The sequence below is a fragment of the Sipha flava genome, unplaced genomic scaffold (genome assembly GCF_003268045.1).
Source record: "Sipha flava isolate LNK unplaced genomic scaffold, YSA_version1 133_pilon_pilon, whole genome shotgun sequence".
Taxonomy (NCBI): Eukaryota; Metazoa; Arthropoda; class Insecta; order Hemiptera; family Aphididae; genus Sipha; species Sipha flava.
Window position 1 is genome coordinate 952,734 of NW_020271759.1, and position 72,089 is coordinate 1,024,822.

Consider the following 72,089-nt stretch of genomic DNA (forward strand, 5'->3'; position numbering starts at 1 on the left):
TTTTGTGGTTCGCTTTCACTCTCGCTGGTATTTTCGATGTTTTCTGATAAAATTGTATTATCTATCTATGTTTTACATACGTGTACATTATTGTCCATTTCCACATAATGTGAAAAACTTCTGTCGTCTAAATTAAGATGATCAGCAACAAAATTCCATTTATCATCACAAATAGTAGTTGAGTTATCTAATGCAATTATATCACGGTCTTTAAAACCGGCTTATACGAAGCAATTTACTATATTTAGCTATATTATAGTCTGTGGTGTTACACTTCTTCAAGCCTTATCAGACATTCTTATAGCTTCAAGTACGTTTATAGAAAATGGTTCATTGTTATCGATATTATCAACTAACCGTCTGATTATTTCTCTTCTATAATACATTTTGAAATTCTGTATAATGCCTTGGTCCATGGGCTATAGATATGGTATAGATATTGTATTAGGTGGTAAAAAATGTACTCTAATGGAATTTAATTCAATATCCTAATTATGAGTTGTACAATTATCTATGAATAGTAGAATTTTTCGATTTTCTAGTTTCATTTTTCTATCAAAATTTAAAAGCTACTCACTAAATAATAATGAAGTCATCCTAGCCTTTTTATTTGACCTATATTCAACTGGTAAAGATTTAATTTCTTTAAAACACATAGGCTTCTTTGCTTTACCAATGACAAATAATTTTAGTTTTTCAGTTCCAGGCATATTTTCTCCTACCATAGTTATAATGCGCTCTTTACTGTATTTCCCACCCGAACATTCTTCACCTTTTAACATTAATGTTTTATCCGGTAAGCATTTGAAAAATAAGTCCGTTTCATCGACATTAAAAATATCATTAGAAGAATAACCTGCTAAGACGTCAGGAAGATTTTTAATCCAATTTGAACAACAATGTGTGTCTACTGAAGCTTTTTCTCCACAAACACTTCGAAAAACTACATCATGTCTTTTTTTTTCAATTTGTAAGCCATCCACTACTAGCTTTAAAATTAGTGTGTCCTAGTTGTGCATATTCGTTTGCTTTTTCAAGTAAAATTGTTCCATTTATTGGTATATTTTTATCTCGACACTGAGTAAACCATTTTAGTAAACATTTATCAATGTCCAAATAAGGAGTCATCCTCATTTTTTCATATTTCCACGTCTGAACTTCATTATTTTCGGTAATGTGTTTGGTGGATATTGAATTCATTGGCGATTTTACATTTTTTACGGTCACCTTTTTCAACTAACTGTATTAAACGAACTTTGTCCGAAATTGAAAGAACATTTAATTTAAGCTTCTTTTTCATTTCACTACAAACGAACAAATGAATAATCGAACTACGAAAGACTACAAACATGACTACCAACGCGCTAAAACACAATCGCTAAACTGCACAATGTATGCAATGTACTGCACTAATGTACTGCACAATTCTTCTTTTAACCATAATAAAAATATATGTGAACTGGAGATAACGAAAAACGATTCATTTTATATCGAGTTATCGAGAGCAAAACACTATTAAGTGTAATAGTAGTTTCAACGGGAATTCAAAGTAGTTCGAGATAACGAAAAATTCGAGATAGCGACATTCGACACATTAAGAATCTACTGTATAAGCCACAGCTATCCTACTTGCTTAGCGTGACTCAAACTTTCCAAAAAGGTTGGACCCCCCGGTGAGATAAATAACAAGACGAAGAAAAACAGCAATCCTTATCCAACCTTTTTACATAAAAGAAACACAACACGATTATGCTCAGCTAATTAGCTCGATAGCACTCGGTTTTACCTTTTTACCTACAAAAAATGCAACACGATTGCGCCCAGCAAAGTAGTTGGATAGCGCTCTGTGAAATATAAGGTCTTGCCTTTCTAACAATTTTCAAATATACTATTTAAAAATACAGCCAGAGTGTATAACACAAAGTTTAAATTAGGTTAGATTATCATTTTAACAATTTTCCTTCCCAACAGGCTTTATGCCCTATAGCAGCAGTTCTCAAACTTTTTTCTTCGCGGAGCCCAAATATTCCTAAAAAAAATTACGGAGCCCCAAAAATCAGAAATGTCTATATGAGACAACAAAAATTCATAAAAAAATGATGTCAATTGTAAATGATTTGCTTTTTATTTTTATTTTCTGTAAAATACGAATATATACAAATTATTCAATTAATATTAATTTAATAAGAAAAAAGAACATAATATTTTAGCAATTTATTTATTTATTAATGTGATCCATGATGTTGGCTTTTTTTATTGACCAGTATTTTTATATTTGGCTTGATAGGCGAGAGTTGAATGCGCATATCTGCTTCAGCATCCAATTTATTACGATATTTGGTTTTCATTGATGCATATGATGAAAATCAGGTTTCACATAGATATGTTGTTGCGAAAGGAAGAAGTGCTGAGATAGCTTTTTTAGCCAGAGATTGATATTCGTTAGTAATACTGCTACTGCACCAAAAATCTGTTAATGATATTTTATCAAATAAAGTTTTTATGGATGAATCCGGTGGTTATTTCAATAAATTCTTCATACTCCGTTATAGATAAATCTTCGGGCTTATCGTTGATTAAAAACGGATTTTTAACCTAATTATATCGTTGGATAAATTCTATATCTTTACTTTCTGGAAAATATTTTTCTAATGACGATAATATTTCATTTAAATGTTGTTCAATTTCGCCATATATTTTATCAAAATCTTCAATATTACCATCAATCGATTCTAAATATTCCTTTAACAAAGGAAAACTATCAATTTTATGTTGAGAAAAACACACAGCCCAAAATTTAATTTTTTTTTTTAAAGCTCGAATTTTGTCATTTGCCGTGAAAACAGTGGTCATTTTACCTTGTATTGATAAGTTCATTTCATTTAATTTTGTGAAAATATCAGCCAAGTAACTAAGTCGAAATAACCACATTTTATCAGTAAGTCTGAGCTGTAAATTAAATGGGTGATCGGTGAAAAAAACGTACAATTCATTGCGCAATTCGAGTAAGCGTACAAGTGTTTTCCTCCGAGAAAGCCATCTTACTTCGGTATGGTAAAGTAGTGATTTGTGCATACTTCCCATATCTTCACACAAAATTGTGAACAGTCTTGTGCTCAATGGTCGAGATTTTACGAAATTTATAATCTTCACTGCCTCATTAAGTACATTTTTAAGAGGTATTGGCATCTTTTTAATAGCAAGTGCTTGACGATGAAAAATGCAATGACTATTACTACAGTTGTTTGTTACTTCTTTAATTCGCGAAACCACGCCAGCAGTTTTTCCAACCATTGCCTTCGCTCCATCTGTACAAATATCAATACAATTATCCCAAGTCAATCCTTCTAATTCGAAAAAATTGTTCAACATATTGAAGATTTCATAACCAGTTGTATAAGTGGACAAAGGTTGACATAATAAGAGGTCTTCTTCAAGAGAAGTTTGATATTTATACCTAAAGAATACAAGCAATACAGCTAATCCAGAAACGTCAGTGGATTCATCCATTTGTAAAGAAAAATTATTACATTTAAGACGAGATTTTATGTGAGTTGATATATCGTTAATTCTACGCCTAACGGTATCGTTGGAAAGTGGAATAGTATTTATTTTTTTGACTGCCTTTTCATATAACATACAACTAACAGTATCAGTCACGCAAGGTTTGATGAGACTTTCGGCAATTGTATGAGATTAACCAGCCTGAGCTATACGATAACTGACCATATAAGATGCCTCTGTTGCTTTTTCATTTGCTGTTTTTGTTACTTCAGCTATAAAGTTCTTATTCTTTAAAAGTTGATCACGCAATCGAATAAAATAATCTATAGGTTTATCTTTCACGTTTGTATGGTTAGTTTCCAGATGACGGCGCAATTTGGCTGGCACCAATGAACTATTCGGAAAAACTTTACTACATACAACGCACTGTGTATAACTATTTTCATGTATGAAACCAAAAGAGATATAATTTTCGTCATATTTTCTTCTTTTACTTACTGTAGTGTCAGATGTCGCTGTATCAGATTGTTAGGTGGACTATTTACTCTTTTTAAACTCGCACTATTAGTCGGTGTGATACATATATTTTCATTTGCATCTGATGAGGATGATCCCACTGTATTTCTTGATTTGTTAAGCCAACGATCCATTTGAATTTTTATTCACAAAAAAAAATTGTTAACAATAAAAACAATTGATGGTAAAATAGGAAACACGTAATACGAAATAAACACCGAAATAACAATATTTGCGTCAGCGCCGATGAATAACGAGTAATGACTGAAGAATCAAGAAATTATTAGAACTTCGTAGAATGTAGATTGTACTATTGTAGATAAGTAAACTAAATAATTATCGTACAACATGTCAAATGAACGAAAAACCCGACTTTTATCTAATCTCATTTTGACAATGACACAAAATATGACATGTGGATTTATAAATATTTTAAAGTTTTAAACGTTTAAAATAATACATATTGGTACGGTCCAAATAATATTGATTATAAAAATAAAAATTTAACTAAGAAATATAATAATAATTTTATAATTTAAATTTAATTAATTCAGATATTCTCAAGGAGCCACGGAGCCCCTAGACTATTCTCGCGGAGCCCTAGGGCTCCGCGGAGCACAGTTTGAGAACCACTGCCCTATAGGACTGACAACATGTATTTATTTATTCACATACTATAATACTATATGATAACCTGTTATTCATGAAGTTATTAAAATATTATTTGACATCCAAAGTGAAACTTATTTAAAAATTAAAAGTATTAAAGAAAATCGTATAAACCTCGAAAACAACAAGAAAACAAATTTAAATTTATTATGCAAACTTGGAACAAAATTAAATTTCTGTGCTAGAATATATGAATATAATGGACCCTAATTTTGTGCCACAAAATTGTAATTAGTAGCTTCGTGATTTATTGAATTATTTTATGTATATTTGGACAAATATTATTTTATCGAATAAAAAAAAATGCATTAATAGTTTTAAAAAGTATATGTTATTGTTTACTAATGTATCTAATGTATCTATGAGGAACAATTTTTAACCAAGCCAACAATTTAATTTTGTTGTCAGTCCTAAGCCTGTAAAATTGGGAAGGAATATTGTTAAAATGATAATCTAACATAACTTAAATTTTGAGTTTCACATTTCGACTGTATATTAAAATAGTATATTTGAAAATTCTTAGAAAGGCAAGACCTTATATTTCACAGAGCGCTATCGAACAATTTTGCTGGGCGCAATCGTGTTGCATTTTTTGTAGGTAAAAAGGTAAAACCGAGTGCTATCGAGCTAATTAGCTGAGCACAATCGTGTTGTGTTTTTTTCATGTAAAAAGTTAGGCGGGCGCAATCGTGTTATAGCCATTTTTCAAAAGAGAATCTATCAATTATATTTTTTATGTTATTTTCACAGTCAATATTCATATCCTTATGAGTATACATCATAGCTAACCCTGTCAATCTTTCGTCTCCCATCCTTGCTCTCAACCATGTTTTAAATGGTCTTAAAGAGGAAAAACCTTTTTTTTTGCTGTTGCGAAAGAAATTGGAAATCTAACTAAAATTTTAAAAAATTACATATGTATTGGACGGTAATTTTATCTAAATAATTTAATGTCTCATAAGTAAAATTTATATTTTTAAATTCAGAATTTTTAATAAAGAACTATTGTTTTTTTTTCACGGAAATTACCAAGACGATGTATGCGACGATTAATAATTTGCATCAGTAACAAATATAACGTTTCAATAATTTTTATTACATTTTATGTATACTGTATAATATTATCGATTGATACAAGATACAATACAATAAGCAAGATACAGCACAATTATTGGTGTGGGGCTTGTATGTACAAGAAATTATAACCGATTCTGTACGATGTAAATTGTTCATATTAATCTATTGATAGACTAAAAGTTTAGGATTTAAAAAAAATATATTTATATAATTTAATAGTTTATTTTTGCACCATATAAAACACTTTTTTGTGGCCACCCCCTTCGTTGCCCCATGAATACGTGTCTGTAACACGATTGGACAAGGAGGTATCGTAAAAAAATTATCCTCATCGACGTTTAAAAACCCTTGCTGAGAAGTGTATATTATAAAGAGAGAAAAAAAAACAAGGAAAAAAATGAACCATATGAAGAAAGCACGATATTATAATTGAATCGGTTGTATAAAAACAACATACCTAAGTAATACAATTGAAATGTTATACAAACCACAATTAATAATCTAATAATGTGAGACATTTATAATTAAATTTTGTATCATCACTAAAAATATATTTATAGGATCTATGATGTGCTTCATTATCTATGCTTTTGGCTATATTTCATTGAAATAATACATAAAATGCATTTGAATGCATATTAAAAACAGTGTTTTTATTAAGTTGTTATTGAAACGTCCACGACTCAATACGTTGTAATTATTACAAATGTATAATGTATTATTTTCGAGACATCTGGGAACGGGCATCGTGTATGTCATTAGGAGCAGAGAGACACGCAAGATGAGAATATTTAAAAAAAAACTTGTTCTTTGGCAGTATTCAATCTAATGATTGATTTACAGCAACTACTGTGTTTACCTATCACTAGCGTTCCTCTTTAACTATTGATATGAAGTACATCCTTGATCGTCTATTATCTGACTAATGTATTGCAATGTTGTTCTTCCTTTACGACTTTTCCGTCGATTATTCCTTCCAAGATTAGTCCTAACAACCCAGCGTGTCTTAAAATATGATCTATTATTTTGTTTCGCTTTTTCAATATACTATTCCATATTGAATTCCTCACGAATATCCTGTCTAAAGTGTTTTCATTAGTAATTTTATCAGTCCAACTTATCTTTTCCATTCTCCTGAAGCGCTACATTTCAAATACTTATGTTCTTCTCTTGCAACAGTCCATGTTTCGCATCTATGTAACATCATAATGCTCCAGACGTATGTTTTTAGTTAATTATTTTTTATGCTATGACCGATAAATTTTTAATTAAAAATACTACTTTTCTTATTAAATCTCCAATCTGAGCTTCAGTGCTACCTAAATATATGAAGTTTTTTACTTGTTCTATGGTTTCATTATACTTTAATTTTATTCTTGTTCTTACTTTATTGTCTCTACTACAAGCTAGGATTTTCGTCTTGTTTGCATTAATTTTCATAAGTAGATCCTTTACCTGTTTATTGTTAAAAAAAAAAAAAAAAAAAAAAAAACGAGATCCATCGGCAGCTGCACTTTCCGACGTGTAGTGTGCGCGCGTAATCTCAAACGTTATAATGACAATAATCGTCGTGTGCATACCAACGCGGCGGACGGTGATGGACGGAGACGGAGAGAATGTTGCGGGCGAGATAAATAAAATGTAAAAACATGATCACCTCGAGGATGCGGAGCGAGAGAGAGAGAAAGAGAATAAAACCGCAAGTGCTTAATAACGTTTCGTTAGCGTGCGTGTACACACGGGTGTATTGCAAACGATTTGTTGGCGACTGTCGGATGTATTTTGGCGTTCGAAAATAACACGCGGTGTTTTTGACCTTGAGGCTGATCGTCGACGGAACGTCTTCGCGGGAAACACGCGGTTATTACCTGCGTCGATGAAACGTTACGGTCGCTCTAAAAACGAGTAGTTAATATAATCGCGTGGTTACTATCGTGCGCGCTGCACGTCGTTTCATAATTTTGCGCATCACGTCCACCGCAACCGCGGTGTATACATTGGTTGCAATAACACCGAAGAATAAGTTCCGTCCGGTCCCCCGCCGCGACGGCAAAGAAAAGTGTACCCGAACTGTACCTATGGTTACATATGCGAAAAAACACCGTTACTACGATCGTAGCCCAGTCACCAATTCGATTGCAGTGATGTTATACTTGCCGCGAACAATCGTGAGGGACGCGCACAGCAACAGCAGATCTAGGGTAGAGGGGGTCAGTAGGTCACCTGAGTCCCACAGTTAATATTTGTTGACAAAATTGGTCTCTTAAAGACTTTTTATACATATTGAAATTAATACTGAACTGGGGAAAATGCCTGAGACTGGCGCTAGATGGTAACAAAACCTTCATCCAGGGGGAACCCGACGGGTCAACGGGTTCGGCTCAGGTCGGTGCTGGTGGTCCATAGACGACACGGGATTCCCGCGCAAGCGGTAGTCCTGCTCGACTAAGGCTCGTTAATAGTGCTAAGGGCTAACACGGTCCTTTAGTTAGTAGTTCTACATCGATCGTGTAGAACTAAATAACAGGTTCTTAATAGGAAAAATGCCTCAGTTGCCCCTCACCCAAATTACCCCACACGTTTAATTGTATAGTACAATAATCGTTCATAAAATAAACGTTAGTATTTTTAACGATGATTATGAATAAACTTAAAAACACATGTTATATGATCATATCGTTTTTTTTTTCAAGATGTATACATTTATAATGCAGTTTCAGCCTTAATAAGTAGCCACTTGTAATATAGTGTGACTCACAGTTCATAACTGTTTATTCATCCCTCATGCACAGCACAAATAATGATCCCCAGTCGACAGCGATCGGTGCAAGGTACCACGTCGAAACCAAACTCTCAATATCCCGGTGGTAGAGCGCATTACGTTTACCGGTGTTTAACCGGGATGGTCACCGAAAGCCACATGCACAAGGATTAATGATCGGATCGATTAAAAATACATAGGAATGTTTCCCTCGGAAATGCATTGCTCTCGAAAAACGTTTAAGACACGTTGTATGTTGCGATCATTGAGCATCGCGTCTACGACCGCGGTGTACATTATTATTATTATTATTATTATTATGATATCGAATAAGTTCCGTCTGATTCCTATCGCAATCGCCGTCACGACGGCAAAAAAAAAACAATCCACCTCCGATTACTGTGCAGTTGTCGGCGAAATAGACGTTTACATTTACGATCGTAGCGCAATCGCCGTCGATTTGATTGCAGTGATGCTATAAACAACTGTACATGTTACGAAATCATGACGTGATAATGATCCAGACTTTACCGGTGCTGCGGGCATCAGATCAATGATCGAAAAAATTCGCCGAAAACATAACTCCGGAAACGCATTAATCTCGAAAAATGCATAGAATGTGCCCAAATAGGTATATTGCAATTTTTTAGTTAAAATTATACGAGCGTTGAAACGACGTATGTACTGACATTTCCCCTCAATTACACGGTTTATTTAAAATAATAATTAAGTATGTTGAGCTAGTCCATAGTCGTTTCCACACAAGGATATTAAAATTTACATTAAAAAAAAATAAAAGCTACTTTAGGCATCGAATATAGACACTACGTATAACACGAATGTATATGGTCATATAGCAAGACGATCGCAGAGGAAGAACAAGACGAACGAAACGTAGCCGATAGGTACGTTTAAGTATACATTGTAATATGCGCATCATTCGTTTATTAGCGTACCTCCTCGGAATGACAGAAACGCAATGACCGCTTGAACTTCATAGACAATTTTTTATATAGTACCAAAAACGGCTAGGCATACAGCCAGTCGACGCCCATCATTTCGTTATACTTATGTAATATAATGTTGGCATGACTCCGCACATCGTATTGTGTATTCTTACCAACTCATTGAAATAACAAAAATAATTAATACACAAATAAAATGGTTTATTTATCTATTTTTTAAATATTACATACTAAACAAAGTCTATCTAAATAATTAAAATATTCTTTATTTAAAAATGGTTACACACTAATGGTTTATAATTTTTCGTAATAATATTTTGAATATAATATATATTATATATTTTTAAATTTTTCATTAACATAATATATACGTAAAAGAGAAAAACTTAAAAAGACGTCAGCCTTATTATTTTTATAATAACATTTTTTTTTTTTTTTTACAAATAAACAGTGCGTATTTGTGGTTTCACTCTAAACGCCAATCTGGTAGTTATATAACAAAAAGTGGGAGGGGGAATCAATTATAATAATTATATAACATTATTACTGGAAGATATACGTATATACAAGTCTCGGTAAACGACGAAAACAAGTTATCTCATTATAGACGAAAATATTATTAAAAAAACATTATTTAAGAAGAAAATTACATTAATTTTATAATAATAACAATAATAATAATATAATGATAATGATAATAATAATAATAATAATAATAATAATAATAATAGATTGACATAATATCACAACATTATACAACTCTAGAACATTCAGAATTGCTCGATAAAAAGATGTTATATTTATGTTTCCTAGTCTTTTTATTAAATACTGAAAAACCTTCGATTATAGTAAGTATAACTCATAACCTTTAAAATACAATTTTTCATATTAATATATATATATATATATATAAATACAATTAATTGCAATAACTTGTACTTTGATATTCCAATAATAATTATTATTTATTTATCAAATAATGTACGCTAAACAAAAAACCGTTATCATTTTAATAATCGTGGTTTACAGACTAGAAGATAGTGCGGTGCTTGCTCATGCTTTCTTTCATTCTTATTTTTAATAATTAATTTTTAGCGTATTTTTATACATAATTATTTACACAATTTAAAAATCGGAATGTTTATTACAAACAATGCAGTATTATAAAATAAGATTTTTTTTTTTTTTTTAATTAATAAAAATTAACTACACACAAAATAAAGGTAAAGGTAATATAGAATTAAAATTTCGGCGATTGCCGTTCTACACGATTTTTTTATGTAGTAGTTTTCTAAATAATACAAGCACAATAAAATATTCATCCTGTGGAAAATAATGTATTATTTTTATAGTACATGTATGAGTGTGTGTAATATATACATAGATATTAAAAGAAAATAATAAGAATAATAAGTGTCTCTAACACGGGCCACATTTAACTGCTTAAGTATAATTATTATTTATTTATGACTTGAATAATGTATCAGACTTGCGGAACGATTTATTATATTTACAAGATATGTGACCCGTTTTTTGCTGATCAAACTATTGTAATTGAAGATCGTCCGAATCACATATTATAAGGTAATATAAATATTTTTCTTTAAATAAGCATTGGATTTTATATATTATAATATATTAATTGACCGTTCCGTTCTGTATAGTAATGAGTCTGTTCACTCGTCTGGTTCATATATATGCAAACGCAATAGTCAACGATGGCTGCCAAGATAAAAAAAAAATGTAGCCAATTAAGTACGCAATGAGTAAATTTAATTTTGTTCACCCTCATAAAGCATAATTTTATTTCTTTAAAAAAAAAAGGGGAAAAATTTAAAAATCTTAGCGTAATCACAAAATAATAAATAAATCAATACAGACGTTTTAATATTAATATCATTCAAAGTCGTGTAAACAATAAATAAACGTGAATTTGTTCACTAAGTCGGCGTTAGCACAGTGTATCGTAGATTACGTGGAAAATACACGGGGCATAGTGCGAGAGACATTTTTTTTTTGTTTTTTTTTTTTTTTTTGTTTTTAGAGATCGTAAACAAATGTATTATATTATTATGAACATTTGGATGTTAAAAATCGTTAACCGTATCATTTTTCTAAAAAAAAAAATAGATTAATAAAATTAATATAAATAAATTAAAAAACACTTATGAAGGGCAATGGAGTTGTGTTGGCAACTGGCTATGATGACCAATGGACATGGTCAATTGTGGTTGCGGATGATAATAGTAGTACATTCCATGTCCAGCCATCAGTTGCCAAGACAGTTCGGAGATCAAAGCCAATGTCTGGTGCCTCTCGTGTATCATCAAGCATACGGTGCTCTCCTCGACCACCTGTTTCAAAACGTTCAGGTACTGTAGCTTCATGTACTCCTCTTGCGGGGCGCAGAAATGGTTCTTCAAATAGTTTTCCAGCTTGGCGCGCTGTTGGTTGATGTCCGAGAAGTCGATGAAGAACCTAGAGCACATGTACCGCTCCAGTTTCTTGGTGCCGTCGCCGTCGTAGTCGGGCGCGTAGTTGCGCAACAGCAGATTGCAGTACTTGAGCAGACCGCCGCCCCGGATCTCCTCCGGGTTCCTGGTGACGATCAACTTGTTCTCCAGGTGGTACATGGCGTCACGGAAGTCGCCGTACACGGACTCGCCGACCACGGTCGGGTAGAAGTTCTCGCTGATCGGCACGCCGCTGGAACACTGGTAGAAGAGCAGCAGCGAGTCGAGCACGATCTGAAACGAGTCGACGGAGAACTCGAACGGCCGCTTCATCTTGTCGACGAACTTGAGCTCGACGTTCCGTTGGCCCGGCAACGTGCCCAGCGAGATCAACGACCACCGGTCACCGTCCTTGTTCACTTTGACCATTTTGCTGACGTACGCCTCCTTGATGCTGCACGGTGTCATCCGTTTGCGGCTCACGCCCTCCGGCAGCAGGTCCACGAGCGCCTTGAGCACGGCCGACTTGACGCGGTCAAAGTCCCGGTTGCCGGACAGACTGATGTTGAATATCAGATCCAGGTCGTTATACGGCTGCGTGTCTGTTGTCAGCACGTGCGACGCGGCGCCGCCGTTCAGTCTGATGCTGTTCACTTGGAACGATGTGTTGTCATCAACGTCCACCGTGCACCGTTCCGTCGAGAACGCCACGTCGTCGTCTTCTGGGGCGGCCTGCGCGCGCAACCTATCGCGCACCATGGCCACCAGGTCGCGGAGGCGCACTTCCAGCGTGGGGAAGTTGCCGCGGCCATGGATGCTCACTGTCTCGTCCATCACGTCGTTCAGTCGGGCCACCTGTTCGTAGCTTAGCACGGCCAGGCGGCTGAGATCGGTTTGGTTACGGCCCGCGGCGCCTTGGCGCTTCCGGTCGTCGCACGTGGACAGCATGGCCGCGGGTCGCATGTGGTTCAAATCTTTAGTCGACACGTCCAGTTGTCCGTTCTGCAACACACACAAAACACAAGTTACGCTCACGGTTATATATCAAAGGCGAGTGCAAACACAACCGTTATCGGTTACAGTTACAACAGTGTTCGTAATATGCACGCATATAGGTTCAAGGGCATACAAGTCGTCATCTCCTAAGGTTCCCGGTAGAGTCGCCGTCGATAATAAACTTTTTCCTAATCATCATGTCGTACCTATTAATACGAATGTCAATAATCATAGCGTCCCCGACCGTAAACGGATCTCGTATACGCGGGCATGCACTAACATATGTTAACTTCGGCTATGTCATCTATATTGTACGCGAACCAGCTTACGTAAAAAGACGAGTTCAACACGACGTCATCTCGCGACAATTTTATATACCCAGGTTAGGTTGCATTTGCGTGTAAATCTAAATTATTGCTAGCACACATTCAATCGGCGCACAAGTCCGTCGCGGATTTTACCAGCTGTACACGCCCGTAGTACTCGGTGTGCATCACATTGACTTACACAATAAACCATACACGTGTAATGATCAAACACGTTGATTAATAGATATATACCATAACGTTGATGTAAAGCTAGTATTGGTTGAGTATAAAATATATATATATAATAACGTATTTTTTTTATGTACATTCGTATGAGTAAACAAATAAATAACTAAAAATTGCACACTTTGACGTAAAATAATATATATATTAATAGAATACCCAGGTATAGGAAATAATCTTGCAGCTTGAACAGGCAGTGTTCATTTTACTAAAGTCAATCATTTGAGAATACACCGTTTAAATTATTCCCAACAACTAGTACAATTAAAATAAGCCGAGGAATACAATTTTATGAAGTATAAAATGAAAATATTCGCATATAAATTGTGTATAATGTACAAATAACGAAAATATTATCCATTATTGGTGAACATTGCTGTATTCAAGGTAAACAATATGATTTTTAAACCATTTAATTCTATCATAATCATAACAGACACGAATATTTTATGCAACACACTACCACAAAACTGTAACAACCACACTAGTAAATTTCATAAATATTTAACGGAAGAGTTAAATCAAAATCTGGACCATTGATCCACCGATCTATAGTATTCGAGTCAAGGACAATGATATAGAAATTTTTTTTGTCAGTGTGCACTGATCTGTGTATATTTAGTTATAATTTTTAACAATTATAAGGTTTACATAGTTTGTAGAGTAGGAAAATATATTTGGATGTTTGTGAATTTTGATTATTAGTCACATTATTATATTTTATAAGTTTTTTTTTTTTTTTATAAATTTAACATTCACATTGTTAAACGATTTTAGGATTAAATAAAAAATGTTTAACAAAACTAAAATTTTGTGTTGATGAAAAGACGATAAATTTCAAAATGTAACGAAGTGATAAAAATAAATTTGTAGTACGGCCAACTAACCCATAGCCTTCACTCAATGGTCAAATACTATCGTAACCGAATTTCCGGTAAGCGATAAAATATGGATTTATAAAATATCGGTCATTCAATACTTTAAAAATGTAAAATCGAAATTGTTCCAACGACCATTAATTGATTTGTAAATTGTACATCGCGTATAAAATATGAATACTAATTATTTCAAAGTTTTCAAATGTAAAATTAATTTACACAAAGAATATTGCAAAATTCATAACGGGCGGTAGAGAAGTTTAGAGCAGCTGCTTGCAATCCGTGGGCGCGGCGGCGGTAGTAGCAACGTTCTGGAACATTCTATGGCGCGACCGGGGGAGAGCTCGCCGGGATAACAAATTATATATGGGACTACACAATACACCACATTTACATTCGACGGTGCTTCACAATTTAAATTAAGTATACACACATTTTAATTTTGTTTTCATTTGAAACAAGTTATTTATAAAAATTGTTAAGCATACTTGAAAATTTTGGTCTTTTTCCATAATAAAAACGACTTTGAGGTTCGGGTAGGTTGTATAAGTCGAATTCTGGCAGACGTGATCGCACACTTTAACACTCACTTAAAAAATATAGTCAATTTTTTAAAATAAAATAGACATTAATTTTTATGTACGCCAAAGAAACAATTGCAATCACCACCACGCTCACTGAAACACACGGCAGAACACGTAAATACGAGTCGTCGGTGGCGGTGGCGGCTAATGATGAGCAAACCGCAAGACGCACACGTAACAAGAAGGCACCGCAAACGGAACGGAACTACCGCGATACAGTCAAACATCGCCGGCGCTAACCCGCCGATTCCCCCACTCCGATCGACTGCCGCGGCTCGGTATTTACCGTGCGACCGATAATTATTGTACAAAACTCCCCTCCGTGCCGTTATACGATGACACGAACACACAATACAGGTTACCATACGGTCTAAAAATATCGTTCAAAGGGCAAGGCAAACCGTAACGCAGCAATGCCAGAAAAATATCAGCATTACAACTTTGTATCTAATTACTATGGTATAATCTATATAGACGATAAACCTTTAATATCTGCTATACACATCGTTTTAACGGGTATTCAAATTTTCGTTACTCTCGTCTTGAGTTCTTGTCGTTCATTTGGCATCACTCCATTAGTAACATGATATACTACTAAAATATTTTTCATAATGCATGGATTGAATAATACACAAAAAATATTAATGCTCGGGTCTGGATATTTATATGGAAAAACTTGTATGCATAATTCACTCATACATTTAAACACAGCATTGTAATTCCATGTTTAAGGAATCAATCATAGGCAATTTATTTAACGCTATATCAGAAGCGACAAATTATTTCATTACATCAAACGTGAACGTGAAACGTGTTCGATGTTAAAATACGTTTAAACAAAAAATAAATTTGGAAGTACTCACGTACTCACTAAAAACACTTCACACGATTTAAAGCAATAATTTTATCATAAATAATACTAAGATTTTAATTATTGCAATGATACTTTAGTATAAGACTAAAAACCCTGGAGTGTTTAAATTGATAAGTCATAACATTTATAACTATTAAACATACACCTAATACTCTGAGTATAAGGTTTATGCTTATAAATGATAACGGGAAAAGATCTGAACTGTGGGTGAATTTAAATTAAGTAAAGATTTAATATATTATATGATAAAATCTACAATTGAAACTAAAATAAAAGATATAATTTAATATATTAGTTTGGGTAGAATTTTTAATTATATTTAGAACGCAATTTCTCGACGTACTAAAATTTAAGTTTATAATAATGGTAATTTAAAACTAATGTCATAACTTCATAATATTAGATAAAAATTAATTTAAATAATTTATTATATAATAACTGTATAAGTTTAAACTTTCAATTATTAATCTGCATCACAAATAAATAGAAGACTAAGAGACTTAAGAATATTAACGTTCGAATTTTGTTAATTTCTTCATTTTAACTTATAGTAACAAGCAGTCTTATATATGGAACACAATTTGCAATCATATTAAATTTAATTCCATATCAAGTCAAGAAATGTTTCAAAAATAACTTCATTAGAAGTTTTGAAAAAAATCATAAGAATATTTTCGAATCATAATGGTACGAATTAACTGCTGGTCACTGAAAATGTTTATTTTTATTCCATACAATTTTGTGAACAGTAATATTAATTAAGTAACCTGTAGAGCTGTAGAACTTTTTTTAATTCAACATTTTGTTTTTAAAGTTTTTCAATTTGTATCAAATCATCTAGTAAATTTCAACGTAGAAAAATTTAAAAGCATCAAAAATAGTAATGAATAAAAAGAAATAGTTTTATATAATGATTTGTACACCATACGAGTGCATAATTATATTTAAATTATTGTTCAATTGCTGTAATTGTCACGTTTGGATTAAAAATAACAATTTCAATAGTTTGTTTTATTATAACCAAATTGAGGTATAGAAAATTTCAATTTTTTTTTCTTTTTTAAGATATAACAAATTATGGAAACACGCTGACGTAAACAGAATAAAATCAAAATTCGTTTTATTCAATGAAAAGAAAATAAGGAATGAGAGAGGGATAAGTATGATAGTGGTTAAAGTTTTTCTTTTTTATTATAATCCCAAATGGATTGACGCCAACGATAGTGGAAGTAGCGTGGGCGTTAGGCGGTATGACGTCATCTGAACGCAGAGAAACGACGTCATAGGCAACCCGACCATTCAGGCCGGTAGCTATATTCCAAAATTCCTTAAAAGTGCATTTGGAGAAATTGTTGATTTCCACCAATGTAAATATTATATTTTCTTATAATTTATTTTTTACAGAACTTGGATTTTTATAAAATATTTCATTTACAATCTATATATTTTTAAACTTAATAAAATATAATAAAACTAGATAAATTATTTATATATTGCATAATTTTGGTCATTGCTCAAACAGTTTTATCTATTGATGTTTGATTTAATTTAATTTCTAAAATAGTTATATTTTAGATTAACAGAACATTTACAAACTGCTGGCTGTCAACACAACCTTTTTAATAATTTTTAAATTGTTTTGTATAATTTAAAATTTATAAATAACTCGAACCTTTTATATTATAATCATAATCGCTATGTATATATTCATGTATATGTTAAAGAATAATTCTAATATAATAATATAATTAATATATTAAATCAAAATTAATACTATTTACTTTTTTTTACACATTTTTAAATTAAACTATGTGCTATGTTGAGATAAATGATTAATTATTTTTTTTACTTTAATATAAGTAATTTTTTCAAAAGTTAAATACGTTAATAATCGTAGTTCTAATAAGATCTAATAAGGTGAAATGAATATAATTTTATTAACAGTCCAACATTTAAAGATAGTTTTGAATTTTTAATTTTAATGGTCAACAAAATATGAAAGGTGAACCAATAATAATCTGTTTTCCAAGACATTATTGTATAATAATTTATTGATCTTTAACTCTAAGTTCAAATGTCAAAAATAATTCCTTTATCCTACTACTGAATTATACATAAAGATTGAAGAATTCAGCTAAAAATAACCCCTCACCGATTTTGGACTCATAAAATATACACGACAATAACAGAGATTATTAGATTAAACATTTCGTTTTAATGGATTTAAGAATAAGATATGATTAAAATTAAATGTATCAAATATGAAATAAGGTGATCATAAATAAAATAGTTAATTTTTATTCGTTTATTTTTAGTATGGAGCATCGCTCAATGTTTATAGTACAAAAAGTAAATTATTTACTGTACTAAAATTCCTTAAGACAGCGAAGTAGAATAATTTATTGATATATAATTACGTTCTTGTATTTATTACATGTGTAGTTAGTTTAAATAGGTTTAAAGTACTTGAAATTGTACTGCTACATTGAATAAATGGCATACAAATAAACTGAATTTTCAATTATTATAGGAAAAAGGTTTCATTTTATTTAATATAAATTATAATTAAAAATAAATATATAATCAATACTTTTATAATACTTCTTATAATGGATTATGTATATAAAAAAATATGAAAGTAGGTAAAACCTAAATTTTCAATGCTACCCTCTTGGAAATTGTATAAATCGATTTGGATCTATGAATTCTAAAGCACATTGGAATCCCCGTCTCCAGGTAGTCGGTTTTTGAAGCATTTTTGAACTATTATAAATTTACAATTATAATTTAATAACCTGTCTATGGTTGTATTTTATTGGGAAGTTATAAGGTGGCAACTTTATTTATATTTTATTTTACATAATACACATTGTTAACAATATTTTAGTGATTCTGTATTAAATATATATATATATATTTATACCTTAAAATAAGAAATAAATAAAATAGTTCGTTGACTTCAAATTTTGAAACAAATATTCCTTAATTTGATTTAGTTCTTTCCTGACCAAAAATTATTAAATATTTGAAAAACCAATAAGTTTTAGTTATATAATTTAAAATAGTAATTTAAAACAAAAATAACAAATCAATATTGTTTTAAATAAGATACAATTATGTTTGTAGTTTCTTTAATAAAAACGGTTATAATACTTCGATCTATCGTATTAAACGAAATGGAAGTAGTTATAATGCGAAAGCATTAGTAACATTTCAGTTGTAACGCCTCAAAAATAGATTAAGACATACGAAGCGGAACATGGTTTAAAATAGATATTAAAATGTATCTATATATAAATTGATAAAAACTTATACCCCGCAATTGAATCACAAAAATTTGACGGAATAAATAAACAATATGTTCAATGAAATGTAAGTATATTACCAATATGTAAATTATTATAGAAAAATCAGGAGTTCTAATTAATCATGTATAATCATTAAAAAAAAATAAATTTAACAAAAAATAAGGTGGAATAATATTAATGCACAACAAATAAAATATGAAGAAAAGAAGAAATTGCTTCAAGGCGTTATTTTCTGTATAATTTGATATTAAAAATGTATATCTTACTGATCTGTGCTCAAATGTTTTAATAATAAGCAATATTAAGAAATTCTACTAATATACACATACCTACATGATTTGTTTTAATGTGATATATTTAAAAAAAATTACCAATAGCCTTAAAAATATCTTATTTTGTTCAAAAAATAGGAAAAATTATAATTAATTTTTTAATCATGAAATAGATTCCAATACTTAGGTATAGATATAAATACTAGTTTATTATCGTTGTATAATAAAATTGTATAACATGTAACTAATATATAAGTATAATAAAATAATATTAAAATAAATTATAACAATTCTCTTATTTATTTATATTTTAAATCTAATAAGCTTAAAAATATTAGAATTGTTAAGATTCATTTAGACTCAATCAAACAATTGTCAACAAATGACTCATGCTAGGTCATTTAAAGAAAACTGTAAGATATCGTCGCAACGGTAACATTAAAGGTGGTTCTCCTCCGTCGATTAATTGTGGGGGAGTGTGTCCACCAAGGTCTCCAGGAGAACGTGCGTTATTACACAATCATACATTAGAGTTAATATGCGAACGGTTTATTAATCTGAACCTCCGATCTCTTTCTATATAAATAAAAATAGCACATGAAATATTATATTCTTAATTCACTAACTATATGAAATTTTACACATTTTATGTATTAATTATTATTTATATTATAATATTAGATTTGAAGAATCGATGAAAAAAAATAATGCAATATAACAATAAAAAGAACCAATGTCAGGGTAGTGGGTTAGTCGGAAAGAGAGAATGGCCACGGCCTCGAAATACCTGTACAGTACCCGTGTATAATCGGTGATTAAACGCATGCTTACTATGCGGTTCGAAATTGATGTAATTGGTGGTAAAGGTTTTTATTATTGTGACTGTCTCCTATGAATATTGAATATTCTATAAGGATATCCAAAATTATAATACGGAATATATTTCATTTAATAATGTGATCGTAAAGAAAATATACTATAAACCGTACTATAGCAATAAATGGTTCAGAGATATGAAACAATTCACAAAAAAATGTAACTAAATAGAAAATGCAATAGTTTTTTTTATCAAAGAATATCAAGTAAGGAATAGTTGTTTAAAATATGAGTAGGCGTCATTGAAAATAAAACTCATTACATCTTTCACTATAGTTCTCCTCGTTGCATTTGCTTTGGTTAGTTAAGGTAATGAATGTGTAAACTATTAAGAAATAGGTATCAACCGGAAGGAGTTGACTCGTTTTATTTCCGATAGAGTATAATATACTAACATCGAGTTCTAACTGCTATGCAACCATATTACAGATCTACATTTCAATTCGTAATACACATTTTTTTGCAAAAATTAAATTGACAGTCTTAATTTTAATATATTCTATTTTTTTTTTTTTTTTTTACAGAAATATGTAAGTGAATTGTATATAATAAACTAGTTATCATGTATGTCAGATATTATATATGTCACCTCATAAATCATCAACAATTTATTTTTTGAAACTTTATTAAATAATACATTTTTAAAACTATTTAATAATATAAATTAAAAAGGCAATATAAAATGTATAAGTCCAATAAAATAAGTGATATTCTTAATATAGGATCATAGAAATACATTTTAAATTTCAAATTTAGTTACATTTCTATTAATTTAATTCTATAGAGAATGGACTTGTAATTTATGTATATTTAATTACAATCGAGGTCCCGTGATATAGACGAATTTCCGAAGGAATGACCTTACTGCGTCATTGGATACAAAACTAATCTTCCAAAAACAACGTACAAAGCGATTTTTACCTAATGTGGAACGGTCTCGAACAAACTACAGTCTAGTAAATATACAAGGTAAAATATAAAATATGTTCATATTTTTTTTTAAACTTAAATTAATTGGAAAGAATTGTAAAATGATTTAGTAAAAATTTGAGAAAATTAAACATGTATTAACAATTTATACATACTATAATTTTTAATGGTGCTATGAAAAATAAATATACCAATTTTTTTTAAATAATAATTACCAAATGTATCTTTATTCTTAATTTAAAATATCAACATTAATAAAATAAACATGTAATATATATATATTTAATCAATGATATCAATATCTAATATCTAAGAACTTTAAAATTAATTAAATATTCATATAAATTGATACATTGAAAATACGTAAAAATTCCGTTTAATACACTAATAGGTTAATATTTTAAACGGGACTATAACTTACACTATATACTTATAGGTTTTAGGAGGGGGAAACAAATTCATACATATTTTATACTTATTCTAATATTAATTTTTTTCTATGGGATGATTGGGGGAGTGCACTCTCCAAAAAGGCACTCATGCATACACCTAACCTCTCCAATTAGAATACGATTAGCGATGCAATTTAAAGTAAAACATTTTTTATAATAGAAAACGATAATATTTTTATTTTTTTTATTTTTAACATCATTAACTGTATGTTACTACTAAAAATAAAACAAATACTAATAACTTTTCTTACAATTCACATAAATATAAATAAATTAAATTATTTGAATGTTGATTTGACAGTTTATTTTCATTTTTCATTGCATACTACTAAAATATTTAATGAATATTAAAAATGAATTAGCCAAATAATAGAATAATTACAATTCATAAAAACGAAAAGCATTGGTTGATGAAATAAAACAATTATGAAATGAATTTAGTGTACGATAAAATGTATGCATAATACATAATAATTATAACTATCCCTCAAAAAATTACCAATTTTACCAAAACACTATTGATCAATATTCGACATGCCTTAATACACGCTATGCAGAACCATATTATAAAATTTCACAATGTTTTTATACGATTAAAGTATGAAATAAAATATTTTACTTCCAAAAGTAAAAAAAATACAAATAAATATTTAATATAATTATTAGTACATATGATATAAATGAATAGCCCTAGTTCTTTTTACGATTAAAAAACATTTTATACGAAATTTTATCACATCTTGAAAAAAATAAACTTTTCAAAAACAATGAATAGAAAATCGTGAAATTTAGAGGAACTATAAAATTTTGGTAATTATAAATTAAGTATTACTAATTAGATATAATATTTATCAATTTATTTTAATGTCTTAAGTTTAATACTAGCAAATGCATGATAATAGCAATGCATGAAATGAAACACATTTGTTCTTGGAGGGAGTATAGCTATAATCACTGAACTAAATATATTTGTTGTAATATAACTAATTTATCATGATATACATGGGTTAAAACTAGTGATGGGAACAATCGAGTGAAAATAATCGAATCATATGAGTAACTATTATATTAATAATTACTAATAAGATATATTAGCATATTTTATATTATATATATATATAGTAAATAGTTAGGTTAGAATTTAATGAAAATATTACTAATAAACTCAAATTTTAATAAGTAATAATAACTTATAATCAAATATTATTTTACTCTACTAATCTGTCAATCATAAATATTTGATCTCATACTTAAATTCATAGAACAAAAGTAATTATCTAATAATCCATCATCACGAATCATATAAATCAATAATCATTGTTATAATACTTATTTAATAGTTTTTTTAATTTATTTATTTGATATTTTTATTCCACATTTCTTACATTAAATTTTTTTAATTAAATTAAATGTTCTTACATTAAATTGTTTCATTAAATGAATTTCAAATATCAAAAATTAAATTTAAATTTTTGATATTTGAAATTTGTAAACAATATTATTTTGTTACGTGTAATTTACATAAGTAACTCTTAGTTATAATATTTATTTATAATTTATTAATTTGTACATGTACCAATACTCCACGGTCTTGTTTACAAGACCGTACCATGTGTTACATCTTCATTTGTATAATTCATGATAAATATAATATATATATCACTTATGGAAAAAAATTAAAATATTTCGGTTTAATAATAATATTATTATTATTATTATTATGACAATATAACACAATTATTCCTGTTTAACTTTAAATAATATTTAAAGATATTAACAAGTAAATAATAAAGATGTATAAAATATTAATTGTAACTATTTGAAAAAGGTCTATTTGAAGCCCGAGCCTACTAGACCTATTCACTGGGAATTCCACTGTAATAATATAACATAATTTTTAACTACCTAATATATTTTTATCAATTATAAAAATTAAAAACCTAACTTATATCTGAAATAGGAAATATTTTAAATTTTTTATATAAAGTTTTATACGCGTATATTACTATTACTCTACATTTCCAGAGAACCAAATTATATTTAAAAAGCTCTATAAAAAAAAAAAAAACCTAAATATATTTTATTTAATAATAATTAAGTACTAAGTAATGCATTATAAGTTGCTTGTTTTAACCTTTAGGCATTGGTTAAAGTGGGAGGATGGAGTCTCCCTTCTTATATAAGGTAAGATTATGCGTCCTTTTTAATTTAAGTCGTCAAAAGTCCGGGTAGACGCTTAATGGCATTGGTCACTAAAATACAATATTGAATATACAATACTTATTATATATTACAATATTAATTGAAATTTATTTTCTTGATTAACTTGAAAAAGTAGAAAAAATTTCGAAGAAATATCATGTAGATATAACGATAAGCAAAAATGGTAGATAATGTACACCATGGGTTAATTTAATTGACACTGTGTCTAACTATAGATGATCTCCAAGCGGTTATTGCCCATAGCTCTAAAATTAAAGTGATAGTGAGATCGACTATTATTTAGAATAAATATAAGCAGAATAGAATAACTATAAAAAGTATAAATATTAAATTGTGATAGAAGATAGACACTATCTTATATATAGTACACACCTTATGTGCAATGTACGTATTTGTTACTGTCAACGTTGACCAACAACTAGCAAGATTAATAATTGTTTTTTTTTTTTAGTTTTGTTAAGTTTAAGTTAAGTTTTTTAAACATTAACTACTATGTATTTCAATTTATTTTTACTGAGCAGGCATATGTATAGAATTATTTTTCTTTAAGGGAAATTTGTTTTTACACCCTATGAAAATAAAGTTTTTATGAACACAAGGAAGAGAAAGTAACAGAAGAGGTTTAGACCTCATGGGTTTCCTAAAAAAGGTTAGTAAGATTTAGAATTAGGTAGGGGAACGCTCCTCAATTTTTGATGAATATAGTCCCCCCACTCAATTTTTCCCATTTTAACCACTGCCTTTAGGGTACCATTAGCGGCGTGTTAAAAGTAAAATTGCTGTTTCCTGAGGCAAGAATTAAATACCCATAAATAATATTCATGGCAATGTATTTATACTCAAATTTTTGATATAAATCGACTGCAAACAATTTGACCTATTTCTATTTAACTTCTTTCGTTTTTCACAATGAGCTGGCGAATATTTAAGCTATTACCAATCTAAACACAACGATGTGATATAAATGTAACAGGATTAACAAGGGTTTTATGAAGTACAAACAATTATATATATTTATTATGATAGTTGATAATACTAATACGTTCTTATCTTATCTGATACGTATCAGTCGTTATCAATCCTATTTTGCAACGGTAAATTGATTTATTTATTACATTTGAATTGTTTGAACATATGTACATTATTTTTAAAATGTTACATATTTAACAAATTTATAGCAGTAGTAATAGCAATAAAGTAAATTTATAATACCGAGCATAGGAATATCTTATCATTTCGAATTATCATGTACTTTAAGAAAATAATTTCGATTGTAGTTATGCAATTATAAATATTATTGCTCCTAAGTTCTATTATGGGCAATCATAAAATATACGTAAAAACCCAAACACAAATCGGAAATACAACATAAACTATATATAAAATCGGTGAGCAATATTGAACGTGAATTATTGATGAAAATTACTCATCATCGCCTAATCCCATGCAAAATATGACTCGATCTGCGCACTCAGCCCTTACACGGTTTGACTAACCAAACTTGGTTATACACTTGCGTAGCAGCTAATGAAAATATTAATGTCATTTGCTTTCTTTATTATCTGCGATTACTTATTTCTTAACATTTATTTTACCCAGATGTACGACAGTACAGAATATTATTGATATTTTAATAACTGACCTGCATTAACGGCAACGAAGTAACGTGTTCAACGTTTTTCATTTTTGATTGAAAATCCCTGTAGACATGTCTCCTCTTATAAAACGAACAGACGTTCCTATTGCAACTGTGATAATAGTTGTCGTTCCACATAATTTCGACTAGACGACCGGTAGCAACGGGAACGTAAGTCAATTGGTAAAAAATAGTGATAAGCCGTTCGTAATCGACGTTAATGAGTAAGAGTGACGAAAGCACAATTATAAATATTTATGAGTATTATTAAAAATATTCATAAGCGTAAAGGCGAATAAATATGTGTTTGATAATTGAATAATTAGAAAAACGAAATTATTTTATCGACGAGACACGAGACAGTGAGGACACGGCCACACGAGTAGATGACGACAGGAATTATAAACGTAACAAATGTCAACCTTTATCTACATTACTTTTTTTCTATTTTTTTTTTTTGAAAAAAACGTCCGGATTAGTCGCTCTCCGCCACTTCACACAGTGTTGTACAGCAACAATAAATACGAATTTCCATTGGCGCAGCTTAAGGTCGACTGTCGTCAGGTGAAAAGTGCGCAATGTTGCCGGTCTTACATCATAGTGGATAATATAGTGTTTGGCATACCGTCGTTTTTCGTAGTCTTAATGTATAATACTTTTAATTTACCACTATACGCATAGTTTAATCGTCTTCTGCAATATTTTAATTTCATAAATTATAGCTTTGTAAACAAATACTTCACTCAATATCATGTTAAGGGTCTTTCATTTTAACAAACGGAATTTTTCCATCCATGCTTTTGTTGCCTTACGTAATACCATCTATAACACGGAAATATTAGATATATTTATATCACGATTTTTCGTTATCACATTGAAAAAACAAAACAAATAAATGATCGATCCGAAATTTGAGTTGAGCCAATGGTATTAAAACTACTACATTATGATGACCCTTGAACTATAAGCCAAAATGTAAGAACCTTAAATGATATTTATTTGACGGCATGTTGGGCCGTAAGCAAAGCATTCGAGTGGATATAATGGCTCCTGACTATGTTCAGGAGGAGTCTCTAAATGAGAACGCTGAAATTGATTGGGTTAATAAGGTAAATTCGTCAACAAAAGTATTTTATAATTATATAAAAAACGTTTCTGGATTTTTTTCGTTTGTTCTTTAGCTATGGGTTCGAAGATTGATGCGCTTTTGCGCCTTGCTGAGTTTACTGTGTGTCAGTTTGAACACTCCAAAAACCTTCAAAGTCTTTCCATTTTTACAGTATGCAACGTTTGTTTGCGATTTTGCTGTTACTGGTTTATATACTGCTGAAATGATTGCCAAAATGCACATACGTGGAATATTGAAAGTAGTTATTACTCTTCCATAACAAGAAGTACAGTAAAATTTCAGTAATCCGGCTATTTTAGCCTACATGTACCAATATGTATTTATATGTAAAATTACAATCGTTAACGATAAAACGTTAAATAAAACTAAATAATTACAGATTAAATAAGTATAAACCTTAATTATAATTATAATATATATATTATAAACCTTTGATTTTTTTAAACCTGTTTCATCAAAATATTAATTAAATATAACCATGTACTTATTATTTATATTTTATAATAATAATTCATTTTTTTTTATATCAGTAAAAATGTAAAATTTAATAAGTAAAAATGTGTTTTTATGTGAAAACCCCGTTAATTCACTTTTTTCATTAATCCGTAATTACCATGGTCTGATTTGTGTCAGATTACTGAGATTGTACTGAATTAAGAACTAAATATATTTTAATTTTATTTTTTTGTTTAGGGCGAATCACCTTATATGAAAGATCACTGGTGTCAATTTGATGGCACAATGGTATTTTTCTTATGGGTGTCTGTAATATTACAGATTTTTGAAATCGTGGAATTTTTACCTGAATTCAGTTATCTATCAATACTCAGGGCACCAAGGCCTTTCATTATGATTCGATTTATACGTGTCTTCCTAAAATTCTCAATGCCAAAATCAAGAATAAATCAAATATTCAAGTAAAACAATATTATATACATATGTCTAATCAGTATAATCAATTAATATTGAATTTTTTTAGGCGATCAAGTCAACAAATCTATAACGTATCACTTTTCTTCCTATTTTTTATGTCTTTATATGGTGTACTTGGTGTTCAACTATTTGGTGAAATGAAGAATCATTGTGTTCTTAACACTACAGACCCAATGTATATGATAGTTTTTTTCAAATTTGTTAAATTTTAAATTTTTTTTTCTGATAAGAAATTATTCAACAGGCATGTTACACTTAATAACTTGGCTATACCAGACTCATTCTGTTCTAAAGAACCAGGTGCTGGGTATCAGTGTCCAGAGGGTATGAAATGTATGAAATTAGAATTATCAAGGTACATAACTGGCTTTAGTGGATTTGATGGATTTGGTAAATCATAATGTTTTATTTATAAAATATACCTAACTATTAATTTTAGTTCTGTATTAAATATTTTTATATTCTAGCAACAAGTATTTTCACTGTATATCAAGCTGCATCCCAAGAAGGTTGGGTGTACATTATGTTCCGGACATTTGACAGTCTTCCAGCCTGGAGAGCTATTTTTTACTTTTCTACCTTAATATTCTTCATAGCATGGTTAGTTAAGAATGTTTTCATTGCTGTCATCACTGAGACATTTAATGAAATGCGTGTACAATTTCAACAATTATGGGGAAGTAGAAGACACGTTGGAAATAAAACTTCCACCGAAGTAATATTAATAAAAACATTTTTAATAGTTTTCTAAACTAATTGTTAAATTTTAAATTATTTCATTTTTTGATTATTTATGTATTATTTATTTTAATGTAATTTAATGTAAATAATTATATTTTAGATTCTAGTAAGTGATGAAAATGGCTGGAGATTAGTAACTCCTGAACAAAATAAACATCGGACATTAGCATCACCATTAGGACATAAAATTCTTAATTCTGCTTGGTTTCGATTACTTGTTATGTGCATTATACTTAGCAATGGTATTGCAATGGCTACTATGAATTTTAAACATGATAAGCGACAACGACATGAAATTTATGAAAAATATTATTATATTGAAGTAATAATTTTTTATCAAATTATCATTATTTGTTTAATTTTTACAATTTTATATTTTTAGGTTGTATATACAATCATTTTTAATTTTGAAACATTATTTAAAATGGTTTTACTGGGCTTCAAAGAATATTTTAAACATTCATACCATAAGTTTGAATTAATGCTAGCTGTTGGTACTACTTTACATATTGTTCCTCAATTTTATTTATCTGAATTAACTTATTTTCAGGTTAGTCAATTTTCTTTATTAAAGTGTATATGTTAACAGAATTGTTTGTTTAGGTCTTAAGGATTGTTCGATTAATAAAAGCTTCTCCAATGTTAGAAGATTTTGTTAATAAAATATTTGGACCAGGAAAAAAACTAGGAAGTCTCATCATATTTACTTTGTGTTTATTAGTTATTTCTTCTGGTATTTCCATGCAACTTTTTTGTTTTTTATGCGATTTTTCAAAGTTTGAAACTTTTCCTGAAGTAAGCCTGAATTATTTTTTATAAATTTTAAGTAAAAATATATTTCCTGCCTTCATTTTCAGGCTTTCATGTCAATGTTTCAAATTCTTACTCAAGAAGCCTGGGTTGATGTTATGGATGAAACTATGTTACGTACCCGTAAAACATTCATAGTACCATTAGTCGCTCTCTATTTCATTCTTTACCATTTGTTTGTAACTCTTGTAAGAAAATGATCTATTTTAGAAGTTAAAAACAAATTCTTGTAACTATATAATTTATATTAGATTGTACTAAGTCTTTTTGTTGCGGTTATTTTGGATAATCTTGAACTTGATGAAGAGTTGAAAAAGTTAAAACAATTACGTTTTCGTGAACAAAGTGCTGAGATTAAAGAAACACTTCCATTTAGATTAAGAATATTTGAAAAATTTCCAGACCGACCTAAAATGACTTCTATTCATAAGCAACCATCTGATTTTAATTTACCTAAGGTAAAATAAGAATTTTTTCTGTGTATATAAAAACATAATAATATTTGTTGTATTTTATTTTTAGGTCCGTGAAAGTTTTATGAGGCAGTTTGTTTTAGATAAAACTGACGAAGAAACATCTCCAGAAAATTTAAATAAAGCTATTGAAGTAATTAAACCACCCTTAATAACTCGTAAACAGCATCCTATACATTTGTTATCCAACCCACCCAAAGTGCGAACAGTAACACCAGAAATTCGTAAATCAATTATATCAAATATAATTAAGTAATTATTGTGTGAACATTTTTAGTTTAAATCATTATTTGGTTATTAAAATTAAAAAATTACTTTTAGTGATTCTAATAATCAACGTTTACTTTTGGGAGATTCAACATTTTTGCCTCCTAGTGCTGGTAATAAAGGTGGGTTGCACACTCAAGGCACTGTTAATAATATGCAACATTCACGAATGGATCATAAAAAGTATTAACATTAAATAATAATTAATTATAATTTTTATTATTTATATACGTATTTTTGAATGATATGAAGATCTATGAGACATAGTATTCGGCGAGGATCAATGAAGCTCAAACAAACATATGAACATCTTATGGAAAATGGAGATATTGGTGGTATGAATCGTTTAGCTACAGCCACACGAGCTAGACCTCATGATCTTGATATAAAATTATTGCAAGCAAAACGACAACAAGCAGAAATGAGACGCAATCAACGGGAGGAAGATTTACGTGAAAATCATCCATTATTTGACACTCCTTTATTTATTGTTCCAAGAGAATCAAAATTTCGTAAACTTTGTCAATTAATTGTATATGCTCGATATGATCTAAAACTTAGAGATCCACTTACAGGAGAAGAGCGACAAATTAAATATAAGGGTTTTCAGTAAGTTATTAATTTTGTGATTATTTAATTCTTTATAAAAAATTATGTTACTTATTTTATTTGGAAGACATTTTTTCACAATATTTTATTTTAAAATATTATTATAAAAAAAAAAATATTAAAAAAAATTACTTTAAATAACTATATAAATAAATTACATTTTATTTTTATTTTTATTTTTCCAAGTTCTATTTGTTTTTAATACTCAATTATTTTCTATATGTGTATTCACTGATCTATATTATACATTCATTTACTCCATATTAATTTCAACATATTTCTATACGGCTAGTTATAAATTTAAAAAAGTTAAATACACTAAATAGTAACAGTAAATATTAATTATAATACAAATTAAGTTTTAAATAATTATTTTTTTTCATCTTAACAGCAACTTTTTGGGATTAGTAACTTATTTGGATTGGTTAATGATATTGGTGACTACACTAAGTTGTATATCAATGATGTTTGAAACACCTTTTTATCGTGTAATGGAAACTCCAGCTTTGCAGATAGCTGAATATGTATTTGTATGCTTTATGAGTATTGAGTTAGCATTAAAAATTTTGGCTGATGGAGTTTTTTTTACTCCCAAAGCATACATGAAAGATGCAGCTGCTATATTAGACATATTTGTTTATGTGGTGAGTTACTTTTTAAAATTGTAAAGAATAATTATATAGTTCACTATTTTTAATTTTAGACAAGTTTAGTATTTTTATGTTGGATGCCAACTAATGTTGCAACAAATTCATCAGCACACTTGTTAATGATTTGCCGATGTGTACGTCCTTTACGTATTTTCTCACTAGTTCCACACATGAGAAAAGTAGTTGATGAATTATGTCGTGGATTCAAAGAAATTTTATTAGTTAGTACAAATTATATTTATAATACTCTGTATATTAGAAAACAAAATATATAATAAAACTATTCAACTCTTATGAAAATTTAAATATTTATTTTTTTTTAGGTATCAGTACTATTAATTGTTTTGATGTTTGTATTTGCCAGTTATGGTGTTCAAATTTTTGGTGGGCGTTTAGCTCGATGCAATGATCCATTAATTAAACGACGTGAAGACTGTACTGGAGTTTTTATGCGTAAAGTTTATGTTACAAAAATGAAAATGAAACCTGGACCAAATGAAACTTATCCAGCTATTTTGGTGCCTAGAGTTTGGTAAGTGGAAATCTACTGATCAATTTATTGTCATACGGTCAGGGTCGGATTTAGGATTTGTTAGCCCCTAGACTCAACTGTGGTGTGGGCCCTACCAGAATATTTTTAGGAAATAGGAAAGGCTTATGCATAAATAGAGAGACTAAGCCTTCTCTAAAATATAAATGTTGTGTATTTTTCAAAATTTAAAGGTCTAAGCTTTCCCCCCCCTCCCAAATTTGTTATGCTCTTACTATATAAATCCTAAAAGAATGTTCAGAATAGACCTTTAGCTCTCCTCTCTATTCTCAAACACTATTTGTTACAGTTTAATCCATCTCTAAAACATTTTCAAATCATTTTCTTCCTAAAATCGATCTTAGTGCAACTTTTTAACTTATAGTTTTTGCCTGAAAAAAATAACATTTAAAATATACTTTTAAAGTGTAGATTCAATTACTACATAATAGTTAAGGTATTCAACACTATTTATAAACATTGCAACAATAGTAATTAAATTAACAATATAATATATGATATAGATTAATAAACAATAATAACTAGGTTTAAAAATTATATACTATTTTATTAATATGTAATTGTTGAACTATAATAGCTTATGCTGAAAGTTCTAAAATAAAAAAAAATAAACAACTAGGTTTAAAAGTTAAAATTTTGATTGATTGATGTCTTAATTTTGTATTGATGAAATTACTTATATTTTCATAATTCATTTGTTTAAAATTTCACTCTCAATGCTAAGTAAAAATAACATGTGGTGAGGGTCGTGTTGTGGTGCCCATAGATTCTAGCCTATATAGCCTGAGCTGAAATCCGGCCCTACATTGGGTATATTTTAATATAATTCTAAGATAAAAACAAATTGAGGAATTATGATATATTCACAATGAAGGGCAAATCCGAGGCGCTTCAATTTCGATAATATAGGTTATGCAATGCTGACGCTGTTTGAAGTTTTATCATTCAAAGGCTGGCTGGATGTTCGTGATATACTAATCAGCGCTTTGGGATCAGTAATGTTCAATTTGTTTGCCATGATTGGGCATGCATCTTTCAAACTTTTTATTACAAAAGCTTAGGGGTTTAGCCCTAACTTAGAATCAAAGCATGGCTAAAATTAATTAATAATTCATATATATTTATAGCTTTATTATTTAGTACTTAATAATATTATAAGCTTTTAATTACAATGAATAATTATTTTTAAAAATATATTGACTTCTGTTACAGTCTAGGAAATCTAAATTTTAACTTGTGAGTTAAAAAAATGAGTACTTATTTGGCTAAATTGTATTTTATTCTCCAACACTTCCTAGTTTCGTTTTTCTTTTATATTTTTTTATTATTATGCTTAAGAAATCATTGAATACATTTAAATTTTGTGTGAAAGCATGGTGTTATTATAAGTTATGGTATAAAATATAGATACAATTAAAGTATACATTTTTTGTTTTTATTAGGCCCATGCTATATACATTCACATATTTATATTCTTGGGATGTATGATTGGACTAACTTTATTTGTTGGTGTTGTAATTGCTAATTACTCCGAAAATAAAGGAACTGCATTACTGACAGTAGATCAAAGGCGATGGTAATTAAAATGGAAATTATGTAATACATAGATGAAGTTTTATAATTCATGTTTGCAGGTGTGATTTAAAAAAAAGGCTGAAAATTGCTCAACCTCTTCATTTACCTCCCAGACCAGATCGTAGAAAATTCCGTGCATTTATTTATGATATTACTCAAAAAATTCATTTTAAGAGATTTTTTGCAGTTATTGTAATAATTAACAGTTGTTTATTATTTGTTTCGGTAACTTATTGTTTCTTTTATATCTTCTATGTTAATATTACAAACGTTGTATTATAATAGTGGCGTGCGGAAGAAGAACATACTGAACCATTATCATTAGTTAGTGCATTTCTCACTCTAATATTTGTAGCTGAAGTAATTATGAAAATTATTGCATTCACTGCTCGTGGTTATTGGCAATCACGTCGAAATCGATATGATCTTTTAGTGACTGTTTTAGGAGTGATATGGATATTTACACATTTTGCTTTTAAAGTAAATATTTAAAAAAAATATTCTTAAATATATTTTAATAATAACATTATTAAATTTCAGAATGAACTATCATTCTCCTTTGGTTATATAGTAGTTGTATTACGGTTTTTTACAATCACAGGAAAACATGCTACTCTTAAAATGCTCATGTTGACAGTTGGAGTTTCTGTGTGTAAAAGTTTTTTCATTATATTTGGTATGTTTCTATTGGTGTTTTCTTATGCTTTGGCCGGTACTATTTTATTTGGTAGTGTAAAATATGGCGAAGGAATTGGCAGGTATTCTATTTTATTTTGTAACTTATAAAAATGTTGTTCTAAACATTTATTATTATTAATTTAGACTTGCGAACTTTGGTTCTCCTGTGACTGGAGTTGCTATGTTATTTCGTATTGTTACTGGAGAAGATTGGAATAAAATCATGCATGATTGCATGATATTACCTCCACAATGTACACCTGCAGCTAATTATTGGCAAACAGATTGTGGAAATTATGCAGCAGCTTTAATTTATTTCTGTTCATTTTATGTAATGATCACTTATATTGTTCTTAATCTATTAGTTGGTAAGTAATTAAATTTTATATTGTAATTAAGTTTTTATTACAAAAATATTTATTTATTTATTTTTATTTTTTGCTTAACATTAAATCCTTAGAAATCAATAAATTTCTATCACATTTTTTTTTTATTTGCAGGAAAAAAACTTTTTACTAATTGCACTAAACTATATTTTAGAGACTGTAATTGTTGTCTGAATAATTCTAAATTTTATTATTTTCAAATCTATTTCTTCAACATTATTTGAATGTAAATTATAAAATGGACTCTGAGGCAATCTGTAAAACTGTTTCCTCTTCTAAAAAAATAAAAAATATTATTATTTTATGAAACCTAATAACTGTTCCTATAAAGCCTTTTTTGCTCATTATAATGGTGCTTTATATGTTTTACTGGCTACCGTGCCACAAAATAAGAATTTATTAGAATATAACACTTTATAAAAAAATTGCTTTGACACCCTTTTGAGGAAATAAGTATTAAGTACAAACTTCTTTTTTTCTTATAGCTATTATCATGGAAAATTTCTCGCTCTTCTATTCTAATGAAGAAGATGCTTTACTTTCTTATGCAGATATTAGAAATTTCCAACATTCATGGAACATTGTTGATGACACTCAAGCGGGTGTTATTCAAGTATATAAAGTGAGTTTGATAATTTTTTTTTTATTTAAAAATGTAAGTTATACATCATGACTCATAAGTTGTTTGGTAAATTTATTTTTATTTGGAGTAAGTATCAAAATAAATAATTTTTACAATTCACAGATTCTCATCAGTTAAATATTTTTATTTTTTTGCTTTAATTTTTATTTAATAATATATATATAGTTACTTGCAATATCAAATTTCTTAAATTGTTTGTTTATAGGTCAAGTTTTTATTACGCCTATTAAAAGGTAGATTAGAAACTGATCCACAAAAAGGAAAAATGTTATTAAAACACATGTGCTATGAATTAGAAAGGCTACATAACGGGCAAGAAGTGACATTTCATGATGTTTTAAAGTAAATAAAAATAAATGTTTATCAAAGGTTAACAATTAAAAAAATAATAATGTATTTGTGTATAGCATGTTGTCATATCGTACAGTTGATATAACAAAAGCATTACAACTTGAAGAATTAGTAGCCCGTGAAGATTTCGAAGTTAATATTCAAGAAGAAGTTGCAAAACAGACCATACGCAATTGGCTTGAAGGATGTCTGCGAAAAATGAGAGCTGCTAATGTAAATTATTATTTGACATTTAGGGGCAGATCTACAGTCAAAGACCTATGGGACAGGCTATTACAAAAGGCCACTTATTAGGGTTGAAACTGCATTATAAATGTATACCTTGTAACAAAAAATACTGTATTAATAATGTATATTTTAGTTTATTCATAATTATTATTGAAAACATTAACATTTATTTTACTTTATGGATGATTCAGTCAAATATGGGGTCCAGCATAGAAATATTTAACTGTACTATACAGTTGAACTAGTAGTGTCATTTGGGGGGGGGGGGAGCTTATGGTTATTTTCCCCAGTCTAATATTAACTTAAACCTATAGTCAACACACTTTAAAAATATGAAAAACCAATTTTGTCAACAAATATTAACTGTTATTCAGCTGATTTCCTGAACCCTCTGCCCCTGATGAAATACAAGAAATAAATAATATAATACAAATATGATGTATGAAATTCAAATTTTTCAGAGACAACAAGGTAGTCTCCTAGCTGGCTTACGTGCAACCAATGAAATGATGCTAAGAGATTTTGAAGAGAAACAAGCTGTTACTTATGAAAAAGAAAATGAAGAAAAAGATCCAAAAGTATGTTAATTTAAAATATTAAAAAATAATTAAGTATTAATTTTATCTTTAAAATATTTAATTCTTTTTACCACTCAATTTCAGTTTGATGAAAATCGTTCTAAGTTAAAGTCATCTTCAGGTATGACCCGTTCAGATAGTGTTGGTAGTGGATCAGGGCGCAAGTATTTAACACCTACATTATCAGATCCTTCAGAAAAGGAAAAAAATCGCAAAGCATCTTACAGAAACATAAAACCATTAAATATGTCAAATTTGAATGTATCATCTTCTTCCAAAGATCAAAGAACTAGCTCTCCTAAAGTTTCAAATGCAGTGAAGGAAATACATGAATGGTGGTTAGATCAATTAGAACATTGTTCAGATATATCCTCTAGTGATGATGATAATTATTAAGTAATAAGTATAAAACTGTATTGTATTGGTCAACTTTTGTTGCAGTTTTAAGTTCAATTCACAGTTACTGCTTCATGTCAGGTGTTCAATTTTTAACTTTTTTGTTAATATTTAAGATTCATATTTATGGTTACAATTATAATGTAACTTATTTTTTAGTTAATGATATAACATTATTAATTATGGTATCAAGTAAATAAATGCAGGATTATAATATTTTTAAAATATTTGTTCTTAGTTTCTACTGGCAATTAGAAATTATAAGTAAAAAAGGCTATAAATGAAATGAATTATTAATCTTAAATTGTCATTTAACAGTAATTGTAATTGTGTAATACTTATAAATGGTTTAGTAGTAAAATATTAATTAAGTAAATAGTTATAAAATAATACTATTAGTAAACGAAATGCAAAATATAATAAAAAATAATTAAGAAATGTTAATTTTTTTAAATAAAAGAGGTAACTTTATAAAAATTTAAAAATCTGTTTTTTTTTTGTGATAATTTAATAAGATTATTAAGTTCCTTAAAGTTGTCCATTTTCTAAATGAGCAATGAAATCTAAATAACGTCTCCGTCCATCAATGTACAACATTGAATCTAAAAACAAATATATTTAATTAATTAATATATATTCATCTATTTTTGTTTTAATTTATTATCATTACCATGATAGTTTTGAGGTAACACTGCATCAACATTATTGGGTGCAACAAAAACATGGTAAAATGAATTTGAAGTCAAACTCTTTTTACTTTCGATTTCATCAACTTTAGCAATGATTTCTACTATCATTACTCTACCACTAGTATAACATATCTAATAGATGAAATAATAATTATTCAAAATAATGATAGATCACATAAAAATTAATAATAATTTATGTTTACTTTTCCAATTAATTTCAGTTTGCTACCGATTGGAACAGGTTTTCTGAATGTAATGCTATTAATTGCTTGTGATTTAACTCTTGTTTTACTATGAACACTTGCAACTAAAAATGCAAGTTCAGTAGCAACACGCATCAAATAACCACCAAAAACAGTATTGTGTAGATTTCGGTCCTTAAAAAAATAAAATAGTCTAAAATGAATACGAGCAATATCAAATTACTTTTAAGTTTTATATACTTCAGGATGGCAAAGGATATTAGTTTCAATTTCAGTGTCATCCATCCACACACTACTAGCTGGCAATACTTTATTACCAATCATTGGTTCTTTTCCATCAACTGTTTTCATAAATGTTTCATATATTAAGGATTGTTCTTCTGGCGTTGGCATTTTATTTAATATAGAGTTTTGTCGAGCCCTTTTCCTATCTTCATTTTTTTCTAAATAAAATATTTTATATTTTTGTTTACACAGAATAAATCATTATGATTTTTTATACTTAAAAATATTGAACAGCATATTTACTAGCAGAAAGAATCATTAAATTTTTTTCACGTTCTCCTACTGGTTCTAAATGATTTACCATGACAGATGATGTGTTTGTTGGATCTCTTGCAACAAATACAAAATGAGCTCTAGTAATGCGCTCAAATTTACCATCATTTAATTGTTCCAACCATAAAGTGACCTCCATTGAAGTTTTTCCAACATGTGTTACTTGTCCACTGATGATTAAATCTTTATCAGGCTAAAATATTGAAATTATTATTATTATTATTTTTTTTTTTTAATTAGCTTCTAAAATCAATGAAGAATAAATAATACTAATTGAATTAGAAAACATAGATCTCTTTTTCAGGATATGTGAAAGGTTGCTGCTGCCTACCCCCGCCACCACTGAAAGTTAATTTAAGCGTTCAGAATTCTGGTTAAAATATACACACGAGTGTCTAATATTAAACTGTTTAGTTAAAAAAATTTTTTTTTTCCTGTAAAAAAGTGACTGAATAGCCATTTCTTAATTTTTATAACAGTTTTCATAATACAAATTTAAAATAAATTACGAAAAATAAAGTAAAATACATAACACTTAAAATGGTTTGAGTAATGTATTGAAATACGGTAAATAAAAATAAATAAAAACGTAGTCATATACCTACTTAAACGAAAAATAAAATTAATTTGATAAATAATCATAATTAATCATATAACGATTCCGCGTTCAATCGAGTTCTAAATATCACCAATAATGTCTTCTGGATTTTAATTTATAGCCATTTCTTGCTCTGTAGTTGAAAGCTATTTAATCTCTTGAATCATTGTACTTCTGAGTTTCATTAACACACTAAACCGTTATTATAGTATATAATATGTGTTTCAAAAATAAATTAAAATGTCTAGGACTGTATATAAAAATATAATAAAAATTATAATGTAATACAAAATCACATAAGACCAAATATGTCATCATTTTTATTTATTTTATGTATTTTTAGAAACAAAGCTCTATGTTTAGGGAATGCAACTGCATACCCTGCATACCCCCTGTGCATACCTTTGTTAGGAATATTGGTTCTTTTAGAAAATGTTTAAATTGTGAAGTTTGTTGAAAAAAAAGATTTTAGAGATTATAATTTTAGGTTATTTAATATTATTATTCATAAATTAACAATGTTATACTTATGATATAAACTTACAAATCTATTAGCATTAATGATAACATCGTCTACCAATAATGTTACAACAACATAAGGGGTTGGCACGTCCGTTGGCTGTTTAGGATTATAAATATGTTTCATTACAATCCAAACTAAAATAAAATGGTAATTAATTTTTTTATATTTATTTATTCTATTTCTTTTTTACCAGCAAAATGATCCATATCTTCTAACAGACGCCCAATTCTTAAGCCTTTAAATGTTGTTGTATACTTGTTTTGTAATGATAAATCTGTACTCAGAGGAACTATTGCTCTATCAAAACTGTCCTACAATAATTATTTACAATAAATACTATAGTATGTAACAAAAAAAAAAAAAAAAAAGGAATCACAATAGCAATCAGTTCTTGTTATTGATGGTTAAAGTCCTATCAAACAGCATACTAACTCAATACCATTAATATACAGATGCAGGCTGCAATGGTTTTTTTTCACTTAAAATACATTTACTACATACAAATCATTTTTTTTTTTTTAAAAATACAATTAAAATGTTGGCAAATCAATATAATATTCTATACAAGTGGTTCCCAATTAGTATGAAGCCGCCGACCCCTAGCTATAACTTAAATTGGTCCGGGGACCCCTCTTTTGTAAGAACTTTTTAATTTTATATAGTTATGAAAATGAAAAAAAATTTACGATTTATTTTAATTTGACAAACCTTTTTGTAATATTATACACACACATTATATAAAATATATATGTTAGCGTTAATGTATGAAATTCCATAATTCTATAAAATAACTTGTTATTCTATAGAATTACTGGTACTTTCAGTTAATGTATTGAATGAATCCATAAATACATACTAACTAGATATTTTATAAACTAACAATAAGGGTCTACAACATATTGTACTCGTATTTAAAACAATTATTATATTAAATACAAATATTCATTTATTTCACGTCAATTTATTAGAATTATTAAAATCTTAAATAAATTACAAATAAAAATAAAAAATCAATAATTATCAATAGTTTTATAAAATAGTATTATAAACTTATTTTATTATTATAGTTACAATTATTAAATTATTTTTTTTTTACAATTTACAATTTATATATTAGTACACGAACTTTTTCGATGGCATTTAGAGTTACAAAATAAATTATTTTTTAAACATATGCACCGTTTTGTGGTGCACTTTTGTTGACATGTGCATTTGAAAAACCTATAACCATTACCTAGTGATTGGAATTCGGATCCAGTTAATATTAAGCTGGATTCTAATCCAGTCCCGGTGCTCTATTTAACGATAACAATTTCATTCATTAGCGACAACCCAATCAATATTCTATACATTAGCTAGGTAGTAAAACCTTGTAATTTATACATTAACGTGCATATTTAGGAGTTTTATAAAATAACTACCTAGTTATTTAATAAAATAACGTGTTACAAACATTAACGCTAACATATATATATATATATATATATATATATATATATATATATAATAATTTCACTAAAATAAAATAAAAATATCATTAGAGTACTATACAACCACGGACCACCAATTGGGAACCTCTGTTCTATACTATATATATATATACTAGTATATATATATATATATATATATATATAGTTTACAGAAAAGTATCAGCCAAGTTTTCTTACATTCATAGAGCGAGCCGGTAGTTCACTTTGATCTTTAGGTAAATATTCAGATAACCACTTTCTATCTTCATTTTCATACTTTCCAGATAATCCCATAATATTAAATAATTTCAATTTAACTGAAATTGTATTAATTTGTAAATTATTTTATTCAAAAATTTTAGTAATTAAATATTACTATCTTCCATAGTTTGCAAATTAGAAATATCTAATGGTGGTGGATGTGCATCATTTTTCCAACTTCGGTAAATTTGCTGCATACATATTCCATGTCTTAGAGATTTTTTCATTCTAAAAACGAATTTAATTTTTAATTTTTTAAAAAAAATCATAAACTTCATGTATAAACCATGTTTATTCAACATATTGGTGGACACTCAATATTTTATTTTTTTCAGAAAAATGTTTAAAATAATAACATTTTTTAATTCCTGCTATATCACTACAGCCGTAATATATAAAAATGTATTTTTTATTTATTTATGAGTACAGTCAACTCTCGATATTCTGATGGATCAGACCAGAGGACTGACTCGATTAACGAAAACGCTGGACTAATGTAGCCTTACGTAATAACCCATTTTTACTTATTAAAAAACCTTTATTTTATTAAAACTTATAATTAACACTTATACTAATTTTTGACTTACTGTGAATTAATTTTTTATCGGTATAGGTTTAAAAAAAATTATAAATTTGTTTTTATTTTTTGTATAAAATAATGCTTATAAGACAACATTTTAAGATAAAATACAGCCAGATTACTGGACATACCGAATTATCAAACGACTGGATTATCGAGGGTCTACTGTATTTTATTATAATAAGTAATCTATAAAATAAATAACCTATTATGATAAAAATAATTGAAATTAATTATATTTACTAAAAATAGAAACAGCAATTGATGAGTAAATCCAACAACGTTATGTTAATCATATTTTTTTAAATATTTACATAGGGTTATATTCAGATGGATTACTACCAATTAAGATTATACCTTAGTATCCAATACATCAGGGATGGGAAACTGGCGGATCGTATCCGGCTTGCGTACTTTTTTTATCTGGCCGGCAGTGCCGGGTCAGTAGCGTAGATACAATTCTTTTCTGGGGGGGAGGGGGTTTAAGAGTAAGTTTTTAAGTGTTCGTAATATATCTTAAAACGAAATCATATATAATAATATTACATTTAAAATAGTGTTATTATGTCCCGTATTAATGAAAATTATTTTGTTATTCAATTTTTAATATATACCTAATCATAGTAAAATCAAAATATTTTACTATAATATATAAATATTAATAAATAATAATCAAATATCATTAAAAAAAAAATCTGTGGGGGGGTGGAAACCCTTTACACCCTCCCCGTAACTACGCCACTGTGCCGGGTTAACAAATTTGCCGCATGGGGGCAGATTTTAAAATACTGCCATTCACCCCCTCCCACCATAAACCAAAAAAAAATAAAAAAAAAAATATATATTTATACACAACATAGTTAAAATTGTTTAATTAATATATATTTATAAACATATTGTAACATCAGTCATTTTTAAATGTATAGATCTTAGTAGGAACTAAATATAAATACTTTAACACAAATGTATTCAATATAAGAAATTTACAACTATTATTTAGCTTTCTGTGTGCAAATTCTTTAATAATTTAATTCTAATCTATAATTTTTAGGACAATATTCTCAATAAACATTAGAGCCAACGATGACATATTCTCATTAGATAATTATATTCCTTGGTAGTTCTTGACTCTTTTTAAAACTGAGAAGGATCTCTCTCCGCTGGCATTTGAACATGGTATAGTTACAAAAAATGTTAAAGCTATTTCCACAATAGGAAATTAATCGTTTAACTTTGATGCTGTAAATGCTTCAAGAAAACTGTACATAGATAATTTTTCATCTTTTGAAAAATATTTCATTATTGTTTTAAATTGTATAATTTCGTTCTCAAGGTCTGGTTCTAAATTTTCTCTATAAATATTTACTTATTACATTGATTTTTATCGTAAAATATCATCATCAATTCCTTCCACATTTAAAAAAAAAAAACAAATAACTCATTTATTGCGGTGTATGCATTTTTATGAGCTTTCAACTCATATTGATTGAAAATAAAATATTAAGCACGTTTGTTTTTCAGTCAATCTTGATTCGTGAATCGAACTTCACAACGACGACAACTAAGACCACGAGACGAGAGAGAAAGATATGATAAAAACAATTGCTTGGTAGTGTATAAATAAATTATTTGAAATTATTAATAATAAATTTAATAATCTGATGGCTATGAATTATAATACATCCATAGAGATATACAGTGGCGCACACAGGAATTTTTCGCTAAACCTCAGTGGGTTAAGGTAAAAATATAACACATTTTACAATTAATAAAATTATGCAAATCCTTAATATATTTTGACTTAAATAATAGCATTGATAATAGAATAGACTGTTCTATAATCAATTACACTAGGTATTCAATACTAGCTCTTCATATTTCAAACTTGTAAAATTTGTAAATTTTAACCTAGACATCAGAGAAAATTTCGGGAGTGGGGGGTAAACCCCTTACCCCCCCCTCCTGTGTGCGCCACTAGAGATATATAAGGAATGCAACGAAAATAAAAATGCATAAGTCCTAGCGCTATATAATATTAATATGGTTTTACTATTAATACGCTGAACACCCACTGACGAAATAACTGAGCGGTTTAATATAATATATTATTATTATTATGATTTGATAAAATTGTTATTAATATTTTTCAATAATAAATTAATCATTTTTCCTAAAATCTAATATATACATTAGAAAAAGTCAAAACTTTTGTTTACGCCGTCAGCAAATTGCCGCTCCTAAAACTGTGCCACTCGGGGCAGCTGCCCCCTTTGCCCCTCCTTTTAACCCGACACTACTGGTTCGTGCTACATTTTTAAATCACTTTATAACATCTTAGCGTTTATTGGTATTTAATTTAATCACGTTGATCGTAAATATAGATATTATATTTTTCTCTAACATTGAACTCAAAATAAATCATTAGATGCCTAAATATAATATATATCCATATCGGAATAGTTAACATAGTTATTTTATTGTATTGGTTCAGTCGTAAAATTAAATGATTTAAAATAAATGCTAATGGTCAATAAACTTTCTTTCATTTTTACTTTCTTTACTATGATCCGCAAAAGTTATAAAAATTGACCCTCTTATTACTTTGAGTTGTCAGTGCCACAAAAACTGGGTGTGCCGCACATACGGGCTCCAAGGCTTACATAAATCTGGGGGGCCCCTAGTCCCAGCCTGAAATAAACTACATTTTACAAACACACAATTATTTAATAATAAAAACAATATTTTTTGAAATTCAGGTAAATTATTATTTCAGGTTGTTATAATATTTTAGAATAATATAATATTTATTTAACAATGATTCCATTGAGTATTTGAATAGGTATACAACATACCTACCTAAACTACTTAAATAAATTTAATACATAAATATGTAGTGAAGTATAATATACAACAGTTTTAGGTATTTAGTTTGATATATATATATACATATATCATACACTAACTGATGTGAAACGTGTTTTAAAACCTAAAAAAATTGATATTTAAATTGAACAAAAAAAAAAAATCCTAGGAAGGGGCCCAATATAATTACCGAACACGGGCCTCCTATTTTGTAGTTGCGAACCTATGAGTTGCCCATCCTTGTAATACATAATCAATTTCACTACTATAGTGTAAATCAAGGCCATAGCAAGATTTTTTTTTCTTTTGAGGGTGTAGTATAAATATGAGTATAAATATGTTTTTTGACGATCAAATTTTAAAATTTCAAACGTAATAGGCATTTAAAATCAATAAATTTTATTTAAAAAAAATTTCGTGGGTCAAACCTAAACTAACCTAAGCCATGGGGGTTAAATATAAACAATTTCGCTAAGTAGGGGTGCCAAATTATCATACCGTATTCTAAAATAGGGCGCACAAGATACTAGTAAAATGTACGAAGATAATGAGCAGAACTAAAGATTTTAGTATTACGCTTTATGAAACCTAAGACTTTCAGTGCTTTACAGGCAGTAACATTAATGTAGTGGTTGAAATCAAGAGAGGGACTGAAATGTATACCAATATCTTTAACAATAAAAACACGCTTCAAAGGCGAGCCATTGATGTGGTAAGTATTAAGTGTTTGGTTATGACGTCTAAAAAATGTCATAATTTGGCATTTGACTAAGTTCAACCTCAGACCAAGACACTGGACCCATTGTGGAAATTCGTCCAGTTAATATTGCAGAGTCAGGTAACAAGAAACATCACTAAAGTTCAAATAAATTTTGATATCATCTGCAAAGAGGAGAAATTTAATCTTGGTGATTAACTTACTGATAGAATTAACGAATAAGATGAAAAGTAAGGGACTAAGATGACCTCCTTATAGGAAACCAGAGGGTATATTATCTAAGTAATATATAATATAATAAATAAGCATAGGCGTGCGCAGACTTTATTCACAGGTTATGCAATAAGAAATATAGGGCCCCTCACAAATAAATTTTCTAATCTTCCCTTAATTTATTTGCATTTTCTTTTAACGCATATAAGATTCAAGTCACAATCTAAGTTTTTGCATATATACTACGTAGCTTCTTTACTTCCCTTAGAATCTAAAATTACACATCATTTTACAGTAGAATATTAAACAATGCACTGTAGAAATAAGTAGTTTGAAATTTGATTTATATTTATTAAAAAAAAATTTATTATTTATTTAAGATCAAGTATGTACTATATTGAATGCTTTTGAATAATTTTAACATATTTATAATGTTGTTATTTTATGGAGAGTACTTAAAATCTAAAGTTCAAGTCTTCTTTTTATCGGCACACATGCTTTGAATTCATCTATTACATCTTCAATATTGATTTCTGATGCCATCTTTTGCTCGATAAATATTAACATCAGTGAATCAAGACGTTCTTGTAACATAGTGTTCTAAGTTTAGACTTTACAATAGACAATTTAGAAAAATCCCTCTCACACGAGCAGCTTGTCACAGGTATTGTTGCAAATTGTGTTAAAGCTTTATTGAAGTTTGAAAATATTGTTTTCCGGTCGTTTTCTGATAACCAATTCAGCCATACTACAATTGTTTTAGTTGATAACCCTCTAATAGAAGTTCTATCAGACATATTTGTAATGAGCTTAATTTCAGACTCAAATGTAGTATTCAAATTAAATTTTTCCTTCAATATTGAAATATCATTACTATCAAGCTTTAATTGATTTAAATTTCCTGTGGCGGTAATTAAATTTAAAGTTTCTTAACTTAATAATAAATATGGGCCCCTCCAGTGGCGTAGCCAGGATTTTTAAATGTGGGGGGCTAACTACTTTTTTGGATAAGTAAGGTAAGAGAGGATATGAGAATTCAGCCTTACCCCCCCCTCACCATCTACCACCAAGTTTCTAAACGTAATTCAAGCATTTTAGTATAGTTTTAAAAATATTTATTAATATATAATTTATAATAATAATAATAATAATAATTTTAGTTTCAGTGTTCAGTCACTTGCTCCACTTTGACAGCTGCATCTTCTTAGGCGAATTTCTGGCAAATTCAGTTATTATTTCACTTTCATCGAATTGCTCTTTTTTATTTATATTAGCCATAGCTAACCCATTCAGTCTGTTTTCCGAAATGGTGCTTCTTAAAAAAATTTTTAAGCGATTAAGTGCTGAAAACGTTCTTTCCGGAGTGAAAGAGGTAACTGGTAACGTGGCGAATAATTGTAAAAGTATTTTAATGTTAGGTCGAAGATTGGTGTGATGAGAGAGTGAATCAAGAGCAGAATTCGGTTTTGGAATAGTATTTTGACTCCATTGTTGCCTCCATATGAACAGGTTAGCTCTGATTGTAGATGAGGTATCATCATGGAGATCTTGGACATATATTTTAGCAGTTTTTATAATATTTTTATCGTCATACATATTTAAATTGGCCGGAATAAGTCCTTCAAGTGGCATAACATCAATAAGCCTTTGATTAAAACGAGCATCCATTGATTCTATTAAATAGTCAAGATACATTATACATATAAACACGGCCCATGGGGGGGGGGCTATAGCCCCCTTAGCCCCCCCCCCTTGGCTACGCCACTGGGCCCCTCACATGAAGCCGCAGACTATGCAGCGGCATATCCTGCATACCCCGTGTGCACGCCTATGTAAATAAGTAATAATAAGTAACTATATAATAATCAATTTTTTATTAAAAATATACATTTACTCATCTAAAATTATAATATACTTTAGAGTTCTGGTATTATTAGAAAGAAAAATACTATAATTTAATTGAGTAACCAATAATATACTTGAATACTTTCAATTTTTACTAGAAAAAATTTAAAATAACAATCCATTATAATTGTAATACTAATTGTACACTGATATTATATGAAAGTATCCATTGAAAGTAAATTTATAGCTATGAAAATATCATCTAATTTTGAAAAAAATGTTTAGAATTAAAATTTGATAAAACTTTTAAGTAAGTAAATCTATGAGTTTATCCATCATATCTAATCACTTTTAAACAATAAATTGTTTATTTATCAACTATATATTATGTTATAAAAAAATTTAAATGTAAATTAATTATAGCTTCATGCATAATTTATCATTTAAATTAATCACAACTATATTAGATATCATTAACATATGTAATGTTTATTAATTTTATTATAGTAATTTAATAATAATAATAATAAGCAAAATAATTTTAAATAGTATTTCTGAATTGGTTGTTATTTGTTATTGATATGTTTTAATTAATATACACAGTTGTCAATAACAACAGATCTTCAAGTTTTATTTTTGTCCTAATTTTAACAAAATATTTAAAAATTTGACACAAAAGTAAATAATGCCACAAGGCTCTTTTCTCATCTAGGTACCTTAGTTACTATTCATAATTAAATATGACATAATTACCCAATCTTAATTTATCATTTCATAATTATATTTTCTTAACAAAACAATCATATTCTATATTATAATTCAATTTTACATAAATTTTGTTTATAACTTAAATTGTTTTTTTTATGTCGCAACATATTATATCATTTTAATAAATAATATAATCCTTAAGCTGATTATTATACTAAAGTATTGCTTTAACTAATAGTATGCTTAAATTCAAAATTCCTACCAATTTGAAAAATTCATCAACTAAGTTTTTCCTAATCTTTTTACACATTCCATGGTTTCATATCCCAAATCTTAAAAGATTGTATGATTTAATAGGTATTAGATTTTTTTCATAAATTTTAAGTTGGGTCTCATTATTTTGCTTTTTAGTTCTTTGGTCTTAGAGGAACACATTTATGACCTCTTAGACTCTAACATCTCAATATATTTATTGATTACCATTATTTGGTATTAAAACACCAAAGGAAATCATAGCATGGTTTGTGAAATTTATCAAATTTAGTGTACTTAAATATCTAGTGATATCTCTATTCCATTATCATTCCCATTACATTTATTAAGCAATTCATTAATTTAGTATCTCAATAATGTATATATGCACTTAATACTATATTTAGTAATAATAGTTAAGCTGCGTTTTTTCATAAAATAAAAGCCATTAAGAAAAAATAAAAATGCAAACTACTTTAATACATTTTAATGAATTATAATAATTTATTTATTAAGAATATTGGTAGGTACTTACAAAGACTCTGAAGATCTAAGGATGTTACTGAATATTTTAAGATTCATTGTATTTAGAAAAATTGACTAGAAAGAGTTGTTATAATAAACATATAAAATTTGGTTACTTGAAAATACAGAATATTTTGAAAAAAATTGTGATTTAAATCTTACACCACTTCTCCGATCAATTACAATTTAAAAGTTAGATCATAGATCTTTACAGATCATCATTCAACTTTTAACTATCATTTTATACTTTTGTAGACGAGAATGACTAAGCAGTGACGCAGTATGCACGAAACAATGACGGTGGTTGCTTTTAATTAGGAAAATAAATGAATAATAAATAATTAACAATATACAAAACAATAAACAGTTCATAGACCATTGGCCAAATACCTTTGGATAATGTGAATGAACGATAAAAAAAAGATATGATAAAATTACATAAACATAATATATTATGTCTATGTAAAATTAGTGACTAATCTACTATCATAGAACAATGTTATCTTTCCGAAATTATGTTAAGACCATAAACGTTTTACTATTGAGTATTAGGTCTATGGTTAAGACACGAAATTATTCTAGGATATCCATCAGCTGATTAATTAATTTTTTATTTTATGACTTTTAATCAGTTATTTGCTCTTATCAACGTTTTTAACATTCGTTTTCCTTCAAAGTTACGAAAATAAATTTATGTATTATTTCCCATATTTTACATGATAGTTATTTATAAAAAGCGCCATTTATAGTGTTATAATGGGACACACTTGGTCAGAATATTTTGCTTCGAAAACGACTCCGTTGAGAGATCAGCCATCACAATTTGAACCTCATTTTGGATTTTCAACGGAAAGACGAGAGAAAAGTAATGTATCTTCATTTTAATAAATGTTTCATTCAGTGCTTTATTTACGTTCAAACCATTTTTAGAAATGATTGCTTCATTAGCCGAAATGGAATCAGCAAAGGTTCCATTAGACGCCAGAGACTTTTGTGCACATATGTTACTAAATCTAAGAGGTTGTATCAGAGAAAACTTTCCGTTTAACAACAATTGTCACCACGAACGAGAAGAATATTATGAATGCCAGTATCATGAGTAAGCTGTTCAGTCATTTTATGTATTAATCATGATTTTAAATAATCAATAGGTAATAAGATTATGTGTCATTAGAACTGTGAATTGAATGAACTGTAGATGTGTTCATCAAATTTGTCAATGATATTTACTATATTGATGACTAAACTATGAAATTAAATTAAATAATTGAAAATCTATAGAATTAGATAAAAATAAATAAACTATTGAGAATTTAATAAAATATTTTGCATTATATTTTGTCTAGAAATTAAACTTAAATTTGTTAAAATTTGTTTCTTGTAATTATGTTTGTGTATTTGTAAATTAAATATTTTACTAAGGACTAAATTAAAATTTGAGGAACTTACATTTAAAGTCTGAGTTTTTTTATTACTTGTTCATGTTCTAAATATTTGTTTGCCTAGCAGACAAGGCCGTAATAGAAAAAAAAATGTTGGGGGGGGGTCTAACATTATTATTTAATACAATTTATAGTTAATAAATTATATTTACCGCTAAAATGTTTCTACTTTTGAAAATTTTGGGGGGGGTCCGGACCCCTGGATACCCCAGTTACAGCCTTGCTTGCAGAAATTGTATAACATTATAATTTAGTTCTCTGCTTACCTAAACTTCTAGTTAGTATTTATTTAAAATTAAATATTCAATATTTATGTATCCAAATTTTAGAAGAATACCCTAATATCCTAATATCCTAACCTGCTTCATTAAAAATAGACTTAGTTTTTTAGGATAGACAAACTAAAAATTGTTTTAATATAAAAATAATTCGTAGCTAGTTAAATTTATCACTATATTTGATAAATTATACTAGTATCTTTATATTAAATCAGAATTATTTTATATAATTAATATATTTTGGAACTAATTTTCTACCTCATACAATTTTACATGAACTATGAATTAAACTTCAAAAACTTAAGCATAAAAGTTTAAAATAAAGCTATACTACTTTTACCCATAAAATTATTTTAGTCATTAAAAAATTGTTTATAAATTTAGTTACTTGGATCGTATGAAGGACTATGAAAGAGAAAAGCGATTATTACACAGAAGACATAATTTGAGACAATCAGGTGCACCAAATGCAGAAGAAGGTACTATTAGTGCTTAAATGATATTTAGGTAATTATAATTTCTATACAATAAAGTTTTTGTAATTTTACATTTTATTAAATGAAATGTAGTTACTTTTAGTTTGATTTTAGTACCTTGGTATAATTACAAATTAAATATCGATTAAAAGGTTTAAATCAAGTTTTTGTTGTTTTATTTTTCATAATTAATTCATACAGAAATTAATAAAATCATTATATACTATTTACATTACTTTTTTTATTTATTTATTTTTTTTGTTCTATAATATTTTTGTATAAATATAGAACTTGAGTTTTAAGTGAGAAAAAACATTTTCTCAGGATTTAAATTTTAAATTATTGGTGTTATTTTAATGATATTTAAATTAAATTTATTTTTAGTTAAGTATTTTATTATATTAACAAGATTTCAATAATAAACATAATATAATGACGTCAACAGCAGTCTGCCAAAGGCTTCTCGCCATCATTATCATACACCCGGTCGGTGGGGCGAACTGTTGCCGTCAGCCAGATCAGAATTTGCTTGCGGTCTCGCGGTTGTTGTGAAAACAAATGCAACAAAATTAACTGAGAAACCCAAATTTATAATTATGCAAATGATACCTTCCATAAATTTGTGTTATTTTAGTCAGAATCTCACAAAAGCTATTCCTATCTCTAATAGTCAATATATGATTTTTAGTCAAATTTAGTATCTAAAAGTATTATAATATGAATATGTTATAATAATTATGGTATGAAATATGTGGTGAAGTTATTAGTTCTATAAATAATAAATAAATATTGTGTAAGAATAATCAGTGCTTGGAATTTAACTTTTATTTCCGAAAAAAAAATCTTAAGTATTAAACTAATAATTCTAAAAATTAAGCTAATACTTATATTTAAATTTATGTTAGTACCTACTTAGTGGCTATAACATGACTCCACTTTGGTAATTTTGGATTGTTATTTGGTTGAAAATCGAATCAAAAAAGATGTTATATGGTACAGATTTTGAAGTAGCAATCTCATGCACTTATTATTAATAATCAACCACTGAGATACTGTGTCTTTTCGTTTACAATTTTATACCCATATAGTGGTGGGTATCAGCACTGGACCTCTGAAAAGAGATAATGCATTACATTTTACTGAACTGGAACGCTATGCTTGAATTTATGACTAACTAGAACTGTGTTTATTTACTAATTTTTATTATTTTACTTAATATACTATATAATTACTTATATTACTTAAATACATTTAACAGGTTAGATTATATTTTTTTAGTTGTGGATTTCTATTGTAGTATAATTTTAATCCTGATTTTGGTGACTATGTGACTATGAGAGTTATGTTTTAAGAGTCACAATTTTTTACATTCTTGTATATATAGATACTACTATAGATCTATAGTGCTGAGTATTTTTTCTATTTATCTTTACTATATTGTCTTGTAAAAATAACCAACTTATAAATTTATAATTTTTTAACTTAATTAAGTTAATATTTGTCCGAGTTAAATAGTTAAAATTATTGTTAGTGACCATTTAGTTTTCTAGGTCAAAGGAATTTGGTTTTTTTTTTTATAATTCAATAGCTTTAGTGTTTGATATATTTTAATTTTACTGTTAAAAGTAGCATCAAAATTAAATTAATAACAAGATTTAAAAGACTTGTAATAGATTATAAAAACAAAAACAATATTAAAGTATTGTAATATGCTTGAAGAATCTTCCAGAAGACCAAATCAGTATTGTAGAAAATGTCTTGTAATATTTGAGCATATTTGGCTAACTCTGTGTTAAATCTATGAGTTAGTTAAATTGTGTGTAAATATTTTAACATTTAAATTCTAAAAGAAAATACTGTGTGAAACTAAGTGAAGCTTATTTTGTATTTACCAAAACTACAGGAGACTAAAGTCTATAATATTTTAAAATATAAAAGAATAAAACAGTTTTGATAATTTATAAGTTAAAAAATAATTTTTATAGTTCAAATAACATTTATAATTTATAGTGTAATGTGTTCTAGCAACATTTTATCAATAGTCGGGAATTTAACAATTAATTAATTCCTCTCAATTAAAATGTTAAGTCCATTCAATTTTACTTTTTCATTATATTTTATAAATTCAAGAAACTAAAACTTAAATTATTTTATAAATGCAATAAAGTAACATTATTAAAATGATATACTCAAGTACAGAAAGTGTATTCATATAAATATTTATATTATTTAATGTAATCATTGTATTAAACTTTCAATAATTAAAATAATATACATTAAAAAAATATTTAATAATAAATTTACATTTTATATTATATTACTACATTATATTTTATAATCATATTGTTAAATATTTATTACTCATAAATGTATGAAAATGTAATATTTGCTATAAAACAGCGTTTCTTATCCTTTTTTGTTGTCTAAAAAATAATATAATATACATATTATATAGTTTATATATACAATTTAATTTTAATGTGAATCTTAGAATTTTTTGATAACACTTAATTTGGTTCCACAGATGATAAGTGAACTCGTAACTCCTAAAACATCTACTACAATACTTATTTTTAATGAATGTGTATGACAATAAAGCTTTTTCAATTAACACAGTACTCATTATCAAATAATAAATAATTAATTAATTCAAATACATCAATTTTTACGTTTTTGGCCATTACCCTTTTTTTTCCGAGTACCCTGTCGTATCTTTTCGCCTAGTACTAGGGGTGCGCTTACCCCCGGTAGAAAAACGCTGCTATAAATGATAAAAATCCTAATAATATACTAGTCCATTTTATACTTCGATTTAATTTAAGTTAAAAAAATATACAAAATTGGTTTCTAAGGTAAAATTAGAATGAATTTATAAATTATATATTTATAAATGTTAATGACGATTTAAAATATATTTCATAGAAAAAATTTTTTTTTCAAAATCTCTATTAACGAAAAAAATAAATTTTGTAAACCAAATTGTGCTACTTATAATACTTACATATATGTATTTATTAATCTAATAAACTACCAAAACATAATAGGTATAATAAGTTATACTATACATTTTCTTATTAAATAGAAAATTAATTACATTTTAAGCGATTTAATTTATAGAAATATGTAAATGATAAAAAAATTAAAAATCTTTTCTTTTTATAATTACTTACTATTACTATATTAGGAGTACCTGGAAGTGTGACAATCTTAATAATCTATTAAATTACTAATAATTCACAATTCTTAATTTAATTTTTAAAGATAGATAATATACTAACAATTTGATTATGATGTATAAATTAGATGGATTGTACAATAATGTAATTACATTTGAAAAATACCACATAGCTCAAATGTTTAAAAAAAAAAGTTTAAAAAACTTAAACAATAATTAATTACTATTTTTTGAGAACTGTACATTTTATTACATATAAACATTATATCTAATAAATATATAATAAGATTTGTTAAACATTTTTTTCAGAGAAATTACAAATATTTTGAAGAAACACAAAAAAATATGGTCTATAGGTATATTTAGAATGTGTTATAGATATTTTATTTTAATTTATGTAATACAATAATCAATAAAGCTCACTTTATATTGATAAGTAAAAAAATGTACAAATTAATTTAAATACTAAGTAAAAAAAATAAGAAAAAAAACTTACAATTAATCATAATTGATACTACAAATTAATTTATAATATTCATATTATAATTTATACTTCTGGAAGACATCCCGTCAATAAGTACTGGTTTCAAATGGTGCTAGACAGTATATAACTCTACCCACCAATACGAAACCAGTACTCGCATTAGGGATACGTTTTCCTGCTAAGTTAATATGTGTACAAGAGAGTCTTACAAATACTACGAGTATCCTTCTGAATCCTTTAACTTATATACGCAGAATGGTTTTCTTTGTTGTACCTAAATGAGGTATAGAGAGAAAAGGTACAACACTGCATAGTAGTCGTTTGTTTCCGTCTGCTTGATTCATAAAAATCATATTATATTTTAAGTTTTATTGTTTGAAAATATTTGGCCTTAACTTACGTGCGAGTATGATTTCCTCAGGGTTGATGGGAACGCATGGTAATGCAAGACGACTGTCGAAACCCGATAGCTGGTGGCTTACGGTCTCGTACCACCGGTGTCTGGTAACAATATTATAAGGCTTCTTGTTGGTCAATGAATAAAACTTGTTTTGTCTTTCTTTATTTTATTTTTTTTTCCAGTTAAATCCAGCGAAAATTTTAAACTGAGCACTTGTCTTCGTTGTTTTAATTTCATGATGAGCGATTTACAAACTGTAAAATATATATTAGATACTTAATCACCTTGGTTTTATGCAAAGTAGATTGACAAAATTGTTTTTTTCATTGTCAATAAATTAAACTATTATACCTTAGCTTAGTTTTGATTTCATATTTTTTTATTGGATATTATTTAAATATAAATAAAAACATATCCTGGATATTCATCTTATGAATTATATGTTTATATATAGTGATTATTCGAAAAAAATATTTTAAAGTGGGTATAATCTAATCGTTAATTGATTAATATAAAATCTCGCCATTTTAATATAAATATTCCAATTTATTATTTAAGTTTAACATACCTACTCATTAAACTAACATTACGGGTATACTTCATAATTTAACTGATTGGATGAATAATTAACCAATAACCTGTCTATATTATAGTGTATAAAAACAAATTGAAATAAAAACTATTTATCTTACACGTAATCGTTGTTTTGTTCGAAAATGTCCAAATTTCCCAAATTCTATTAAACTCGGATTGTACGTTTTTGTTGGTTCATTATTTTTTAAATTAAATATATCTAAATTTAATGACCTTATAACCTAATACTAAACATCATCAAACCAATTATGTCCACTGAAATTGCTCAAGGCCATCGGAACTTATATAATGAATAATATAGATGTGTATTTTGATACAATAACTAGTGGTTTGAACAAATGATATACAAACAATTTTATTCCGCGGAATAAACGCCTTATGATTTTCTTAAAAAATATATTTATACAATTTTAAAATGGGGACAGTTATTTATGATAGCAATTATTAAAATACAAAACACTGACCTAATATATATAATTTATACTCACAACAATTAAAAATAAAAATAAATGATTATTTATGTATATTCTTCGAAAAGTCAAGTTATTCTTATTCGTTAAATTATTAAACTATTTATAAAAACAAGACTGTTATAAATGTTCCATCTAAATACACGTATATCACTTAAGATTTGCTACGAAATTATTGTAAAAATTTCTTTCACCAAGCTTACTTTTTGTCGTATATAGTGTTTAAGTACAATATTATTAATTTTTGACGAAACGTGTGCATCACCATCTTTTTGGGTGATGTCGTTTGGACAAAATGCTAGGAAGGAAGGATGGATAAAAAATCGGATTTTGGCCCCCACTGATCTCGTTATATGTGTGTATATAGTATACACATGTCTGTTTCACCCGCTTGATCCGCATAAAACTAAATAATTTATATATACGCGCGGTGCTCAGGTATCTACTACGCTCAGGTAGACACCAGCCGGCATATTTACTACATACATACATATATACATACGTGTGTAATGATAGCGGCCTCCCTTGTACAAATGCAATTTGTGAACCAACCCCCGCGGGTTTTTAATCCACAACATTCCACCGGGTTGCTATTACAGATGTAATGCCTCTAGTATTATACTGTACATATATATATATATATATATGTTATTTATATTGTTGTTAAATCGCTTTACGATTGAACACAACCATGTGTAAGTAATTTTTTTATTTAATTTTTGGTTTGCCCTCTGCCAATAAGGATGCGTATTATTAAAAACTTACAATATAATATCTATAAAGCGAACCTAGCTACAATAAGGGCAGCATTTGTTTATTACATAGTTGTATTCTAATAAAACGTAGAAAAAATAAATAAATATGTTACCGGCACTTCCGAGTTGGTAGCAGTATCAAGTGATGTATACGCGATATGCGTCTTGACGATGCTGTTGATCGTGGTGGGAAAATGCAAACATGTCACGCAGTCCCTGCCGTGGTCGTCGTAGCATTTCGGACGTGTACACACACCACCGATGCGGCCGCGGCCGCGAACGAGGGAAAACGCGAAACGATCGCGAGGCGCGCGCCAACACTACTCGTCGCGTCAAGCAAGCGCGCTCCACGCACGAATCCGCTGCGCATCGCGCGATCGGTTTTTTTTCCCCTCTCGGTTTTCCGTGCGGCGACGGACTCGCCCGATCGGTGCCGTGCCCGATGAATGAACACCCGACCGAGGCGAGCACACACACGTTTCGGTGGGAGTTTCGGACCAACGGCGGCGGCGGCAGTAATAATCGACTGGCGGGAAATTTTTTTTTTCTCTCCATTCTTCTTTTTCTATTCTTCTCCTCTCTCTCTCCGTCATCCTTATTCACGGTGTGTATCCTCGTTCTTGCGCGCACACTACTGCTGCAGTGTTGGTTTTTAATACTCACAGAGTGCGTATACACGCACGACGACGCCGCCGCCACACGCGTATAATTTATATAGGGGAGAGTGGATCCCTTTTCCTGCTATTGTTTGCAGTTCTCCGCGCAGAAGTCGTCATCGGTGGTGGTGGTGGTAGTGATGGTGGTGGCGGCAGCTATATTGCGGGGCCATCGCGCGAAGCCAAAAAAGGGTGTACGGAGTGAGCGAAAAAATAGTAAAATAGCATCAACGCGCATATACGTATATATTTATATAAACCTTTTACGTGTATCGCACGCCTATTGTACGGCGTCAACCCGTTATTAATACTTATACCCGTGTAATAATAATATATTTTATTTTAAATATTATATTCATAAATGTATAGGGGAACATAGGGTGGGAATACATGAGGTAAGATGGGACAACTGGATTTCTCCATAATCAGTGATAATTTTATAAATACAACATCTTTGAATGGTTTTGTGGAGGTATGTCAGGCGGTTTATAATAAGAAATAAATGTTGACTGATTGAAATTGCATATTATCAGTGTTTTTTAATTTTTGCTTTCTAACCAGTTAATGTGTGCAAAAGTTAACATCATTCTAAGGTAAGTAAAGTTAATTTTTTTTTAACAAATTTTTTTGATAGATTTATACACTTCCGCAGTTTAATATTATTCAATAATATTTAAACATATAAAGAATTTTATTGTATAGGTTTAATTGAAAATTATTGGTTATCCGGGGCATAATGAAATAAATTAATGGGGGCATGACGGGACATGCCTATTCCACAAAGGTCAAATGAAGAAACATCTATTCCTAAAAGAAAAAGTTTAAACAGAGGAAAAATCATTGTTTTTACGGAATCCTCATACAAAAATGAACTTGAAAAAAAATAAGAATGGTTAAATCAGTAATTAAAAGGAAATCATTAAAAAAAAAAATAAAAATAAACCCGTCATAAAAAAAGAGAAGAAAAAAAAGATACTCAATTCATACACAAATAACGAAGATATGTTCACAGAATTCATTTATTGTGGCCATTATTTAGCAGAATCAATTGAAGATTGGATATGTTGTCAGAGTTGCGAAAAATGGGCCCATTTGTCTTGTTCTGGAAAGGATGAAGAAGAAAACATCACGTACATATGTGAACATAGTTTATAATTATAAATATTTATGAAAAGTTAAAAATGAAACAGTTAAGTCTGAGAAAGTATTATTTTTAATTTCTAAATAGGTTTTTTTTTTGTTATTTTAATGTTAAATTGTATAGGGTATTTAATCTTTATTAAATAAATTATATTTATTGTTAAATTTAACTTTATTTTATATTTGTGTGATATTTGGTACCTAACATTATTTATTTAGATATAAGTATGCATATTAACTTATTTTAAAATGTGTTTAGAATTTGTGTCTCATTTTACCATGATGTAGGCAAGATGGGACAAATGGCACTTTTTTAGGTTTAATTTTTTTTTATTCAAAAACAATACCAATTGTTTAATGTAAAACATTTAAAACCTAACAACTTTGACTTTTTATTAATATATAAATCGAAAATTTTGTTCAAAAATTCATCATACTACAAGAAGTTTAACATTAGGTGTCTCGTCATATCCCAGGTTCCCCTAATATATTTTATGTATTATGCGTCATCGCCGTCCTTTGTGTTACGATAATCACAATATAATATATACTTGATTAAATGTCATTATTTACAAGCCGTTCGCTCGTAAATATATACAAAATACAATAATAGTTTTGTGAAGTACAATCTGTAATTCTAAATACGCGAACATTTTCATTGTTTTTATAGAAATGTGAAGTATGATTAAAAAATTATGCGTCTGAATATTAGTACTTGTGTCGTAGAAGCAGGGCCGCATTTAGGGGGGGACACTGGATACAACTTCCCTGGGCACCAGTTTTTTTGGTGACGCCAAAATGTTATGGTCGAAAATTTGCTCACTTGTAAATTATTGAACTTTTAAAATTATTTTGAAATTATTTTTATTTTTTTTTTTTGTTTTTAATAACAGTATCATAAATTAATGTTATTGTATTTAATTTATTAATATAGATTATTAATGTATTTATAGCAATATAGCTATCAGCGATCCAGAATATTATTTATATACAGTCGACTCTCGATAATTCGAAGTTGACGGAACTGTAGAAAAATTTCGAAATACCACGAGTTCGAATTGTTTAGTAGTTCAAAAAAACGAAAGAGTAAAAAAAAAAAATTCGAATTACTGAGTTAAGAGAAAAATTTTGTTTTTATTGTACATAATAATTAATTATTTCAGCAAATTAGGTGGTATTAATTATTTATTGTTTTTAAAATTTAATTTTTAACTTTATAATAATTATACTACATAAATTAAATTATTATTTTTTGAAGAAATCTGTAATGATTTTCTGCTTCATTGAATTTAGTTTCATTTTTTCAATAGTATTTTTTGAATTTTAGTCACTCATTACAAGAACTTTACAACTGACCAAACGAAACTAAAATAAAACTACATTTGTGTAATGGCTATCGAAAAGATAAATTACGATTAGTGACGATTAAGAAATAAATCGATAAAGTTCTTACAATATTAATTCTATAGTTATCGAAAATAATGTACTAAATTTCTACACGATTGTATAATAAATCATTAACAAAAAGATTTTAAAAATACAGATAAAATTTGCTGTATATACTTTGAATTTCCGAGCGATGAACGGATGATACTTCGAATTATTACGTGTTAGTTGCAAGTTTTCCCAAAATTTAATTTCGAATTACCAAGTGTACTTAAATACATTGTTTTTATTCGAATAACCGCGAGATTTTCAAGGGACCGAGCATTTACTTTGAATTATCGAGAGCCGACTGTACCTAATATTAATTCCCAAATTTGTTATGATAATGTTAATAAACATAAGTTATTTACAATAATACGGCGTATTATGTTATCGCGTGGGCGTGCCTATACACAAAAACAGCATTGATTTTAGAATATCTAAGAGATTCATGAGGATCTATTTCCTATATTTTCTATGAGTAGGCCCCTTAGAGCAGTGGCGTACCTGTGAAACATTTTTTTTTTTTTTTTGGGGGGGGGCATGAATTAATTGCACAATTTTTTATGGTTATAATGTAATCTAAACTTTATTATAAGTTATTACTAAATACTTAAAACTCGTGTTGATCACTTGATATCAATGATAACCACATTATAAAATAGTGACTATATGTGACTATCACTCCTAATCCCAATTCGGTCGAATATTGATATTTTATATTACATTGATAAGTGATATCAAACACAATTATAATCAGTGAAAATTAAAAATATTTATAATTTACATTAATTAAGCTGAAAAATTAATTAGCATTATGGCATCAAAATTCTTCTCGGGGGGGGGGGGGGGGAATTCCCTGTTGCCCCCTCCAAAGGTACGCCACTGCCTTAGAGGAGTGCCAATTTTTTTTTTCGCCGGGGTGCAAAATGTCTAAATACGGCACTGCGTAAAGGTGTCAGATCTATATAAATTCATTTTTAGTGTATTGAAGATTGAAGATTAAGAATATATACATAATAACTTATCATATATATTATATTCTTAATCTTAATAAGTAATCATTTAAACTACAAGCAAAAACAAGTTTTCCATAAACAGAAACAAAATAACTTGATGAATAGTATTTTTATTTTTTAACCTAAATCAAAAACCCGGTTAATCGTCTTTTTATCATATTATATCGAATTTATTATTTATTTATTTTTTAACTCGTAAAAAATCCGTGTTTTACTATGTTAAATTATGGATTTTGTATTTTTGTGAACATTTTTTTTGTTCAAATAAAAATTCATAATATAAGTTATCCTTAAAAATGGATTTTTTTTATTTGAATTGTTTCACAGTAGAATTATCCTGTTTTTTTTACAGTAATAGCCAATTGGTGTAGGTGCTTTTACCGTTTTTGAATTTATATATAAATACATATTAAATAGGTTTATGTCCATAATATTTATCGCATTGGTTAACGATTACGGCACTCTCCAGCACTTTCGCTTTTCCAATTATTATATTCTTGTCTCACCGATTTATGTGTTTACGTGAATGTGTATAATATATATTCACCTTCCCGTAAAATCCTTTAACTTGTTTATGTATATGTATATTAGACCCCCTAAAGTTCATTATTTTGTCAAATTAATTCAGGGACGGTCACCGCGGTTAACCGTTTAAAACGACCTTAAAACGTGACCTGTTATTTTTTTGTTTATTGACATATTAAATGAAAATAAAGTAAATTGTTCTTTAAATTGTATATATACATATCAAAGTTCAAATAGTCAATAGGCTAAATGTAATCACAACGTGGAACCTTTTCGATCAAAGAAATCTATGTATTATACCGATACCGGGTATATGTGTATCATAATTTTGTACTTCTAAGTTCCGTTGCAATAAGTGACTATGTAAATTTTTCAAATTCAATAATTATTGTGTTAAAATATATTAATTTCACTACCATATGCATTGATGTGTGAATATGGCAAAATGAAACGCCAATGTAAGAAAACCTCGCCATTGCAATTTTGCTATCTTTTTATCATTTTATCCGGCGATCATTTTTTATTCATATTACTACTGACCTTGAAACTCTTAGAATTTTTACTTTTGATTCATAAATTATATTCAGTAATCAGTATATATTATATACTATTAACCTATTTAGTATTTTGTTACATTTTTTCGACTACCATTGTTAATATCAAATCTCACTTGAATTATACTTTTCTACTATCAAGATTAGATAATATAATATAATATTATTATACACATTACAAGTTTTATTCATCTCGAATTACGAGAACAATATTTTTATTTTTGATTCAAAATTATATTCAGTAATCAGTATATATACCTGCCTATTAACCTATTTAGTATTTGTTACATTTTTTCAACTACCATTGTTAATATCAAATCTCATTTGAATTATACTTTTCTACTATCAAGTTTAGATAATATAATATTATTATACACATTACAAGATTTATTCATCTTGAATTACGAGAACAATATTTTTATTTTTTTCTTCATTGACAAAAACATATAGGTATAAGATTAATTGTAATTTAACTAAAATAATTAACATCAATAAGTAATTGTTCTTATTGTTATAAATAATGGATACAATAAGTAGGTGTTCATCTAATTTCATCATAATTTTACCGTTCATATATGACGTATTCAATTATTGACTATTGTATGTATTTTATGTATCAAGTATAAAAATATAATTCATGTATTTATTATATATCAAGTATACCACATAACATTACATTGTATTTACTTAATACCTATGTATTTTTAACTGTCGAATTGTATTTATTACAAAAAAATTAGTTGCAATTTTGTCTTTAAATTTTTAAATTTAAATTATACTTAAATTCTATCATTCAGTAAAATATTTAATTAAATTAACATAGACTAAAAATAAAAAAATATATACTACTCAATAAATAATAAATTCGTATTGATAGTAGTAATACCATGACAGCATAGTATTAATGTTACGTGTGATCTACCAAATGTACAAGATCTCAACAAAAAATTAACACAACTAACCTTTAATCATTGAATATCATATTAAAAAGAAAATCACTATGTGATTTGTCTAAACAATTTTAATACCAATCATAGTTACAGATAATTGATTACTGTGAAAATGATTAAATAGTATATTAGAAGTTAGAACTAATATTTCAACAATCACCATGAAAAATTTGCATGATCATGCATCGTGCAGCCTGTTAGAAATTTAATTTAAGATTTTTAACAGAATTGTTTATTTTTCATTACTATTTATTCCGTTGTTATTTTTACTACATCGATAATCGGTATTTCAAATTTACTAGTGTATTTGTTTAAATAATACTATTTATTTTTATAAAAATAAATAGTATTATAATACATGATTTGTAGAAGAAAAATATTATTATACGATTATACCTATTTCTTTTCGGTAGATAATACATAAAAGTTTAGAAGATTACATCAATATTAATATATTTGTAAACAAATCTGATTTATCCGTATTTTAGTATAATTTTTAATTTTTGTTTATTTATTTATAGTAACTATATATATTATAATTATGGAAGGAGGCTAAATTACAAGAGAATCATATGACTCATGTGTATATTATTTCAACATATGTTTGAAACTTAAAAATATAATATTTCCTAGGTATTCGTATAGTTTTAATTATCATAATACTTTAGTGTTTTATGCCTATTGCTTGAACAATCATACGCCGTTGCAATCCACACACAAACGCTTCACATGAAGATAGAGAGAGCACTATTATACATTACTAAACGTGCCGTTTACAAAGAATACTACGCTCACCAAGGGTCCTCTAACATTTCCCCCCCAAACTAAAAGACCCCCAGTTTTTATTTTATTGCATTCAAGAATAGAGGAACAAAAGGAGACAGATGTTAGCTAAAAACTGGTCTCGTTCTTTTTGATTCTTCCTTATGTAACGTCTTTCACAGGAAGGAACATAAGGCGACGGCGGCCGATTTGAAACCAGGTGTAAAACGGAACTACTACTGCAGTATTATAATACCTACCTATATAATAATCCATGGGTCCTTAAAATGGTACTGTTACAGAAGAAAAAACATCATTGGTCTTGAAAATTTAAGTTTTTGGGCTTTCGGCGTATAACATTAATTATAATATTATATCCGATATTGTATAATAGCTACTCGAAAATTTACGTTCTACCCCTTTTTTTTTATCCTCGATAACATATTATTATATATTATAGTCTGGTGGTAGGTCTTTGCAGCGCGGTGATAGACGCGTAAGTGGCGGGTGCTTGAAGCACGCACAATAACGCTCCTCATTATGATAAAAAAAATCCCTTACGTGTGTTCTAACGACAAGGCGACGGGAGTTGGCTTTTGTCTTATGGTTTGGTGAAAAATAATAATAATTGGCGTCGAACGGTGTGGACCAATGGCAAGTAGAAGGGAGATGCATAACAAAAATGAACAAAAAAAAAACTACTCTTTTGTTCATTGTGCTTCACCAGCCACTAGCCTCCCATCTATAGTAACACCCTATGCTGCCATACCGTACAGCTAGTAGGGACATACTCGAAAGCCACTTTTTTTTTTTGTGGCCTCCCCGTTGTATTTTTTGACATTTTCTAATATATACAAACATGTTTGTTCTATATGATATTTTCAGTCATCAGTACAATTGTAATCGTATCCTCATATTCCGTCAAATACAGAGTTGAAAAATTTTTCAATATTTTATTTCTGGAACAGCATACTTGCACAATACTGAAAAAGTAGCAGAAGCATAAAAAAAAACTTGCATCAGATGGATTATTTTTATATTACATCGTATGTCGTTATTATAGACACTACTATAGACATACATTTTATACAATGATTTTAGTTTTAAATGCCAAAATATATGCAATTCCATTAGTTTTAAAATATTTAAATATTTTTTACTTGGTATACGGAATAAATAATAAACTGCAATTGCATAAAAGTGTAGTTTAATAATTATTTAATTCTGTTCAATTTCACAAGTATTAGTAAGTATTAACACGTGTATGTATAATGTATATGTACAGTAGATTCAAGTAGATATTTATGTTTTTAACAAATTACTCAGGTATATTAACTAGTATACAATATTTTATTTGCTGATTTTTGGTTATGTATTTTTATATTTAAGTATTACATACTGCAATAAACCAAACAATTTTTAAATAATTACCTGATTGAATTTAATAAAAAAACAAAGAAAATACCTTGGGTTATAACTATTTATTATACAATATATTTGTGTTGTTAAATATCTTGCCTACCACTTACGTATTTTTTACAATCAAGTTTATGAGAACATTGAAATCGACGCAATGAATCAGGTAAGTGTTACTCAATGCGATCTCAACCATACGTTACTTTGACCGCTGAACAGCACTTTTCTTAAAATAAATTCTGAACTAACATAATAATATTATCATGAAGTATAAAATAGACAAATTTTTAACAAAATATTTCGTCTCAAAATATTTTACTATTATTCATAAAATAAATTAGGGAACCACCGAAAACGCAATTTTTAATATAATAGTTGCACTTCGCTTTAGCTTTTTGACTCCAGAAAAACAGTTTCATAAAACATACTTTAAACTTATTTTAAATTATTTAAAAAAATATATTTTTAAATCAATAATTAATGACTAGAAAGTTCTTGGTGGATTACAATTTAAAGATATTAACATGCAGACAGATATCTAATGATTTTTCTTTGGTAATTTTTAAGGTGGTTTTTTACCATTAAACTAATACATTTATCGAGGATATGCATAATTAATCATGAATTTATTATGTTTGTCATATGAATATTTTATAAATTAAGTTGGTAGGGAATTAATTTAAATTAAATAGTTTTATAACAATTACAATTATAACACAGCTACGTTATTGCCGATTGGATGCGATCTCCTATTAAGGCGTTATGTATAGGCAGTTTTGTATTACGTTTGTAACTTATGTTGCTTAGTGTGAAAACTTGGAACAACTTCGTAGAAGGATAATAATAAATGTGATACGCAGTACATATTTTATTTTCAGCTAATGAAAGATGTATGACTAAATTATTGAATAGAGGTGAAGTATACATTGATTGTCGCTTTATAAATAATTATTATGCACAAGGCCGGATTGAGGGAGGGGGGCTAGCTGGAGTGGCAACCCTGGGGTCCTCTCGAGTACCCAAGTGAAAGGAGCCCAAACATTTTTAAGTTGATACACATTTTTTATCATATTCTAAATAGTAGTTTTATAGACATAAATTATATATACCTATTAATTTTATAATTTTATAATTTAATAATATTTTATAATTTGACAATTTGTGAAATAGTTAAAAAAAATGTATCGTTCTGTGAGCGTAGAGAGCAGCTTTGTAAAAAAGTCAAAAGAGTCCATATAAAATTTCAACTCCGGGGCCCAATATGTGCCTAAATATCAATTCAAATATAAGCGAAATAGAACTCAACAAATTTAGCAACCATCTATGGTATTTATCACCCGAAAATTCTGCGTCAGCATTTTTTGACGATAAATTATTGTTAGAAACAAAAAAAAGTATGGTTCAAGCATTAAATACTGAAAATGATGAAAATAACATTAAAAAAATCAATGTAGCAATCGATTATAAGATATTTGTTAAGAAAACAATTAATGACTTTATTTATCCAAATTCAATAAATTTCTTTAGAAAATTTGATATTAAAATTAGTTATCTTATCATAGCTACTTTATCCAGTGGCTCCGAAGTGTTTTAAAAATATTATGACATCCTACATCCAGGGGCCCCCAATTTTTTTTTCAATATAACAATTGAATACGAAACAAACCACTCACACATTTAGTGTATAACCATTTTTTTTTTTTCATTTTTTAGCTGAACAAATATTTAAATTTATTTTTTGCTATGACCTGTTTGAACATAGGTAAGCTATTATCTAGTTACTAAGCTGTGACTTAACACGATTTTGATAAACCATATGAAATCGAGAACTATTACCTATTATCATTTAAATATTCAAAATAAAAATAAAATAACATATTAATTACCATAATACTATATAGATTGTCAAGATTTTTTTTAATTAAAAATTAAAATCTTATAAAATTAATGATTTAATAAAAAACACCACTTTTTTGAGCAAACATATCTACTACTAATCTTTATCAATTATAATGTCACTCTCACAAGAATTTTAACTAGGCGGTCTTCGAATGTTAACGATCTTAATCTTGTTTTGATTAGTTTCATTTTTGAAAATGATCTTTCAGTACTATAACTAGAAACTAGTAATGTTACAGCAATTTTAATAGCATAATAAAGATGTGGGAATACACTATCTAAACTAGTAGAATGTAATAAATTAAAAATATAAATTAAACTTTTTAAAATTTTATTTTCTTTTAAAGTTTTGTTGTCATTATCTTCCATGCTTGAAGATGAATCACTGAACAATAATTCTTCATCATCTGATATATTTAATTCTGTTTCTGTATGTAATTTTGTTAGTAGAATTAATGCTTTTTTTATCTCTGAAAAACATGAAGTAAACTGCAAATATTCAGTACGCAAACAATTTATGTCTACTATTTTATAATTATTACAAAGTTTAACAAATGAATCAATTGACAACAAAATTGGCATTTTCATAATTTCTTCTATTATTTTTAATAAAAACAGAGAAATATCTTTTAAAATATCAATATGATCTGGATTAAAACGTTTATTCATTTCATTGTTTACATGATCTAGTGCTGGGTGTACTGTATTAATTTTAAGCAACTGAATGGGATCTTGAATTCGTTCATCGGTACATCTTTCGTCTTGTTTTCTAGGTACTTTCTTTATTCTTGTCGTTCTTAAAACTTCAAACTCATAATCTGATTTATCTATAAATGCTTGAGCTTCTTCATAAAGATTATCAAAAGTGAGAATCATACTTGTATCTTTGAATGTTCTAGGATGAACCAAGAAAAATATACATTTGCTAGAACTTCCTAGCCCTGATTATAACAATAAGTCTACAATTCTACATGCAGTAAATACTTACTATTATACTATTATAGTATTATTTAAAATAATGAAATTAATTTTTATATCAGTTAAAACTATTTAAAAATAATGTAACAAATTTTGAATTTACTTACAGACTACAGAGTAGTGTACAGTTACGTATACAGTTGTCAAATATTATTCACTCAATTACTTCATAAAAAGTAAAACCATAAAAATATAAAATCAAAATACCTACCTAAGTAATTAAATAAATAAAAACATAACTATAATTCATCATTATCTTTTACCTTAAATAAGTTAAATTACTAAATCCATAACAAAATAACTATTCATATTAATAACAATATAACATATATAGTTTATTTTGTCATACTTTCATGACCATTGACCATGTTCAACATTTGACAGCTCATCTGTTAGTTATTAATAACGTCTAATAACTAACAGTTGAGCTGTCAAATGTTGAGTTACTACGTTAGTATAATAATTTTAGTATACTATACTTGGTATTAGAGTCTATAAACTTATAGTCTTTACTATATTCTATAGAATCAGTAGAATCATAATCTACTTATATACCTATTATATAAATAGGCTATAGTGTTTATTAGCAGTTAGGTACTAGTATTACTATCTACTAATAATTTCAATTCTTTATAAGTAAAATTCTGGCCCACAACCGGGCCCTAGTAACTTTTGGTGGGCCCCAGCTAAAAAATCTACTATGATATATGTCATAGATAAATTAGGTGATCGGCGCCACTGCCCTTATTATATTTTACTTATCATAGCCAAACTTCGTAGACATTATTTTTATAATAAAAAATATAAAACTGTAATAAAAATATAAAAATAATAATATTATAATAATAATAATAATATTTTTATTTATGCTTCTTAAAAATTTTGATGGACACTCCGACAAAAATTTCTATTTTCATACATAAGAACCACCCTAATGTGTAAAGTTTTTTTTTCTTGCTTTAACTTGACTAACTGATATGCGCATGTATAAAAAAAAATGTTTTTAGTTGACTAAAATAAAAATTATTAACGATAACTAACATAATTATGCTCTTTTGGTGTGCGATAAGCTAACGCAAAGACTATTTTAAATTGTATCTACTTACATCTTACAAAACTCAAATAATCGTATAAATTGTTGCTAACGCCTGATGAGCAAGGCTGGATTAAGGGGGATCTAGCCGGAGCGGTAGCCCCGGGGCCCTCTTGAGTACCCAAGTGAAAGGGACCCAAACAATTTTAAACCGATACATTTTTTATCATATACTAAAATTAGTAGTTTTATAGACATAAATTGTATATTCCTATTAATTTTATAATGCAATTGACAATTTGTGAAATAGTTAAAAAATGTATCGTTCTGCGAGCGTACTGAACAGCTTTGTAAAGCATGTTTTGTCAAAAGGGCCCATATAAAATTTCAGCCCCGGGGCCCAATAGGTGGTTAATCCGGCCTTGCTGATGAGTGTCTGACTGTTGTTGCCAGTTATTCTTCAGTGAAAAGTGATTTACTAGTTTGTTTAGGGTTGTTTGTTTGTGGTTGTTTAGATAAAATAAGATAAAATTATAATAAAATTGATACATACGTGAACTCTATAATTATTTTGTATTAACCATAGAGTAATATTACTCTATGGCAGGGGTCGGCCTCCTTTTGAACCACGCGGACCATATTTTTTTTTTAGATGTTTATCAAGGGCCACATTAAAAAAACATTTTTACATATGACATATACTAATAATTGTATTACTATTATATTTGATTATTTTATATAGAAATATGAGTGTAAAAAATACGAATGTTACAGGAAAAAATTGCTTTTAAGAAAAAAATTAATTTTTTGACAAATTAAACATAATGGCTTACCTTTGTTTTCGACGAAAAAATATAAATCAACCCAAGAGTTATTAAATAAACGATGTTCATCACAAATGTTTCTTTTTTTAGTTGCCGTAATGTTTGGATTTACTTGTAAAATGAAACTATTACAAACGCAAACAGTCACACGTACGGGCGTAATCACGGTGTAATGCTGTGTCCTATGTGAATCCGGCGAGTGCGTCCGATGCGAACGAATTCGAATCGGACGCATCGGACGTTTTTTGAACGCCGCACTTGTGGCAAATGTGAGTCCGACATCGCAACGCACGGCGATACATACTTGAATAAAATACGCGTGGACGGTTTTAAAAATTTTTTACATTTAATATTGGCGTTGATGCGACTTATTATGAGTTTAATATGATTCAAATTACTTAGACATCGTACACAAAATTTAATTTTGCTATTTATTTTTGCATATTTACGGGTTTTATTGCTATTCGCTAATCTAGGGGTTTATAATGCTATAATAATAAATCAAATAATAATATATACCCATGCACGATATAATGCATATATTAAATAATTATTTATAAATAGTTATATTATGTTATATAATTCATATTTTATAATTTATTTATTTATTATTTTTTTACGCTTACTATCCAAATGAGTTTTTTTAGTAACTACACTCCATTCTTTATTACAAAATAATCTATCCCTGTACTTGTTGTTGAGCTTGTTCCATAATGCACTTCGCGTTCGCGCTTCGGATATCAAAAGTTCACAACTTTCCATATTAAATAGTACAAGCGCACTAAACGCAGCTATGTGCGGGCGACAAAAACAAAATGGTTTGTTTTTCAAATTATCCGGTGCGTGCGAACGAATTCGATCGCCCGCACGTGCGGCGATAGCGGCGGTACATTGGAAACGCTGAAATGTTACCGCAGGTTTGTTTATTTTGGTCGCCGCATCGCACGCACCGCAATGCGATTGCCGCACTCACCGGATTCACATAGGACACGGTGTAATACTAATTGCTACAAACGCAAAGTAACTATGACCATAGATTAAATAAATATATTAAATACATATGTGTTAAATACATAGATTAAATATATTTAAAGTTTTAATTTTTAAATATATGTAAGTATATTTAATTTATCCTATAACTGAGTAGTGCAGCCATCATTATCTTCGATTCCGATTAGATAATAATAACAATTTTATAGATTGTATTGGCCCGGTTTTTCATTCATCCAATTATTCGCTAGATACGTATCTGTCGGATAAATTTATCTGGCGGATAATCTTACAAATAAAGTGATTCCGGTTTTTCAATGTAATTTTATTCTCCAGATAGCTATCTGACAGATAAAGTTTTCGGCAATAAAATTATACTAATAGAAGGTAGTTACTGTTCATTATGGAACAAGTTTCACACATTTATTTGATTATGATTGGTCAATGATGACATTGATAAGGAATCGTTCGGTGATATTGACACATTATTATTTATTGTAATACTGTATGTAATTACTAATCAATAATTATTAATTTTGTTGCGTGTTGAGTGTTGACTCTCGCTCGATATAAGTTATATTCACTTCTTTTTTCAACATGTCTCAAAAAAAACATATCCAAAAAAACAAACAAATTTCACATTTTATGAAAAAGAACTTTTATTGAAAAATGATCTAAAAAACCGTCACGCAATAGAAAATAAAGTGTTAACTAATAAATTACGAACAACATTTTTTCCAAGTCTGAATCTCATCCTAAAGTCATGGTCATCTCACGCCAGCATATGTTTTATTGGGCGAAGCACGTTTGGGTACATTACATTATTTTTACCTGTAAATTTGGAACACGTTTGGGTACACAAACACATAGCACGTTTGGGTACATACACTAATATTATGGCCAATAGGTTATCACGAAAAAAAAGATTAACTATCTTTATAAGATATGGTTTAAGAGTAAATGTTTCAATGTTCAGTTCCGATTTGGATTTTCAATCGGCAAGATTATTTTATTCTTTGTAATTATCACGAAAAAAAAGATTAACTATCTTTATAAGATATTATGGTTTATGAGTAAATGTTTCAACGTTTCAATGTTCAGTTCCGATTTGGATTTTCAAACGGCAAGATTATTTTATTCTTTGTAATTATGGACGTGAACATTTCCGATGTTTTTGAAACCCGACATGGGAAAAAGTGTGTTGCGATTAACAGTTATAAATTTAGTGAGTTTAGAGAAAACAATGATACAACTAAAGTTTTTCGTTGCACGAATCGTAAATGCACTGTCACTGCTAAATTAATATCCAATTTAAAAA

The 72,089-nt window shown here is 28.2% G+C and overlaps 5 protein-coding genes and 2 long non-coding RNA genes across 13 annotated transcripts; 3 read left to right on the forward strand and 4 right to left on the reverse strand.

Annotated features, from left to right (window-relative positions):
* Window positions 1–2,219: 2,219 nt before the first annotated feature.
* On the reverse strand, window positions 2,220–4,265 carry LOC112679263 (zinc finger BED domain-containing protein 5-like). Its single transcript, XM_025549000.1, has 2 exons — window positions 4,003–4,265; window positions 2,220–3,308 (listed from the first exon to the last, which is right to left on the reverse strand). Exon 2 carries the CDS (start codon window positions 3,292–3,294, stop codon window positions 2,596–2,598), a length of 699 nt encoding a protein of 232 aa, XP_025404785.1. The 5' UTR covers window positions 3,295–3,308; window positions 4,003–4,265; the 3' UTR covers window positions 2,220–2,595.
* Window positions 4,266–11,343: 7,078 nt separating this feature from the next.
* On the reverse strand, window positions 11,344–26,037 carry LOC112679279 (terminal nucleotidyltransferase 5C-like). Of its 2 annotated transcripts, none has more exons than XM_025549021.1 (2): window positions 25,532–26,037; window positions 11,344–12,947 (listed from the first exon to the last, which is right to left on the reverse strand). In XM_025549021.1, the coding sequence occupies exons 1-2, from the start codon at window positions 25,661–25,663 to the stop codon at window positions 11,658–11,660; spliced, it is 1,422 nt and encodes a 473-aa protein (XP_025404806.1). In that variant the 5' UTR covers window positions 25,664–26,037; the 3' UTR covers window positions 11,344–11,657. The 2 variants fall into 2 exon arrangements, with proteins under 2 accessions (XP_025404806.1, XP_025404807.1); XM_025549022.1 differs by lacking the exon at window positions 25,532–26,037 and adding an exon at window positions 14,859–15,176.
* A 495-nt stretch (window positions 26,038–26,532) lies between these two features.
* On the forward strand, window positions 26,533–36,522 carry LOC112679278 (sodium leak channel non-selective protein). Its single transcript, XM_025549020.1, has 28 exons — window positions 26,533–26,634; window positions 26,707–26,892; window positions 27,348–27,571; window positions 27,634–27,762; window positions 27,832–27,977; window positions 28,055–28,302; window positions 28,429–28,650; window positions 28,711–28,878; window positions 28,932–29,123; window positions 29,186–29,326; window positions 29,390–29,596; window positions 29,661–29,863; window positions 29,933–30,061; window positions 30,131–30,487; window positions 30,879–31,131; window positions 31,191–31,358; window positions 31,461–31,669; window positions 32,562–32,682; window positions 33,130–33,263; window positions 33,322–33,487; window positions 33,548–33,742; window positions 33,803–34,020; window positions 34,085–34,308; window positions 34,812–34,948; window positions 35,175–35,311; window positions 35,377–35,533; window positions 36,010–36,126; window positions 36,211–36,522. The coding sequence occupies exons 1-28, from the start codon at window positions 26,533–26,535 to the stop codon at window positions 36,520–36,522; spliced, it is 5,202 nt and encodes a 1,733-aa protein (XP_025404805.1).
* Window positions 36,523–36,985: 463 nt separating this feature from the next.
* LOC112679256 (acyl-coenzyme A thioesterase 9, mitochondrial-like) lies at window positions 36,986–49,080 on the reverse strand. Of its 3 annotated transcripts, none has more exons than XM_025548983.1 (11): window positions 48,689–49,034; window positions 48,537–48,601; window positions 40,939–41,051; window positions 40,761–40,879; window positions 39,284–39,404; window positions 39,115–39,227; window positions 37,943–38,165; window positions 37,655–37,857; window positions 37,415–37,588; window positions 37,193–37,343; window positions 36,986–37,124 (listed from the first exon to the last, which is right to left on the reverse strand). In XM_025548983.1, the coding sequence occupies exons 2-11, from the start codon at window positions 48,581–48,583 to the stop codon at window positions 37,051–37,053; spliced, it is 1,338 nt and encodes a 445-aa protein (XP_025404768.1). In that variant the 5' UTR covers window positions 48,584–48,601; window positions 48,689–49,034; the 3' UTR covers window positions 36,986–37,050. The 3 variants fall into 3 exon arrangements, with proteins under 3 accessions (XP_025404768.1, XP_025404770.1, XP_025404769.1); XM_025548984.1 differs by having other exon boundaries at window positions 36,987–37,124; window positions 48,537–48,563; window positions 48,643–49,034; XM_025548985.1 differs by lacking the exons at window positions 39,115–39,227; window positions 39,284–39,404 and having other exon boundaries at window positions 48,537–49,080.
* Window positions 49,081–49,181: 101 nt separating this feature from the next.
* Window positions 49,182–54,252, forward strand: LOC112679257 (NADH dehydrogenase [ubiquinone] 1 beta subcomplex subunit 7). Of its 4 annotated transcripts, none has more exons than XM_025548988.1 (4): window positions 49,182–49,391; window positions 49,457–49,625; window positions 50,631–50,753; window positions 54,207–54,252. In XM_025548988.1, exons 1-3 carry the CDS (start codon window positions 49,283–49,285, stop codon window positions 50,740–50,742), a joined length of 390 nt encoding a protein of 129 aa, XP_025404773.1. In that variant the 5' UTR covers window positions 49,182–49,282; the 3' UTR covers window positions 50,743–50,753; window positions 54,207–54,252. The 4 variants fall into 4 exon arrangements, with proteins under 4 accessions (XP_025404773.1, XP_025404772.1, XP_025404774.1 ...); XM_025548987.1 differs by lacking the exon at window positions 54,207–54,252 and adding an exon at window positions 51,168–51,525; XM_025548989.1 differs by lacking the exon at window positions 54,207–54,252 and adding an exon at window positions 51,171–51,525.
* Window positions 54,253–54,380: 128 nt separating this feature from the next.
* LOC112679260 lies at window positions 54,381–57,022 on the reverse strand. The gene is made up of 3 exons (XR_003148190.1): window positions 56,714–57,022; window positions 54,782–55,035; window positions 54,381–54,712 (listed from the first exon to the last, which is right to left on the reverse strand). It is a non-coding gene; the product is annotated as an uncharacterized LOC112679260 (long non-coding RNA).
* Window positions 57,023–57,196: 174 nt separating this feature from the next.
* Window positions 57,197–58,140, forward strand: LOC112679261. Its single transcript, XR_003148191.1, has 2 exons — window positions 57,197–57,849; window positions 57,959–58,140. It is a non-coding gene; the product is annotated as an uncharacterized LOC112679261 (long non-coding RNA).
* The last annotated feature ends 13,949 nt before the right edge of the window (window positions 58,141–72,089 follow it).

Coding starts and splice junctions, on each gene's coding strand:
- LOC112679263 (XM_025549000.1), bottom strand. CDS start 3,294: ATGGTTGGAAAAACTGCTGGCGTGGTTTCGCGAATTAAAGAAGTAACA.
- LOC112679279 (XM_025549021.1), bottom strand. CDS start 25,663: ATGTGGAACGACAACTATTATCACAGTTGCAATAGGAACGTCTGTTCG. Junction 12,948..25,531: donor CTTCGTTGCCGTTAATGCAG/GTCAGTTATTAA, acceptor TGTGTGTTGCAG/AACGGACAACTGGACGTGTC.
- LOC112679278 (XM_025549020.1), top strand. CDS start 26,533: ATGTTGGGCCGTAAGCAAAGCATTCGAGTGGATATAATGGCTCCTGAC. Junction 31,670..32,561: donor ATTTTGGTGCCTAGAGTTTG/GTAAGTGGAAAT, acceptor TTCACAATGAAG/GGCAAATCCGAGGCGCTTCA. Junction 33,264..33,321: donor ACAGTAGATCAAAGGCGATG/GTAATTAAAATG, acceptor TCATGTTTGCAG/GTGTGATTTAAAAAAAAGGC.
- LOC112679256 (XM_025548983.1), bottom strand. CDS start 48,583: ATGAATCTTAAAATATTCAGTAACATCCTTAGATCTTCAGAGTCTTT. Junction 41,052..48,536: donor CTTAGATCTTCAGAGTCTTT/GTAAGTACCTAC, acceptor ATTCGTTTTTAG/AATGAAAAAATCTCTAAGAC. Junction 40,880..40,938: donor TTTGCAAACTATGGAAGATA/GTAATATTTAAT, acceptor ATACAATTTCAG/TTAAATTGAAATTATTTAAT.
- LOC112679257 (XM_025548988.1), top strand. CDS start 49,283: ATGGGACACACTTGGTCAGAATATTTTGCTTCGAAAACGACTCCGTTG. Junction 49,392..49,456: donor AACGGAAAGACGAGAGAAAA/GTAATGTATCTT, acceptor AACCATTTTTAG/AAATGATTGCTTCATTAGCC. Junction 49,626..50,630: donor TATGAATGCCAGTATCATGA/GTAAGCTGTTCA, acceptor TTATAAATTTAG/TTACTTGGATCGTATGAAGG.